The sequence below is a fragment of the Dermacentor andersoni genome, chromosome 4 (genome assembly GCF_023375885.2).
Source record: "Dermacentor andersoni chromosome 4, qqDerAnde1_hic_scaffold, whole genome shotgun sequence".
Classification (NCBI taxonomy): domain Eukaryota; kingdom Metazoa; phylum Arthropoda; class Arachnida; order Ixodida; family Ixodidae; genus Dermacentor; species Dermacentor andersoni.
Genome location: NC_092817.1, coordinates 81,592,345 through 81,664,433, shown reverse-complemented (window position 1 = coordinate 81,664,433; position 72,089 = coordinate 81,592,345). Strand labels below are relative to the sequence as shown.

The following is a 72,089-nucleotide window of genomic DNA, read 5'->3' as shown; positions in this document are numbered from 1 at the left end:
CGTCCGTTTGGCTACTCTACACGGGGAGATGGGAAGGGACGAATAAATAAATGAGCTAGAGGGAGGAGGAAGGGAGAAGGAAAGACGCGATGAGAAACTCTAAGGCACGCGTCGCGTGACTGCCCAACATACATAAATCTGAGGCCTGCCCTTCAGGCCACTTTAGAGAAATTAGATGACAGGACTTTTACAGGACGGAAGATTCTGGGGCATTGGGCATCGTGCGTCAAATGCGAACAATTCCCTAAAATACTGCAATCCTTTGTTCCGTTTCCTCGTTCACCCACTCTTTAGAGCTTTAGTTCAGGGCTCTAAAACGCACACTTGGGGCTACTTCATGCTTAGAAACCGGCTACAGAGCGATTAAACGTCGCAGTTTTTGTTCCTGTTCGCACTTCGATTTGCATTGACTGTACAAAGCCACGAAAGCACCCCTACGTTTCTAGCGATCCACCAGCGTATATGGCCACTATAGTGACTGGCTTAACGAGGAATGTTCGTGCATGTGCTTGTGCATATTGTGAATTTTTTTCTTTCCTACTATGTATGTATGTATGTATGTATGTATGTATGTATGTATGTATGTATGTATGTATGTATGTATGTATGTATGTATGTATGTATGTATGTATGTATGTATGCATGCATGCATGCATGCATGCATGTATGTATGTATGTATGTATGTATGTATGTATGTATGTATGTATGTATGTATGTATGTATGTATGTATGTATGTATGTATGTATGTCAAATGAATATTAACTTCCGTAAGACTGTCGTTATGTCCTTCTCTAATAAAGCTAGCCCGTTCTTTTTCAGGTACGAACTTAATGATAATTTAATTCAACGCGTTTCTGAATGTAAATATGTTGGTCTCACGTTCACCACTAACCTGTCCTGGTCAAAGCACATTTTTCCATTACGACTAAAGCTCTACAAAAACTCGGTTATTTACGTCGTACTCTGTCTAATTCTCCGCGCTACACTAAATTACTGTTATATAAAACTATTGTTCGCCGTATACTTGAGTATGGTAGTATCGTTTGGAATCCCTACAAACAGTACGAAATAGAGTTGATGCCATCCAAAGGAAAGCCATTAGATTTGTCTACCGATGTTATGACCACCAGTTCTCACCATCATCAGTCATGTCCTCACTCAACCTAACATCTCTCGCCGAACAGCGACACGTTAATTCTATAAAAATGTTCCACGGCATTATTCATTCATCTTGTCGCCTCTCCAGTAATGAATATATCACCTTTGCAAAAATATCTTCTAGTAGGAGACATCACGCGCTTAACATTACACCATTTTTTGCACGCACTAATACTTTTAAGTATAGCTTTTTTGCTGAAACAATTGAAACATGGAATTCGCTACCAGGAACCAACTGTTCTCTCCCATTAAATGAATTCTTGTCTGTGCTCCCTCAACATTGCGCTTAAACTTTCTTTCTCTGTTGCTTATTGTATTTCTTTCTTGTATTATAGTGTATTATCCACTCCTGCTTAGCCCCACCAGGGGCTGCAGTATGTGTAAATAAATGTATGTATGTATGTATGTATGTATGTATGTATGTATGTATGTATGTATGTATGTATGTATGTATGTATGTATGTACGTATGTATGCATGTATGTATGTATGTATGTATGTATGTATGTATGTATGTATGTATGTATGTATGTATGTATGTATGTATGTATGTATGTATGTTTTCATTTGTCCCAGTCAGTTAGGGAATAAAATGGAGACAAGAACTGCAAAATTTAGCTTGAGGACATCTGGGGCCCAGAAAATTTGCGCCTTAGTCCCTTTTACCCCTTCTTCAGCGCAAGGTAGCCAACCGGGCTGTACCTTGTTAACGTCCCTGCCTCCCCTTATTACTTCTCTTCGTGTTGGTCTGATGGTGCCACTACCGAAAAACACGAAACGTAACGCTTGGCGTTTAACGCCTCTGCACGAATTACGATGACCAATTTCATCTCCCAATCGAGAATTCGTAGATGTCTTTTGGGGTCACTTATAACTAATATGAGCTCATGGATGTGTAGACCAGAGCCACTACGCAAGTGCTCCCTCTCCAAACCTTTCCACACCACAGTTACGGCTGTGTGGGAGACCCCACCTGTCTGCTTGACGAGAGGCCACCTGAAGGAACTTGCAAGGAAGCTTTATGTCCAGATGCTAAACCGTGATGAAAATGACATTGTATATGCAATGTACATATGCAAGGCATTGTGTGCGCTTTCTTATGTTATGATGTTCTTGTGTGTCTGCACTGTACCTGTAATGCTTGCAACTTTTTTAGATATTGTTCCATATGTTGAATTTTGTTTTAGGGCTAATAACAATGTCATATTATATTGCGTTCTTTTTTGCTTTTTTGATGTTACGTGAAATTGATATACTTCCACCTTTATCATGTCAAATAAGATCTTGGATCCAACATCTCCTTATTTATTGATGCCATGAAAAAAAGGAACTGCGCTGCTGAAATATTCTGAGAGACCCCTTAAACGTCGTGCCTTGATGGATAACAGCCGAATATTGAAAACTACTTTCAAGCGTGTTTCAAGTGTATTTTTGTTGCGATTTATTTTTGTTGCGATATCAACACTCCAGAGGTGAATGTTCGCTATCGTCATCGTCTTTTTCGGCGGTGGCATCGCCTTGATGCTTCATATCGAGTCCAACTGCGATCATATCCCATCGCGCCTCGCTTGACGTATGTATGCTGCAGATGCTAGGGGAGGGTTGCGAGGGTGAGCCGCGAAGGATGGTGGTTTGATGCATGCTCAATGTTGCAGGTAGCGTGATAAAACACGAGCAAGGCGACGGAAGGGGGGCGGGGAGGGGGCGGTGAGTCAACGGGCGTATCTTTCTCTACTCTGGCTATGCGCCGCCCTCACCATATATCTGGGAGGTAATCTTCGGCGGGGGCAAATGTTAGAGTGAGCCGAGATGGCTCACTGAGATGGCGGCAGCATGTGCGCTGTATTCTCCCGCGCCTAGTGCTAGAATTCGCGATATGTCAAGTTTCGGAAACGCGTTGAAGGGAGAGGCAGCAGAAGCGTCCGCTCCTCTCAGTTTGCAGTTTTAATCAAGCCAGCCTTGTGACAGCGTGTTGGCGGTCGTCGAGTGCTACCTGTTCATGTTTGCCGTTGCGCGTGGGGCACCCTGCCGGCTAGTTTAAGTAGTAGGCGAGCGTTAACTGCAATTATATGGCCAGTAAAACTAGGAACCTTACTTCGTGCAGTTGTGTAATAAGTTGCTATCGCTATCAATGCGTCACCTTTCGACTGAAACTGCGCGTTATTTCTTTTGCGCGGTAAATTGTTACTATTTGAGGCGGGTTATAACAAACGAGGTGCACTTCACTTTCCTGCAGCCCACAAGTGTCCCTACATCCGTCCTCCTTGGAATGGTTACCTGGTGTGCGATGCGGATGATCAGCGTTGTAGTGTATACTGCCAGAACGGCTACGACTTCCACACCAAGCCTGCTCCTATGTACTTCTGCAAGCAAACGAACGAAGGGGGAAAATGGGACACTCGTTCTAGAGATCGATTTCCGATTCCGTGGCCAGACTGTGCAGGTGGGTCTCGTTGCGGCTTTCGGGCGATGTGCAACAAAATATCCATTGTTAGTCGATTAGCGCGTTGACCGGTCCCGGCGTTGACGTGTGCCGGGCGCTGATAGAGCTAAAGAAACATCTCCAGATTAGTTTCTACGACGAACCCGGCACTTATGTGGAACGTGTTCTTATAGAATGCCCACGATATGAGCAACCGCAAGTTCGCCTGCATAAGAGCTTGACCCTTCTTGACGCACACCCTCTAGCGGCGAGCGAAGTGGATTGCGGTCATGCCTTGATAAGCAGATGTGTGCTGTTAGAGTCCCTCGCGACTTATTACTGGGCAGCAATCTCATTGGACTACCGCTCAGTGTCAGGCCCCTTGTTATGCAACCCGCTTATTAGGCTTGGTTACAAGTTTGGATATTTTAGTGCCGGTTTCGTGTTATGCTCTCCACTTAATAAGTATGTGCAAATCTCCTGATGGGATGGAGTGGCTGCACCAAACTATTAGAGCATAATTCTCGTGCTCGTGCACGTGGTGCCGCTATACTTCTGTACTTGTGACTTTTGTTAATGCGTAGCGTTTGTTGCTATATTATAGCGAAAGGCTTTCCTTAGCTCTTTCACAGGCAATACAAAGGCGTCGACTTGCAAGGCGTGTGCGCTCGTGTTTCCAAATGCCCATAATTAGACCTGTTTGAGACGCCCATGCTGTCTACCCATACTACCGTTACATATTTGCTGGTTAACGGCTCTGCTATGCATGAAATTATGCAATGAAGCAATGAGCGCTACCTAAATATCCTCACCGTAACGAATATACGCTGTCAAGTGTTTCGTTTCTTTAATAAAGCGAATAGCCTTATTGAAGTGCTCGGCTGTTCGTTCACATTATCATTGTGAATTATTTCTGCAGAAATGTTTGATATTGTTTTCTCTCATTTTTGCCTTCCCTGAGTTAGAATAACCGGCCCTACCTTTCCCTTTCTTTCGCTTAATATAAAAGATAACCGTTGCAGCTATAATAAATATTATTCTTATTTGATGGAACAATGTTAACGCCACACGTAAGAGAAAGAGAAGTAATGGTCCTATTCTGTAACTATCCTTTTTATTTGCGATCTTTTTGCTCTCCGTCATTGACTTGCTCGAGGCCGCGTCCGCGCTGCCGCAGCGGGGCCACCTACGCAACGACTGACAAGAAACGATTAGAGCCGTATGAGGAGAATTCTCGGAAAAAATTTTACACTTGAAATTTACACACCACTCACTAGCCTGAAGAGGAAGCAAATAAGAAGCGAAAGGCTGCTCTAGATTTGTGCAATGTTTTATTCCTCGAATAGTTTCACTTGCACCCTTTGTTAAGTTATTTGTTGACATCTATTAGTCACTATAGTGCTTACTCGATGTTTGATATAGCCGACCCTTAGACTTCTTCACTTAATACACAAGCGAGCCAAGAGTGAAGCACAGCAGGAGACATCACATCGCACAGACACAAAGGAAGATTTGCGTGCTTGTTTAATTACGATGTGCTGTCGGAATCAATATGATCTGTAACGCGTGAGCCGTGGCTGCAGCGACGCTCTCGAGAAAGAAAAGTGGAGAGGGTGTCGCCATTCCAGGAATGCGCATACCCCCTCGTTTCCGTCGTATGCTTTCTTCGCAGAGCGATAATACATTGCCCACCGAGCAGTCATCTTTTCAGCGCGAATAAAAAGAAAAGAAAAAACGGAAAGAAGAAAAAAAGAGAAGAAACACAAGAGAAAAACAAGAAAGAAAGTCGCAGTTTCGCCCGAAAGACGAAGGGTCTATTGGGATTTTAGTAGAGTGTTCTGGCGGCCTAGTTGGTTAATATGTTTAGACGTATCTTTTAACTGCTCGTAAAAACGAGGGCACACGAAAGAAACACATACCACACCACGAGTGCATACCACACCACTGCGCTTGTGGCGTGGTTCGTGTGTCCTGGTTTTCTCGCGCAGTTAAAAGAAACGTCTAAAAATCTAATGTAATAGCAAATTAGTAGACTGCTATACAAAGCAAGGATAGAAGATTTATCGGCCGCATAAATTTGTAAGCAATCTCTTACTAAATAAATTAACAAGCTTGGCGTCACACGCGCACAGGCAAACATAAACACATCAGACTCGATGACTCCGAACACTCGCTGCCAAAACGCAGGAGTGAGGAAGCGCGGCAGCAGCAGCGAGCGAAGTGAATTTCGTGCTGCCTATCGCTACAACGCGAACTAAGCGGTGAGAACACAGCGCACACGAGGCTATGAGCCGTCGACGCACCTAGACGCTGTTACGACTTTGCACCGCTGCACCACTATTACGACTTTGAGGTGGTCCCGTAGCGCTCGTCACCCGTTTCGTGACAGAGCGTTGGTAGCGAAGACTCCGAGTCAGGCGTCGGTGAGAATAACAAAAGGGACTTTATACACTATATACAGGTCATTATACAGGACATGATCGGATCGGCACTGGGGCCGAGAGCTCACAGCAAACGCGACTGTTCCCGCACGGCGACGTCCGGCGAAAACGCGTGACACATCTCACTCCAGTCGAGAGTGGCACTGGCTCCCGGTGGGTCGGCGGATCCGGTTTTCCATGCGGCGCGTCGCAGCTTATAAGCCCCGAGAAACCATTGTCACTCAAACGGCCCAATACAAAGCCAGCACTCGACGGTCGTCCGAGAGGTCCAACCAGCGACCGCGCTGGCCCCCCCGGTTCAAAGTTGGCGGGCGCGGTGACCTCCAGGCAAGGGGAGGTGCGGCGCCGGGCTGTCTGGCACTTGGTAGCACGTTTGAACATGTTGCTCGCCGATGCTTCTCCGCAGGACACCGCTGCCTGACGGCTCAGCATCTTGACTTGTCAAGGGAGAATTAGGGCGCTGTGCCTTTCGGCGCAGCCCCGGGTTTGTCCAAAGGGCGCTCGCAGGATAAATTCTGCATCTTGTAGATTCGGAATCCGGGCTGGTGGTAATGGCACAACAACGCCTAGACTATGTCCCCATCGCAGATCGCTTTCAAGATAGGGCCCGCGCGACCGCTCCATACGCAGTTGTCGCCGGAGAAGAGCGCCCCCCTCCCTCCGCTGCATTGCACGTGACGGAAGACGGCGCATTTCCTTACCGCTTTCCTCCCTTGTGCGCGCGAGATTGAGCCACCAACGTCGGCTTACCCTCGCACGTTTTCACTCGCACATACACTCGTGAGCAAAATTACTCCCTATGGGTCGTATCTTGCCACACAACAATAATCGTCATTTGTCTTGTCCGCATTTCCGTTCTTTAATGCTGCGAGCCCGGTACTTCCAAGTAACAAACAGCATGCGCGTTATCAGCATGACAGAGCATTCTCGACAGGAAAGTAGCGAGCGCAGCGTTTTCAAGAAAGGAAACACAAGCAAGACAGATGACGATTACTGTTGTGTGGCAAATAAACACCCCAAAGGGTGTACATTTTGTTTAAGAGTGTACAGCCTACAGCACGTAGTGACGGTATTATCGCCTTCGGACTTTATACGGAACATCACGGCGACGGCAGAAATGAGCCTGGAGTGTTCATAAAGTTGTTACGGAATAAAACAAAATAGTCACGTAGCTAGGGCAGCGTGCTCCATCACAAAGCATGCAGCGCTAAGCGCTAAGGACTTACGGTCTGCTCTGCGGGCCATTGCATTATCGCTCCGCGAAGGAAATAGCAAAGAGCACTGGGGTACATGAGCATTTCTGGAATGGCTAGACGCTCTCCCCTTTTTCAGAGCGCAGCTCTTAGGCGCCCGATCCTGCGGCGAGCGTAGGCACAACCGAGCGAACGAGCAAGGAGGAAAGAGTGAACGCGGAGCGCAGCGAGGAAGGAAATACGCGAGGAGGAAAGCATATCTCACGTGTTGTAGCTCACACTCTTATAAAAGTTGGCACTCATTTGGGCGTATCTTGTCCCACAAGATCAATCGTCATCTGTCTTGCCCGCATTTCCTTTGTTTAACGCTGCGAGCCCGGCACTTCCAAGTCACGATCGGCATGCGTGTTAACAGTGTGACAGTGTTCTCGACAGGAAAGTAGCGAGTGCAGCGTTTTCATGAAAAGAAACACAAGCAAAGCAGACGACGATTATTGTTGTGGGACAAATACACCCTGCAAAGGGGCGTATATTAAAGGGGCAACTGTTTTTAGAGAGCATATTGAGCATGGTCGTACGTTCATGTGCTGATTGCGTGTTATTATGCGTTGCATATTGCAATCACTCAGTTCAGCCCTTGGGCGCGGCCGCGCAGCCACCATTGGGGGTATGAGCCATCATAGTGGCTCATACCCCTACACTAGAGTTTTATGCGTTGCATATTGCAATCACTCAGTTCAGCCCTAGGGCGCGGCCGGGCCGCCACCATTGACCTTTAGCGCAACCACGTGACGTGACGTCACGACAGCCGGAGGAAAAGCTGGGCCCCAACTCGCAACGCAACGCAACGCGCGCAATATGCAACGCATTCTTGGCTTAACCAAGCTAAGCCTGGCCATTTTTGCTTCTGGATTGCTTTTTGAATTACTTATTGATGTCCTTATTGCTTATTTAGGATTTAGGAATTGCCGGTTCTAGAGAAACATGCCCTCTCACTTGTCTACGTAAATAAAGGCAAGATGACTACATCCACGAGAGCTGTCGCGTTACCGGTATTCCAGTATGTACGACCACCTTTCGGTAACAGCCTTCTATTTCGTTCTGGTCCTTCACGGCGTCGGATGGACAATTTCTGACAATTGGACCACTCCTCTTGCAGAAGCCTGCACGCTATAGCCTATATACTGTGACGCCACAGATGCACATTTCTGTCTTACACATATATATAAAATTTGCTGAAAACAATCATGTAGTGCATATTTTAGCATTGTATCGAAACCAGAAACAATATCTGCTAGATCCGCTATAACTTGGGTGCGAGTGATGTATGATACACTAAGAGTTTTCAATAATTTTTCACATTTATTTTTGTCTGCTAATTTTTGCTACAAGTTTGTACCAGAAAGTAAATACGTTTTGATGCAAACTATCTTGAAGGTAATCACGGAGATCCGAATTTGACATGTTATCAACACGATCATTTGTCCCAGTAAACAATTATACTAATGATAACTGATCGGTCAGTCTTTCACTTCTATGTTTCACTTCTATGTTTCACGTCTTTCACTTCTATGTGAAGTGACGTCAGCTGTAGGATAGGATAGGCTCGCACTGATTCCAAGAATACGAGCGAAAATGGACACGTCGTAGAAAGGGCTGTCGCCATTTTGTACTTCTGTTTTAGAGCGCAGCTCTTTGGCGTCCGTTCCTGGGTTTCGCGTCGTCGTCGGCGTTGTCGTCGGCCTCGTAACCAGCTCCGCCCCCCTTTCATCCCCCCAGCGCTAGCAGCGACCGACTGATACCGCTGGATGCCGCTGACGCCGCTAGAGAGTCAAGATAACGTGACTGCATAGAACACCGTCGCCGCCATGCAGAAAGAGGAGGAAAGGGTCCCCCCCCCCCTGTTCTTGTGTGGCGGATAGGGTGCTCTTCAGTTGCCGACGCGCCGGTTATTTCACGTAGGCCCCGGCACGTCGACGAATACGTGACCACCTTCCCACGGCTAGACCTGCTTCTTAGCGCTGCGGAAGCGAGGGTATCATATTGTTTGTGTCGGCATCGGCGGCGTTGTCCCTGAAACCAACTCCGCAGCTGGGGTTGACTCACTATCGGCGTCAGCGGCATCAGTCAGTCGCTGCTATCTCTTCCCTCCTCCCTTTATCGTGTTGTCCGCTTGCTACGCGCGCTTCTGCCCCCATCGTTTGCCGCTGGGTGTACACGCCGCCCCCCTCCCCCCTCTTCCTGCGAGTCTCCGGTTGTCAAAGCGCCGGCTCGAACTTAATTCCTTTCTTCGCTCCTCCTCCAATGCAACCCCTGTGCGGTGGCAATCAGAGAGCCAGATCGGTGGCGGCGGATCTGTATATGTGCACCGCCCGAGCCGAAATTGCCGCTGCCGTTCGCCCTGTGCGGTGGCAATCAGAGAGCCAGATCGGTGGCGGCTTGACATAAAGACAAACAGCAATTTCCTAACACTTATGCGGGAGAACATCCCGTTCCTCTCGCTCGTAACGCGTCCCACGGCTGTGACAACCTCGCGAGGCACTTGTATAGATCTCGTCTTTGAGAATCAAGCATTGGTGTACCAAGTCGAACATATATCAGTCTATTTCTCCGACCACAAAGCTTCCTTCATGACTGTCAAGAACTGTTAGTGGAGTCTTTGTTAAAGGAATACGTGTGAAAAATAAAAAAAAATTCTGTGATAGCGCATACATGTGTTGCTCGATTTCTTTGCCTCAATCTATCGAAAAGGTGAAACAGCTTATTTGCTGCGCTCAAATTTCGCATTAGGAAGTAACGTAATCGTCGGTAATTTGTTTGTTTCTTGCGAACCCTTAGAGTTATGCAAAACTTTCATTCACGATTGTGTTGTAAGAAGCTGCCTTGTGCGCTTTCAATTCTCTTACTGCAGACGTCGGGTGTTTAGAAGCGCCTGTTTGACTATTACCTAAGAGTCAGTATATGGGTGGTGTGTGCACGCGCTTCACAGAGCGGCTCCAGTGTGTCCCAACTGGAACAACTGTTACGCTGTCGCCGAGGTGCCATTACTATAACACCTTTTTCCTGGTTTCTCTTTTTGCAATTTTTTGTTACAGCATCAAATAGAAGCGAGCAAGCAAACGTCACCGTCGAGTTCAAGTTCAAGACAAATTCCTGCCAGATGAGCGACAAAAAGATGAGAATGTTGCAGGAGAAGTTCCATGCGATGCTTCAAGAACGAGCAAAACTTGTACATGGGTCCTGCGATCCCAGCCGTGGCTGCACGGTGGAAAATGTTTCCATCAAATGCAGACCGCGGGATTTCTCGGGCAGCACCGCTCCGGCTACAAATGGACAGCGACCGGAGAGACGGCTTAAGAAGCGGCAGGCTCAGGTCGGAGGCGGAGAAGACGAGTTCGACCTCATCATCTCTTTCGATTTTCCACTAGACACCGACTTCAACGCCACTCACCTGATTGAGGGTTGCGAGGTATCCATTTCGTGCAGTCATCTATCGCATAACGCATTTCTTATATATGACCTTCAAAGTTAAACTGCAAGTATTCTTAATAATAATAATAAAGAAAGAAAAGAAACTATATGCTTTCAGCGCAAATGCAGAGCTTGCGCTAGTAGCTTATGGAGTTTGGCGGGCATAATTTTCGGCAACAGATGAACAAATAATTAAGGAAAAGTTTTTGCTACCCTTAAAACTTCCCTATTGTGATACTTTTTATATTGCTATCTATAGAAGACCAGTACATCCGAAAAGAATTCTGTTTTGCTTGATACTACCAGGCGTTTGAGTCACGTAAACGTATACCATAATCGCGAAGGGATACCTAGAAAAAAAAAATCTAAATGTGCACTGTGTTCACTCGCTAGGGAAAGTTGTGTCCGGAAAAGTGCATACCGTGAACTCTCACTTGAGTGAACTTCAAGGGACCGAAGGAAACAGTTCACTCAACTGAAAGCTCACTAAACTGAATATTCACTAGACCAACATAAGGCATGGCATACAGAGTCAAAAGTTTGAAGTGCAATTCATGGAGCAAAAGGCATGGCATACAGAGTCAAAAGTTTGAAGTGCAATTCATGGAGCAAAAGACATGGCATTCATAGTATTAGAAATTTGTGAAATGGAATTTGTACATATCAATGAAAAACACACCACGTCGGTCGTTTGTGTGCACACGCGGAACCGACGAGACTGGAAAGAAAGAGACGGCGACCATGCCACGGACTCGCCGGTCGGGAAAAAAAACAAAACACCACGTGGTTTGTGGTGTGACAGATCACCGCTTTGCTCTGGCGGCGCTGTAAGCGCCAGCGATGTTACTTTGTTCATGGCCTCCAGTGTTACACGCTCGCTCGTTGTGTGCGGGCAATCTCGGAGGCCATGCCTCGTTGCCATTCGTTTTCCGGGCCGCCGCTTTGCCCCAGGGGCGCTGTAGCGCCAGCGACGTTACATTGACTCTGGAGCGGCGGTTTGGTGAGGGCGGGTATCGGTTGCGCCTGCAGTGCAGTGCAGTGCAAGCCTTGGTCCTCTGAGCGAGTTCGTTAAACTGAAATATTGGCTGTTCCGAAATTCGTTTAAGTGAAAGATTTCTGCATAGAATCTATAAGAAAACTGCCGGGGATTTTTAAAAAGTTCGTTATTCTGAAATATTCGATAAACCGGCGTTCGTACAACTGAGAGTTTACTGTATAAACTAGCTCTAAAGGCAACCCTTACGTGGCTACCATGCCTTTACATAAAGTTAAAACTCCCATTACTGATAGCTCAACACTGAAGTCTCCGCATAATAAATTGGTTTTCAGTGTCTTGTGAACTGCATGATTTTGATCTCATTTTAAACATTTCATATCAGGATTGCAAGAACGCTAGCGTGGTTCACCAAAGCGACACGGAGACGACCGCATTGGGGCGAGCGGCGGAAGCGGCGTTGAGCGAAGTGGTCCAAACTACAGTTGGCGGAACGTTTGCTGGAGCTACGCTGGTAGAGACCACGCATTCGGTAAAGTCTGCTTGCCAGAGAGGGCAGGTGTCCAATGGACTGCACTGCGGTGAGCGTACGAGCAGCTTACGGACTTCGCATGAATTGTTGTATAGCTTCTGCAATGTTCACAATTTCACGCGATGCTAGAATTTGCTCGATTTTGTTTCGTAAGCATCGTTTGCCTGACTTGAACTCGCGCTTCTTAGACTGCACGTTAATAACCGAGTACGTAACAAGAATAGATAACCGAGGCAAAGTATTGCGAGACTGCAAGACACATTTCGCTGCCATTGATTTTTCTGATTGCTGAACGCATTATGATTTCACGTACAATTTGTCCGTAAATACGACGGATTTTGATGTATATAGGCAGTGGCGTAGCTAGGTCGTCTGGCACCCGGGGCCCATAGGTCTTCTGTCATCCCCCCCCCCCCCCCCTGATGTAGTCGAGGAAGATGAGGATATCGACAATTTCCAGGTTTCACACTGGGCACCGCCCGCAGTGCCAAAGTACTGTAGGTTGTAGCACTCAAAACGATTTTGTTTAAGAAGTTTTTGAGGAGTTAATATGACTTTGAGTCCTCAATTCTCGAATTGAAGTGCTTCCTCTATAAGTATTAAGTACGGCATTATTAAGGATATGGTTATTACTTATCTGCCATACTTTTCGCGCTACCGAGTTCCTAGTAATCACAAAAAGACATAACTTCATAGAATCTCGATCGGGAAATATCCTTAAAAAATTCACCTTTCTTTTTTTTTATAAAATTCTGTGCAGCTGATACAGACACTGTACTTGTGAAATGAAGTCACACAACAACAACAGTTTTCTGAAACTTTCAAGGGTAAGAAGGAAAGCGTGAAACATAACGGCAGGTTTCGCAGCGGCTTCTCGGAGCGAGCGGGAGAGGGGAAGCAAAAGCGAGCCGGACATCGCGGCGGGCCCGCGACTACAGCCTGTCGAGTCATACGCCGCCAAACTCTTCGGCCGAATCGAGTCTGAAGACGATCCAGAGAACCCCATTCGCGACTTTTGACGGCCCCACTTATGTAACGTCGTTCTCAACGAATGCTTCGCCGTATACGCGAGCGCCGGGCGCACTGGTTGAACGTCCTCTTGCTGCTGTCTTTGTTCGCCTTCGCTGCGCGTTCTGAACGGAAGAGGGACCCAAGAGCCCCAACGCCTTACAACGCCTCACTGTATGTTTCACGACTCCTGCCCCCAGCATGAACGCACAGCACGAGCGCACCCCACATGAAACGTTCCGCTAAGGCGAGTAGTTTAGCGACCATTTCGCGAATTAAATTTTTTAGCCCGCACATTCGTGCAATTATTTCGTGGGGTGTTGATAGAGCTGCAGTCGACAATTCTGCGGCGCAACGCGTCGGGTGCCTGAGCTCGGGCTACTGGATACCGGAGCATTCTTTGCAATTTGCGCCCAGTCAAGCCGGCGGAAAGAGGGGTGCATTCAGGCGTAAATGACACCCCCCCCCCCCCCCAATGGCCCCTTGCACCCAGGGCCCACGGCCCCCCCCCCCTTTTGCTACGCCACTGTATATAGGGCCTGCTATTTTCTTCACAATGAATATATGGTCGTTGGCCTTCGTAGGGAGCAGCATTTCAGCCACATCTCACTGCAAATGAATGGTGGCAAGCGTAGCGCTAACTCGCAAAAACTGTGAAGAAAACCATGTATTGTACATTTGTACAACAGACTTCAGAGCACCTATAGCTTCTGACATCGCAGAAATTGATACCGCAAACAGCCTGTCAAAAATAAAGAGAGAGAGAGAGAGAGAGAGAGAGAGAGAGAGAGAGAGAATAGAAAACAAAGTACTTTAAAAAAGAAAGCGAGGTTTGTTCGATAATTCTGCGCTACGCTACTACGTTGGTGGCATTAAATCTTTCAGAAAACAAATAACCGAAACTGGAGCTTAGAGATGTGAGCTCTCTTGATTCTTATTCACACAGGGTAATTCCTGGGAGAAAGTGACGTGAGGGGAACATTTCTTCGTTTTACGGTGCCTGACGTCTGCAATAATTTGGTGTTCGTCAGCAAAGAGACGGCATAATGAATTGTCACTGTCATTACGTGCACTAGGAGTCCTAATGACGCTCTTTCAAATGGATCTCAGTGTGCGATTCCTAACTCTCCACGAACCGTGAGTTCAACTCGCATGCCATCATTGAGAAGGCGAAAAGAAAAGGAAAAAAAAGTCACCGCAGACCCGAGGCCACCGAAAGGCCACGTGAACAAGTGAGCTCGAGGCCACGTGATCAGAGGAGGTCCGCCAATATATCGTATTGCGGTCGGACTTCGCTACATCCTTCTAGCTTGATTATAAGTGCGCTCTAAACATGTGTGAACAAATCCCGCATGTTGTGGTATACTTCTAATATTTCAACTGACGGCCTTTCCTCGCCGCAGTCAATTGCCCTGTGGGGACCTACTACTACGAGAGCACGTGTGTGGCGTGCCCTATAGGAACGTACTCCGACAAGGAAGCGGCCGAATCCTGCTCTCCATGCCCGGACAACAAGACTACGCTGGAGGGAAACACGGGCTCAGTGTCTGACTGCCTAGGTAACCTGAATGCTGAGCTCACAGAGACGTTGCCCGCCAAAGGCAGCACTTTCGCCATCAGTATACCATGCGATTCGAATGAGAGTTAAGGCAAACATTTAAAGCGCGCCTATACAAACACTCCCGCCATTACGCTTCCATCGGATTTGACAATCCGAAACGCCGAGTGGAAAATGAGAAAACTTGAGATAAAGCCACATTTCTTATCAGTCATCTACATTTGAGTCATGCTTGCTCTTAACAGATGGCGCAAGCAGCCATTGTACATTAGAGTTAATGTATAGGCCCCCTTAGGGAGCCTATGCATTAACTTTATTGTGTATATCACGTCACTCACGTGTGCAATGGAGTGCGCTTTACTTTTGCGAGTCGCTTTTCTCTTCGCATATAGCTGACATGCTTCGAGCTGTGCACAAAAAGAATTATCTCGTTACAACCAACGCCATGTCTGTGCCTGCGTTTTCATTTTTGTTATAGCAATAACGCTCACGGCTGCCGATATTCCTTTTATTTACCACGTAGTATGCGATAATTCATCACGTCGATGTTTTTCTGTCGAGGTTCGACTGTAGTACTGACTGTCCAGTGAAGCTGGGTGCTGCGATTGATCAAGCGTTCGAATGATTTCGAGCTACGCGCTTCGAATTGATTTCGATCGTTTGCGCGTCACAAACAGCGCTGTGCACACCTGGCACGTGGTCGAGGACCGGCAAGGAGCCTTGCATAGCGTGCGACCCGCACTCCTACCAGGACCGAGTTGGCCAGCTTTCCTGCAAGAAGTGCACCCTGGGCTTGTCGACGGGATACTGGGGTGCTAGCTCTTCTTCCGAATGCCAAGGTGAGCGTGCCTCTGCCCCCCCCCCCTTCCACCCCCCCCAATATATGAAGAAAAAGAACAGAAAAAATAAGAAAACCAAATATCGGGAGTGCTTTGCTTCGATGCCGATTGTTTTTCAGAGTTAGGATGTTACTGTGCATCCGTGATTAATTACGGAGTTAAGTTCGCTAACATAATCAGCCTTGCACGCACTGGACACAACTGGCTTAAAATACAGGGCCGACAGGCAGGGCACTCGTGCAGGTTGTTTATTCTTCCGCAGCTGACAGCACTTCATTCGTGTTTTTAGATCTGTGCTCTTCTTCTGGTCAGGGACCATTTGGGATGGTACACTTCCGCTGCGGTGAGCAAAATATATGAACCCTTTATGGACAAGCGTATATAGCGAGGTTAAGCAGCTGCCTGACAGCGCGCATGTCACTCAGCGGCACATGGGCAAGTTCTCGTGGGCTAACACAAACACAGGCATGCACTGCCGAAGGTGGTGGCATTCCCCTTGGGGTGTGGGAGATACATATACACACTTTACGCCGTCGACCAATCATACGTATGTAACTCGAGAGCTGGCAGCAATGTCTCGCGCGTGTAAGATTCTTCAGCATGTCCTGTGTTAGTTGCTTGTAGGGCGATTTGTGTACTTGCAGGGTGCGCTATTTCTTCAGGTCACCCAGGCGTGGAAATTTCAAGCAAGAGAGCCATGTGGTGTTCCTTGAGTTGTCGGCCTGAGTCACAAAAACCTGACGGCAAGAACGGCCGGTCACAGTCCGCATAGTTGATGTTAATGCCTACTTACGAAACACATGCATAGAAACCGATGGGTAGAAAGTGAGCGAGGAGAGTTCAAATAAAGGTACCGCCGCATTTCGCAAGGCTATTGAAAATGAGCTTGTGGAGAGGAGGAGGGGAAGCGAGCGAGCCGATAATCGACCGCTGCTATATAGACAATGCATCCTTCATTTTCCTATTGAGCCTATCAATTCCTAAGTCGTCCTCCCCGAGTGCAAAGTATCGCCGGGTGGACACAAAGACGCTTTGAAGAATCGTCTACCTGGAAGTCCTGGGGCATGAAACTTAACGTCAGGATGATGTGCACGTGATCACGAAGGACGCCGTGGTGGGGGCCTCCGTATTAATTATGGCCTCGCGTGGTTCTATAGCGCGCACCCCGAAGCGTGTGGCATGATCGTCTTTGCATTACGTTCCAATCTGGATGTGGCCGCGGAGTTTGGGAGTCGAACCCGAGACCTCGCGCTTAGCAGCAGAACGCCATAACCATAGAGAGGCCCGTCGGTTGGCTGTGTTCCCATCTAGTGGTAGAACATCAAGTTTCAAGTTTATTTTCTCCCAAGTTAGTACAAATTGTCTGCAAACACTGTATGGCCCCTTGCCCGAAGGCTACTAGTTTACAAATATATAACTTGCAGTAAGCTTGTCTGCGACAGATTAATGCACAGTATAAATATAAGGAACACATAGATCATATAGAAAAAACAGTATAGGTTGAAAGGAACACTTGGTTAGCACGAAAAAATATCTTGTTTGCAACTTAGCATAAGGACATATTTGTAAACAAGTACATACTATTGGTCGAGTCATGGGATGAACATATTCAGACAGGTTACGCAGACATTTGCTGAAGATGATATTTTTTTAACCATTGTGATACATTTTTGTTTTGATTAGCCTCAAATGGCGTTATTCCATGTTTTTTATGCGAATAAATTCTAATAATCTCTGGCCATATATATTTCTGGTCGGTGGTATATTGAAGTTGCAAAAAGTTTGATTTCGTGTTGGGCGAGCTGGCATACGTAATATTAATACATGAAATTGGTGATTGTCTGTTTTACCCGCCGTGGTTGCTCAGTGGCTATGGTGTTGGGCTGCTGAGCACGAGGTCGCGGGATCGAATCCCGGCCTCGGCGGCCGCATTTCGATGGGGGCGAAATGCGAAAACACCCGTGTACTTAGATTTAGGTGCACGTTAAAGAACCCCAGGTGGTCGAAATTTCCGGAGTCCTCCACTACGGCGTGCCTCATAATCAGAAAGTGGTTTTGGCACGTAAAACCCCATATATTATTATTGATTGTCTGTTTTGGTGCTATTAACGCATTTGACTATATTTATTTCGCGCAATGAAGCGAAGGGTAGTATCTGTAATTTGACAAAGATTGGTTTACTTGTTTCATTTCTCTGAGAGAAAGTAAGGCTGCGGAAGGCTTGTTTTTGAAGGCGTAGAATAGGTTCTAGGTACGTTGTGAAAGTCCATGCCCATGACTCAATCAGTACAATAAATGAGATTGAATAAATGAAAAAAATACAAGATGCGGAGAATGTTTGAATATGTTCCCGTGCCCTGAGAAGTGCATAGCAGCCAGATGCCAGCTTGGAGCAAAGAACTTCTATGTGGTACTGCCAGTTTAGATTTTTGTCGAGAATAACGCCGAGATACGTATATGAGTCGGTGCGTTGGAGTGGACATTGGTTTATAGACAACGAGATAGAATCGCTACTGACGGTTTTGAAACGTGAATGAAAAAGGGTATATTTCGTTCGTTTTGTATTTGTTGTCAATTTATACGCAAGAAACTATTCAGAAATCTTAGCAAGCTCTATTTGCGTTTTTTCTTCTATTTCTTTGATGTTAATACCTGTGTTTATCAAAGCAGTTTCATCGGCATACATTAATATATTAGTGGACGTTAAAATCTGGGCTGAGTCATTGATATGAATTGTCAAAAACAAGGGACCAAGCACAGATCCCTGTGGCGCTCCTGTTCTCAGATGCTGAGGGGATGAGGTTATCTCGTTTATATCGACGATCTGGTTTCTATTGTGGAAATAACTACGAAACAATTCAAGTACGTTGTTGCGAAAGCTATAAGTGCTTAGCTTATTAAGTAAGACTTTATGATCAACGGTGTCAAAACCTTTTTTTAAATCGAGGAGCACATTCACCTCATATGCGGGACGCACATGATTCGAATCTCGATGTCACCGGAAGCCCATCGATTTCTTTCATGGGGCAGAGGTGTCCTTCGGCCTGGTGCTCGGCTACTCGTGGGGCTCTATAGAGATTTATAGATTTCTATAGAGATTATAGAGTTCTATAGAGACTTGTAGTCGCGGTTTCTGGGCGCCCCAAGTCCAACCCCAGACGGCCTTGGTGCACGGGATCCGCCGCGATGGTAGAAGGCAGAATTGAGCTGTCGCTGGGTAGCTACCGGTGACACAGTGTGCAAGGGTTGAGGCTTTGACGAGTAGGTAATGGTGCGTTTTTTTAAAGAATTCACAGAACGCACATATTCCTTAGTATGCATGCGCTGCGAACATTATTAAAATGCACATGCAGTAAGCTCAAGCATGCTGCCAGCCTTGAGCTCAGTTATTAAGGGACTTCAACGCTTGGAAAGGGGTGTTTCTCGCTAACCCGGCCTGCTTCAGCCGAGGCTTTCGGTCGTTCATCAGAAGGGGCGCAATATAAATAACAATACTTTTTCGGCAACTCGTTATTCTTCCTGGCGTAGATAGGCAAGTGCTCGATAAGATCAGGTATTGACTTTTCAAATATTTACTTGTCATTAATCGAACAAAGTAATTACTATAACAATATTGGAATTGACATCGGACAGTGCCCAGGACACGTCTATATTGCGCATGTAGAAAAGATCAGAAAAGCGCAAGTTAGCAAACATTCGTTCTTAATCTTCTTGGGAATAGACACATTTCACGCAGTGTTGTACTACGCAAACACTGCACAAAACATGCCGATAGAAATAGTCCTTACCTGGTTGAACGGCGACTATGGGAAAAATCGCGTTAGCTTTGCGCCATAGCGCTATGTGCATGTCAAATGTGCCTTTCTGCTGTCCCTGTCGTTCATCTTGCCCTACAAGAAAAAAAAAAACACTTAGTCCTTGAGATAAAAAAACAGGGAAGTAAGAATAAAAATACTTTTACAATCCTTCCCCCTCCCTCCTCTCCAATACGTTTGCCTGAAATTTTTTGGAAAAATGCGCAATGACATTACCCTCGGCATTCCGCTCAATGTTGCCTGTTTGTCAAAAAACTGTAGCCATTATGTGAAGCCATAAACTGATACGGAAAATAAAAAAAACCCTTCGCAAAGCGAGAAAACGGTGAGGGCTGTCGTTAAGGCACCGGCAGGGCTTCTGCGTATGCACTCTGAACGTGCTAAAAATTGGTCTAACCGCCACGTAATTTTTTCCAGAAGATTTTAGTTTAGCATTGCGAGACCAAGCATGGCATAAAACCAGCGCATATTGCGCCAAATATTTGGGGACGAGCATCACAAATGCGGGACTTGTCTCTGAAATTAAGCGCGCTTGGCCTGAGCATTGACCGGCTTCTATTCCTCAAATGCAACACGCGCCTCAGATTAATTAAGAAAGAAAGTAAGTAGATGTAGCATTATAGACTAACGAAATATTGGTTGTCGCAGAATTCATGATGTTCGCTGGATAGAATGTTTCGCTTAAGAAATAACCTCCTTATTCCTACTGCGTTTTTTGAACTTGTAAATTGCAGAAAGTCCCATTACTGAGAAGACAGACGGGGAGTGTACATTTTGCTCTAAATATTATAGGGGGTGAATGCCAATTCACTGATCAGGGTGATCCCGAATATTTTTTTCACTAAAGCAAACGGGATATCTATGTATACTTTTCCTGTAGAGAAGCTTCGGTTTACCACCTATCATCGCAACGAGCCATCTTTGTCCCTTATATAATCGACTTCGAAATGGCCTCTCACAGTAAGCTACGCAGAGGCTGCATTTAATCTACATTTACGACTCAAATAGACACCAGCCTCTGTCCACACTATCCAAGCCTCATTATTAGCACTTCTGGAGCAGCCAGTATGAGGTGGCTACTAACATAGGCGGTTGGAAAGAACAGTTTTTTTTCACTTTCACATATCAAACCATAGATTCGTATAAAAACAAGAAACAAGAATCAGCGCTGTGTCCTGTTATTCCTCACTCTGTCCCCGTCTGTGTGCGCTGTTAATCCTTTAAGACGCATAATACTGTTTTGAACGGTTTTCCTTAGGTGTTTGCGACCCCGGGACGTACTCGGCAAATGGTCTGGCACCGTGCAAGCCTTGCCCCCTTGGCAAGTACCAGCCGTCCGCGAACCAGACTTCGTGCCTAAAGTGCGACGATGGGCTCGGAACGCATGCCGTTGGATCGATGAATGAATCTGACTGCGTAGGCAAGTGTATTTCTCTTCCTTGGCTGTGGTTGCCTTAAGTTATTTTTTTTTCTTCTCGAGACGGTCGCGAAGCAATGCGGGGCAGGGACAAAAAGAAAACCCAACAATAAAGAAACATGTATATAAATGAAAAGAAAAAAATAATAAAGAAGGGGGCAGGGGAGGTAGAGCTATGGGCGGGCCTTTTTGAAGGCACTATATTCTATAATAACGGTAGCCACTGCTGGTATGGGTACGGAAGAAACAGTCTTTAAACGAGTACGGTTAGCAATGCAATGTGGAGATCTGATGAACGGCCACATGGAAGCGCGCGGATAACGCAAATGTGAATTTTGAGCATATAAATGGTAGCCCGCAGAGCGCGTTATTTTTCTTGTCTAAATAAATAAATAAATAAATAAATAAATAAATAAACAAACAAACAAACAAACAAACAAATAAATAAATAAATAAAAAAATAAAGACATAAATACCTATTTCGACGATTGCATACATCGATGCAAGTGTATTTTCGCTGACATATTGGGTATGGCATATTGGGTATGGCATTGGGTTAGCTGGGACACCCTGTATAGATGATTAAACGCCGTGACCAAAAAGGACGTATATATGCTGTCTCGCATTGACGACGTCACTGAGTGTCTGCATTCTGCCTCTTACATTTTATCACTAGATCTACGACCATGGTAAATGCAGATTCACACGTACCGTGCCGATAAGGAAACGACCATCTTCGTGACGCCCGATTCACTGCATGATTTTAGTGTAATGCTGCTTGGGCTTTGCAACGCCCCCACTACTTTCGACATTTTTGAACTCAGTTCTTCGCGGTCTGAAATCGGAGGTCTGTTTGTGTTGTCTACACGACGTGACCATTTTCGGACGCACTTTCGATAAGCATAACGACCGATTAAGCCTCGTATTAGACTCCGTCGAAAGTGCCCGCCCGCTTGGTTCTGAACTCCAAGAAGTACCAGTTTGGTGAGCGATAAACATTGGTTCATGGCCATCTGGTTGACAAAGATGGCGTCTCCCGCAAAATGAGGGGCCGTACCTCCGCAAAATGAAGGCTGTCAGTGCATATAAACCACCTCCGTCTCAAAAGAAGTCAACGCCTTTCTGGGACGACGTTCTTGCTAAGGCAACCCGCCGTGGTTGCTCAGTGGCTATGGTGTTGGGCTGCTGAGCACGAGGTCGCGGGATCGAATCCCGGCCACGGCGGCCGCATTTAGATGGGGGCGAAATGCGAAAACACCCGTGTACTTAGATTTAGGCGCACGTTAAAGAACCCCAGGTGGTCGAAATTTCCGGAGTCCTCCACTACGGCGTGCCTCATAATCAGAAAGTGGTTTTGGCACGTAAAACCCCATAATTTAATTTTTAATTTTTCTTGCTAAGGCGAAAGCCTTAAGTGGATCATTGCAATGGCTCACACCTTAAAAACGCATCGTCCGGTCCAATGGTACAGAAACTATGGCTCATAGGAAAAAATGTGTCGTCCACTCCAACAGTACAAAAACTATCACCATATGCAATGGTTCATACCCATCTAAGCAAACAAAAAATGCAAGGTGCATCCCTATCGTAATTCAGAGGCTACAATTCCTCAGCAAAGGGAAGAGTACAATGCATGTATTCATTAGAATCGCGCATACAACTTACAGAAGTGCGGCGTCTAGTAGGGAAATAAATAGAATCCCCGCCCGCGCAATTGCGTTTCATCGCCGGTCCAAACGTCTCAGAAGCAAAATCAAGTCGCTTACTGACAGGCATTCCACTTACGCTTAGACAGTGACCCATGCTCCTAGTTGGTGATTTCAACAAGAACACTCGCACTAACGCGGCGTTTCTAACCGAAGTGGAGCGAGAGCTAGGATTGGACTTGGTCACTCCCACGAAGAGTGTCACTAAAAACAGGGGAACGTGCATACACTTGGTGACCCACAACCACGATGCTGTTAAAGGGTTGCAGTACACCTCCTGCTACTTTACAGACCATAAGGAGATGATTATGTCTCTGAACGTCGAGAAGCCACAGTGCAGCCCCAGTGATGGCGTCTGGCTAGATGATCTCTTACCACCGGACGACGCTAAAAATGGACTTTGACAAACAATCATGGGTGTCTTTATTTGTGTTCTGGTTGTGTTACACATTCGTAACACTTACTGGCGACAGGCAAACTGCACCTGTACGTAGTGCGTTAAGTGCTCACAAGTGTCGCTGAGGAGGTCGACTTGAAGGGCCATACGTGCACTTCATTTACGCTGCGGTTCTTTATGTCTTGCAAGCAGTTTGACCCCTCAGATCGTATAAGCTAATGCGTTACCAAGTGTTCTGCAAACTTGCGCCTTCACGTGTTAGAGAAGTGTAACACGCCGTCGAACTTTTTTCGGTGTTTTAGGCCCACATTCGCTGACGTTGTGTGTCCGTTGAGGTCTTTTGCGAGAAGGTGCCCCATTGGAATGGACGCCTGAATGTGACGCGCCATTTTATCAGCTCAAGTTTCTGTTGACGTCATAACCTATCCTTCGTCACTTCGATCTATCTGCTCCTACTGAAGTGCATACTGTCGTAAGCGGAATAAGCACCCGAGCGGTTCTATAGTTCAACACCATAGTAACGAAGAGCATGCCGTTGCCTATGCGAATCGTTCTCTAAGCAAGGCTGAACGCACTCGCACTTAGACGAAACAAGAATGCTTGGCGGCTGTATTCAACGTCCAGAAGTTTCGATGCTACCTCTACGGACGTCCGTTCACGATTGTGTCCGACCATCATCCCTTATGTTGGCCTGTTATTCTCCGCTTATCGCAGCTCTTTACATGTTGTAAAGCTGTTGCTTGGCGCCTGTGCTGCTCACGCAGGGAAGTCCTTGTACCAACTTCGTCTTAGCACCTTTATCTGAACGTTGATTTGAACCAGTGACCTCTGACAATACGTGAAACCCGGCGGTGGCTTCATGGATGACATTTCTGAATGTTTATCAACAGCATGTTTGAACTTGCGTTCACCCTTGTGCATCTCCCTTTTTATGCCATTATCATCCCTCATCCCACCTTCTTGTCCCCGTTCTGCAACTCCCGGTGCAAAGTAGCAGGCTAGAGCGCGCTAGCCCAAGTAGACCTCTCTGCCTTACTTTAAATAAGTTTTCCCTCTCTGTCCGCAACCCATCTGGCTGCCTTCGACACGGGGCTTTATACGGCTGTATATGACTTTATTGTTTTCTACAAGGGTGGACAACGTCATGCCGACGTTGACTGTCGTTCACGTCTCCCTCTGGCAATGGCAGAGGATGATGCGGACACCTCCGACCCCTGCTTTACTGCTGTCTCGCACACGCTTCCAGACGTAACCGTGCTTCAGCGAGAACACCTAAATGATTTATGTTTCGGCCCCCTATTCGCCGATTCCCGCCATTCCAAGGCGAGTGGTCGCTTTTGTCTCCGCGATGGATTACTGTATAAGTTTCTCAGCAAGTGGCTTGCGATATTTACTGTTTGTTCCCGAAAGTCTGTGATTCCATACATCGATGTGACCACGGGCCTTATAACGTAAAACTATTCCAATATGTTTTTATTACAATCTTCTGACGTCAATTTTGTGTAACCGTTAACGCAAGCATCGGACAGTGATATGCAGGGTTACCTGAAGAGACCAATCAAACGCTCTCCTCATTTATAGGAGGTCACTTTTGTTTGCTTTAAAAACGAATTGCATTGCCTACACTGAGCTGCTTCTCTTATCTAATTGGCTGACAAGAGCCAAGGAGTACGTTCAAGTGGAGAGGAACTCGATGGGGCCGAGCCAGTGCACTGAAAATAGATAACCCGATGAAGACAGTGGTACCGGCGTCTGCGATTGGTCCGCTTTCCTTTATTTAGCTTGCGGTAGCTGGTCGAAAATTGCGGTGGCATGCCACGGAACGTTAAGAATGCTGCTAACATGGATCCTCAGTAAAGAATAGTTGGCAAAGCGAGGTCGTAAAGGTGCCACGGCAAAAGTTTACACAGCCACGGCATAAGTTTCATCGTACGCAAATAAACCCATGCTTTCCGGCAGGTGCTAGTAGCCAGTGCCTGAGCGATCGGCGGCAGCCATCTTTTATTCCTTTCGCAACAGGGTACCCTGCAGCTATTCAGAAAAAAAGTTCAGTTTTGTTCGGCACATTATTGCATCTTTGACGCGTACACGTAACTTTGACGCGGTGAGTTTTCGCGGTTTTGTGACGTCGCATGACAGGCAGGCGAAGTTTTAGGGCGCAGCCCTAAATCTTTTGACCAATAGCCGAGGTCTAATGGCAAAAAGGCATTGAATCAGAAATAACTATTTTTGTTTTGTTCGGTCCAACCATGGGTTCCAATCATGCATAGTGAGTGTGTACACATAATATCAGATGGGGAGCTATCGCGGTTTTCGTGACGTCGCGTGACAGACAGGCGAAGTGGTGCTGGTCCAAAAAAGTTTTTGACCAATCGCGGAGGGCTGATTGCAGAATTGGAATAGAAAAGTTTGCAATAGCTTTAGGTTATAGCGTCCCACTATGCGAAGTTCTTCGTTCCATGCATGATGATCTGACATCAGGCCCTCTGGTATTCATTCACAAGTTGCATGGAATACAGGCAGCGCTTACTGGCACAAGATACGTCCTACTACTGAACAATACGTGTCCAACTGCTACCAGTGCCAGCGTCACAAGCGACACGCAAGCACCCCTTACGGCTTTCTCCACCCTGTAACGCTGCCTACTTTGCCTGTCGAGCAATTTGGTATCGACCTGCTAGACCGTATCCGCGGTCTTCAAATAACCACCGCTGAGTCATCGTCTGTATCGACCACCTTACTAAATACGCGGAAACCGCAGCCCTACCTTCATCCACAATTGCTTGCGTTGCTGCCTTCTTGTCCCACTCCGTAGTTCCTCGCCATAACCCACTTCGCGTAATCATCAGCAACCCTGATCGCCGATTCCTTGCCGACGCTGTTGAAGGATTGCTTCGCCCCTGCACTTCGCACTTCCGCTATTCGGCAACGTACCACACACCGGCGAATGACCTTGTCGAACGTCCAAACCGCACCCTGACTAACATGCTGGCTCTATATGTGGCATCCAATTACAAGAAATGGAACGATGTCTGGTCGTTTATCACCTATGGCGCACACTGCAGCGAAGCACGAAACCACAGATGCTGAAACTTTGTGCCTTGGTGAGGAATCCCGTAAAATCGCCGAAGTGCGCACACTGCCGTCGCACTATCGCTTCAAAGAGCGGTATGACAGCCGCAAGCCAGTTTCATTCAAAAAAGGAGACTAGGTGTGGCTATGGACCCCTCATTGTAAGCGGGGCTTATGTCAGAAATCTTTGGCCCAGTACAATGGTCTCTTCACGGCTATTAACCGAGTCTTTAACATACGTTGTCGCGCGTGTGACATCGGAAGGACACTTCTCTAGCAACACTCAGCTTCTACCATTGACGTGACCGACACGATTTCATTCCTTCAATCAGCCCTGACTCACCCGATCGACTTCGTATACGAAACGGGGAACGTAAGGCCACGGTTTCCGCTAGACCAAGGAGGTTTAAAAAAAAAATAAGCTGGAGTGGCAGACCCCGTAGTTTCTTACCAGCACAGGTGAAGCCAGAGCTTGCTTATACTTCTACTCTGAAAGAGCACCGCGACAGCTGAAACTTCTCATAGCTCACGTCCTTTTGGTCCGTTATTGTAAATCCTAGGGGTACTTGAAAATAAAAGCTCGAAGTTATTGCATAAAATGTTACCTGCGGCGGAGTAATGATATCATGATGTGCCATAAAATTTGAAAAAAAAGGACGTTTAGACTTCTTTCAGAAACCAGTGACAGAAATAAAGGCGTCCAACAATATTTGTACTGCTAAATTAAGCACCCTAAATAGCAGCGAGTGGGAAGAAAGCGTTTTGTATATTCCCCGCTGTTTCCGAATGCCACTTCTTACCTCTGGTAAGATAGCGCCGGCTCGATTTCACTTTTTAGACGGCATCTCTCCTCCAGCAAATTTTTCAAGCGAAGCTTGTGTTGTGTTGACAAGTGGCGTTGTCGTGGTCACGCCAAACAACCAAGCTGCTCACAGAGCAGAGCAGCTGCGGGAAAGGGCGGTTTGATGAGTTGACAGCTGCGCTGTCGCCGGAGCGTGAATGATTCGTAAGGATTCCAGCTGCATGGGCGCGCGCTCACGCCACGCGCGCTACCATTTAGAGCCGTTTTGCTTCAGCCGGGGAGGAAAAGGGCAGGAAAGAGCGTCGCGTGCGCTGCGCCGGGTTAGTTTCCGTTCAGTTAAGTGTCAGAAATAAGGTAGGATGGCCACGCGTCGTCCGTTCTCCTGAGGAACGGGCAGCGTTCGACGAGCGGTGCCGAGAACTCGCCCGTGAAAGGGCTCGCCGTCGGCGCGCCGATTCATCTGTTAGAGCGGTCCGAGCCCAGGCAACCCGACATCAACGAAAAGAAGATCCAGAGCTGAGGGAGAGGTAGGCCGAAGCAATCCGGCACCGTTACCTGTGGGTTACTTACCGTGACGAAGGTCAGATGCGCGCAGGACAAGCTTCGCTTACGCCCATTTTCCGGTAGGGGAAGGGTAGGTCATTCGTTTTAAACCTGCTTGGGCTAGAAAAAAAAAGATGAAGCCAGATCTTTGAATGAAACGTTAAAGTAGTGGAGAGACGAATAGGAAGAGGAATAGGAAGCTTCTGATGTCCTTTTACCTAATATATATCACTCAATTAGATTTGCGTAGATTCCGTCTTCATGAAAAATTGCTAAGATAATTCCAGTTTTTAAAAATCGTGGGGAAGCATATACAATAGATAATATAAGCCCAATAGCACTAACGTCAACTTTGGTGAAATTGATTGAAAGAATACTATATGCCCGTATGCCTAAACATGTAGAGAACAAAGGCTTGCTTAATCCCTACCAAATAGCATTCGTACCATCATGTTCAATCTGGCATGCTCACGTGGACTCAGAGAATAGAATAAAATTAGCTCGGTGCCGAAGGCAGACATGTGCTATTGTGACACTAGACATCTCCAAACCCTACGACAGTGTAGAATACGTAATTTTATTGGATATATATTACGGATATTGCGAAATCTAGAGTTTCCAAATTATCTTGTGAACTCGATATGTGAATCTTTAAATGGGAGGAAGTTCTACTGCTCTTTCAGAGGCTTTTCTTCGAGCATACGTAATCAATCACGAGGTGTTCCTCAAGGAGCTGTCACTACTCTATTATTATTCAATGTTCTGATTAGTTCCATTCCTCGGCATGTATATGTACAAACATATGCATACGCAGACGATATTGCTTTCTATGCATCAGACAGTGATATTCACTCCCTATATTATCGACTACAGGACTATCTCTGCGCCATAGAAACCTGGTTAAACAAGGTTCACCTTTCACTTAGCGTGAGAAAATGCTTGATATTGGTTTTACTTGTTAATAATCCAATTAACATATCGCTATCCTAGCCTCTCGAGACTGTACCTCAGGTGGTGTCGGTGAATTACTTAGGTATAGTATGTGACGGTTTCCTCAGTTGGCTTCACCAGATTGGCCATATGGTTAAAAAAGGGAGTGAGAGTGGTTGGCATGCTACATAAGCTATGCAAGAGTCGGTCGGGGACGCGGATAGACACACTAATAATGATATATAAAATGTATGTGCGGCCAATTTTAGAATTTGGATGTGTGCTATTTTCTGGTGCAACAGCTTACAAATTATGCACCCTTGTTCAGACTTAGCGGGAAGCCCTGCGATTGTGCTGCAGATTACTAAAATTTATGGGTAATAACGTATTACATCAAGAAGTCAGGTTGTCCTCAATATTCTGCAGATTTCGGTTGCCGACGGTGCAAACATGCTTAAACATGTTCGAATCCCCCTATTAGGAGATTGCAAAACAGACATTTCACAGCTTGCATTATTTCTCAGAGTACACTGGTCCCGGTTTCATACACCATGCGTGGTCTTTGCACAAACATTGATTAACCTCTTAAATGTACTTATTTGGAAGGTGCCACCTATTTGTGATGTGCGAGAGAGTTTACAAATAATCTGTGACGACATATACCCAAATAATGCAAAATTCATCTCTCATAATATATTAATTGGGCTTTTTCAAGATCATTTATTGAGTTTAGGTATAGATACGGTAATTGCAACAGACGGCTCACAGTGCGGAGAAAAATCTGGAATTGGCATTTTCGCTCCTGCTCTAAACTGCTCATTCTCAATTAGGATTCCGGGCTACTTATACATATTTCTGGCTGAATTTCTAGCTGTAGTGTTAGCCTTACGTAAACTAAACTCATCAGTATCGACAGTAGTCATAATAACGGATTCTTTATCTTCATGTACATCACTCACAACAAGTAGTGGCACTAACCTTATATGTACACTTCATTTTCTAGTGCCTGCCCAGATAAATTTATTTAGATTACTTTGGGTGCCTGGTCATAGGGGATTATACATGAATGAAATGGCTGACAATCTCGCGAGAGCGGCCCTCAATGCCCCTGTACTATCATTACTTCCGGCATCAACTTACCTAAATATTACTAGATTCCGGAGATATGCAATTACTCTAGACTTTGTGAACCCAGCGATAGCAAATTTTTCAGAATATCAACACCTCACATTCCCTTGGCACAGAAATTCCTTTCACACCAGGAAAACTGAAAAGACGGGGAAAAACAAAAGTAATTTTTACTCGGTTACGCTTTCGAATACCATTGTTATACTTTTATCGTCCCAGCGCTGATCTGGCACGCTCTCCTCTGCCCATTCTGCGCAGTAGACTATACAATAGATCATTTTTTCTTACTCTGCCGCCGTTCTTCTTCTTTAAGGAAACACATTTCAGAACCAACGTTCACGCAGCTTGGTTTAAAATTTTCCATTTTAAATATTCTTTGTCTCGGAGCCTCCTCCCTTGAAAACTACCACACGAATGTGTGCTCAGCCGTGGAACTCATAGTTGTTTCAAGACAGTTCTGTTAAGTTCTTCATACATTATCTTTATCCCTTTCCACATGATATTTTTACTTGTTTTTGTAATACCAACATCTTCCTAATACCATCCAAATATTGGCCAATCCCTCGCAGTGGGTACGCGCCATCGAAGAAAGATATCCTATCCTGTCCTATGCAATCCTATTCTATTGATAAGCCCAGTGACTGTGTTTGTGTACAATCATTATGATTAGACAATCTCTTTTTCAAATGCACCTCACCCGTAACAGAACGTATACATGAAGGAACTTGCGTTTACTCTTTTACTACAAATTATGGGCCACCACCTTATGCGTACTGGACAATGCATTCTGTGCTGGTGCCCGTAAGGAGATCCTTTGTGTGCTTGTGTGTGTATACAGTGCTTGTAGATATTTCTTTCTTTCTATGTCCTTTTTTATGGATGCTTGAAGAACAAATTTGGGATTGTGGAATAGCCGTCTTTAATTCAGCCTACTTTCCCAACTTTCCACACGCACACGCACGCACGCACGCACGCACGCACGCACGCACGCACGCACGCGCGCGCGCGCGCGCGCGCGCACATACACACACAAAAAAAAAACGAAAAAGAACGAACGACTACAAGAAATAGGCACTAAAACCGCGTTCAACATGCGGAGGAGCTCTCTTACGAAAGCACACAACGTGGGCATTGTTCATAAGTCCGTTTACATTGACCCTGCTATTGCTGACCAACTGCGTTCAACCCTTCAGCGCTCAGCTACTGCAGCGAGATGCAGCCGTGCGCCAACGGGTCTACGTGCGTGGACGAAGCGAACGGATTCCGGTGCGTGTGCCCCGAGGGGCTGCGCGGACCGCGCTGCGAGCAGGACGTGGACGACTGCGAGCCGGGACTGTGCCTGAACGGGGGCACGTGCGTGGACGGCTTCAACGCGTTCAGCTGCCTCTGCCCTTCCGGCTACGCGGGCACTGCGTGTGAGATCAACGTCGACGACTGCGCCTCAGGTGAGATACCGTGCTGCTGCGCGAACCCACCGCCGCAGGCGAGCACGCTGCACTATAAGGGTAGGAACAGCTAGCACCCTTTGGGGCTTATCGTGTCCCCGAACGATAATCGTCATTTGTCTCGCGTGTCTTTTCATTCATTATGTAACGTTGCGCGCTTGGTACTTCCAGATCGCAAACGGCATGCGGCTTATCAGCGTGACATAGCATTCTCGATAGGAAAGGGGAGAACGCGCAGAGTTTTAACAGCGATGCTATTTAAACTGGTGGTTAGGCCGGCGAACGTGCGCAGCAAAACCTCGCTGAGCGATGACGTCAACGCCGCGCCAGCACCGCTCCACCGTAGCTTTGCCTCGCCACGTCGTACGGAGGCCACGCATGCGCAGATGCGGATATAAGCCGTGACGTCACCACGGGGGTATAAAAGCAGCTCCGCTCCACCGCCGCGCCGACAGAACAGCCGGGTTTCCAGCGGAGAGAGAGATGGGGCGAGAGAAACAGAGCGTCACTCCCTAAGAAGAACAAGTGCGGCGCGAAAGTCACCGCGCCGCTACTCGAGAACGGATGCGACGACTTCGGTCCAATCCCGAATATCGCGCCGGCGATGCGGCGGCGAATTGTCAGCGAGTTGCAGGAGATGCGGAGTTACGAGCTCGCGTTATCGAGTAAAAGCGAGTAAACGATCCGGGCCGGCGAGTCATGGAGAACTTTCAGCGGCAAAATCGGAAATCCATTGGAGGTGCCGACAGACGGTTTGCCCGCGAGTTTCGAAGCAGTGAGTTTGGCCACAGTTGCCGAGTTTGTGGCTGAGATTCTGTGTAGTGCCATCGGACGACGAAAGAAATGACTGGTACTGAAAATAAAACAGCACATTGTACATACTTTAATGACCGAGTGTGCATCTTGGGGAGGGGGGTGCTAACGACGACACCACGCAGAAAACTTGACCAAGTCTTCAAGCATAACCACGCATAAACTTAGCCGAACTAAGAATAACCTAGGTGGGACCGCCAACTTCGCTGTTTGCCCAGTCTTCGCACCACTAGTGCGAAGCTAACCCAAATTTTTTTTATAAGAGAACTCAAGTAAGACCGACGACAAATATTGGTGTGGAGCAAAGATACGACCAGAAGGTACAAACTGTTTCATAAAGTGTAAACTAAATATTTTGACGTTCCTGCGACTGCACCAAGAGTGCTCGGTTTGGTTGACGCGCTCATTATTAACGGGTAAGATCAAATCGATAACGCCGGCAAATGAAATCATATTTTTGTGCGACATGTTGTGGCAAGAATTTATAGCAGCAGGTACGACAGACGGCGCTATATCTGCACTAAATAAACTGGCCTCTGGAAAGCTGAATTAGACGCACAGTGTGACAGCCTCTAGAAGTACGAATACTTGACACGCACTATAGTGCGTGTAGTATGAAGGAAGTGGAGCAATAGCAGGAGCATATTGGCGTAGCTAGTTGGTCCTGATTTATGATTAAAACTTGCTGCGCCACTAGACGAAGACTGAGAAAGTAGACAACGCACACACAGCGCTTTGGGTCACCTGTCTCTGTCTTCGTCAAATTGCACTGCGCATTTTAATCGTGAAGTAGCCGGACGCACATGCTTCCAACCTCTCCATACATGATCCCCTTTAATTTATATCTATTTCTAGCTCAAGAAACGTTCAAGCGAAGCTTTTGATCTTTAGTGTGACTCAGAACCCCCCTAAAGCTTACTTTTCGGTTCAGTATTGTTTCTATCAACTAGCTTTTCTTACCGCATTATTGTTGTTTTTTGTTTAATACATACGCGAAGAACATTACCGCAGGCGTCACGCGACGCTTACTCTATTTACTTTACGCGCACTCTTCGACTCATATGCAGCGCATGTCCGATCAGTTGCCCAAATGCTTTAACCTGTTGGGCTGTGCCCAGGAAAAAAGCAACATACAGTTGATCGGAAGGAAGGCTTGAAAGTCAACCTGGTGCGTCTGGCTTTTGCCCGCTATTCACAGTCTTGGGAACGGAAGCCGGAGAAGGGGAGAATGGCGACGATGTGTTGGAGGCGAAATTCATTCCTTACAATACCGCGTCCCTACCACACTGACGTAATTGGCACAAGGCATCGTTGGATAACGTTTAGGCATTTTGCACATATGACGACGCGCCGGAGATTGCAGGCATGTGCAGTGACCAGTTATCAACACCTTGCTAGGAAAGATACTTACAATTATGTTTTCAGAGAGTCACGCTCGAAAAAAGAACACATTTGGAAAGGCCGTTAGTACGTTCCGCCGTATTGAAAGAGATACAACTCAGTGTTTGTGCATAGCTAAGAACTTATTGCTCAGCGCAAAGTATCGAGAGTGCACTCAAAATGAGGCTTCATTTATCGGCAAATGTCCGAAACATTAAATTGAGTCAATTAGGGTACATTAATCATGCCGATTGATTAATGGCGGTTGCTTTATCTGCTGAAATTCGATTTACATTATCGTCGAAATATCACTAATCTTCGCGGTGGGTGTCACATCATTTTTGCTGCAAATTTTTGTTCTGTCAATATGAGCCGCCGAATGTTTGATTATGCTTGTGCCCTTTGCCCAAGTGATGCAGGTCCCTTCCACCGGCCGAAATTTATAGCCGCAAATCATTTTCTGTAATCACTTCAAAGAAATAGAACTTCATTTAACCTATGTCAACTTGTGCAAGCAACCTCTCGAGGTTGAGCCATGCTTCGACATGCTGCGGCTGGGGGCAAACACGGTGAATTCAGTGAGTTGTTTGACTTCGTCCTGGAATTACAGCGCCCTGTTTCAACGGCGCAACCTGCATTGACGGCATCGACACGTTTGCCTGCAAGTGCGCTAAGGGTTTCACGGGCAAGCTCTGCGACGCGACGTTCCACGACTGCACCACGAAACCATGTCGCAACGGAGGCTCGTGCTTCGAGAGTGTCACGGTAAGTGGAAGCGGAGGAGTGACTTATTCGTCCGTAACCGCGCTACAACTATAGTGAAGGCCATAGTGAGCAACATGACAATGAACATTGAATTCGTTTCCAATGCAACAAGTGCTCGCGATGTGCGGATTCGAATTCCTAACGTGCTAATATACAAGGTGTTCCAACTGTCATTCACCAAGATTTAAACAAATGCAAATGCCATGTATCTGGACAGAACCAAGGTAACCTTGTTTGCCGTCGCTTGGAGATACTCAGATTATTTTTTGCGTTCCACCTAATTATATATGTAGTCTTTATTAATTATTCGACTTCTCAAATATTATAATTAGATGAAAAAGTGTCAAAGAAAAAATTGTAGAGCAACATGAAAAACTTCCGGTACAGCTTTGTGTTGCCCAATACATGCTACTTCAAAGTGCTTTTTTTTTTTGCAAGCATGAAGGAAGCCGGCGAATACACGCAAAGGGCCTCGAGCGGCCAGTCCCGTGACAATTACTGTAGACGACGACGCCCGCCGATGTCACGCGGACTGTCTTCTATCTTGTATGTCTTGTATGCCACATGACGCGTTTTAAATACCCTGTAAATATATTTTAAACCTGCCTTCTCCCTGTAACAATATGTTGCCGTCTTCACTCCTGTGCAGTGAGTGACCATCCTATAGTTACTGTACTGCGCTTTCGGAGCTGGTGCCCGTAAATGACACAACCTTTGTGCGCTTGTGTTCGTGTGTGTATCGTACTCTTCAAAGCAAAGCTTTTCTTTGCCAACATCGCGGGTGCAGCGTGACCGTGGGTGCTGCGGCCTGGCTGTTGTCTTGCCGAATAGGCCAACCAATCACAGCGGAGTGAGTGAGTGAGTGAAAAACTTTATCAGCTCTAGATTCGCTGGTCTTCTGCGGTCTTCAGATGGAATCGTCCATCTTTTAGCACAACGGTCGGTTGCCCTTAGTCCAGGGCTCCGCTGGATGCTGCTGCCAGTTGTGCTCGCCGAATCAGACCTTCTTGGTCGACCTGGCGATCGCTGGAGAGCACTCCCTCCCATTGCTCCGCACTCGGGTTTGGTATAACGGGTACCACGTCTATCTTCTGGCATGCCCACGTTATGTGGTACAGCGTGGGTGTTTCGTGGCACCAGGGGCATGTGTCATTGTATAGTGTGGGATAAATCTTGCTGAGTACGTGTAGCTTCGGGTACGAGCCCGTTTGTAGCTGCCTCCACGCGACAGAGTCCTCTCTGCTAAGGGAGTTGTGCGGTGGTGGATGCCGCTTTCTGCAGCCCTTGTAGTAATTTGTTATTGCCGAATAGTCTTGGGGTACAGGTTCGGTCTCCTCGAGGTCGCCTACGTTGGATGCTCGGTAATAAGTGTACCCTCGAGCTATCCTGTCCGCCTCTTGGTTCCCTGCCACTCCCGTGTGTCCCGGCGTCCATACTATCGTATGCCTAATTGGTTCTTCTTTTGTTTGTCGTTCTGTTATGTGGTCTCCGTAGCGGAGTATGCGGAGTGCTCCGTGCCCTATTCTGCCGCGTAGGTAGTTGCGGCACGCTGTTTGCGAGTCTGTAAGGATTGTTAAAGACCGTTTAGACCGATAGCCCTCCGCTGCCGCTAGAGCGACGGCCGCTTCTTCAGCCTCGACTATCGTACAGCCTTGTAGTGATGCGCTGGTGATCTCGTGTAGGTTCGAATCGATCACTGTTGCTACCGCGTTGCTGTTGCTCTGACGCGCTGCTCTGGCGTATGTGGCTGCGTCTACATATACCGTCGTTTCTTGGGGTGCTAGGGTCTTTTGTAGGTATTCAGCCCTCGCTTCTCTGCGTGCTTTGTGTAGGTTGGGATCCATGTTCCGGGGTATGGGTGCTACTTTTAGTGTGTTGCGATACTCATCCGGAATTGTTTCGGTCCTCTGTATCTCTTGAAGTTGATCGGCGCAGCCTAGTTTCTTCAGGAGCTCCCTGCCAGATGGGGTCTGCTGTAGTCTGCGTTGTTGGGAGACTAGTTGCGCCTCTTTCAATTCGTCGAAGGTGTTGTGTAGTCCTAAGGCTAGGAGCTTTTCGGTTGAGGTGTTGTGGGGAAGGTGGAGTGCGGTTTTGTAGGCTTTGCGTAGAATCGCGTCCGCCTGTTGTACCTCACTCTTGATGGGATTGTAGTATGGGAGGCTGTATGCCACTCTGCTGACGACCAAGCTTGTGACCAGTTTGAGTGTGTCCTCCTCTCGCATGCCGTGGCGTCTGTGTGAGATGCGCGTGATGATGCGGGCCACTTGTAGGGTGGATGCCTTGAGTAGGGCGAGGGTGTGGGTGCAGTGTTGGTTTGACTGTATCCACATCCCCAGGATTCTGATGAGCGTCTTTTCCGGTATCGGCTTCCCCTGGAGGTAGACGTTGAGCTTTAACTCGTCGCTGGTGGGGACTGTGCGGTTTTGCTTTCCTCTCCAAACTCTCAGGAGCTCGGACTTCTCAGTGGAGCAGGCTAGCCCTCTTGCTCTGACGTAGTCCTCTACGCAGGTGGCTGCTTCTTGTAACTTCTCTTCTTTCTGTCTGAGCGAGCCTGTGTTAACCCAGATGGTGATGTCGTCGGCATACATGGCATGGTGTATGTCGTCGATTTCATTTAATTGTTTTGCCAAGCCAATCATTGCTATGTTGAAAAGCGTGGGGGAGATGACCGACCCTTGAGGCGTCCCTTTGTTTGGAGTAAGGAACTTCTCTGATCGGAGCCCTCCGAGGCCAATCGTTGCCGTTCTGTTTGAAAGGAAGGCTTTGACGTAGCCGTAGACTCTCCTCCCGCAGCGGAGTACGCTCGCCGCGCTCTCCACTGGGTTCCTTGCACCACCACCAGATGGCTCTCACGTCCGTGCATCCGTTGTACGCAATAAGGATTCGTTGTCCGCAATAGGGTCCACTGTCCGCAATAGGGATTAGTAAGAGGCGATTGGAGGATTGGTGGAATAAAAGTAGGGAAACGACAAAAAGCGGAGACGTACAAAAGCACAGTTCGCCACAGGGGATCAGAAAATTTGGTTGTGGGTGTTCATAGTGTTTTTTTTTCTTTTTTATTGTTTAACCTAAGTAGGACATTAAGCAGTATAATAGCAAGAGCTAGGTGGCGCAACCCACCACCTCGTTCCAAAGGGGACGCTCATAACATCCGTCCGTCCGTCCGTCCGTCCGTCCGTCCGTCCGTCCGTCCGTCCATCCATCCATCCATCCATCCATCCATCCATCCATCCATCCATCCATCCATCCATCCATCCATCCATCCATCCGTGGAAGCGGCGGCGGCATTGCATTCAGCTCTCCACAATGCCTGAATATATAGCCTTCCGTGTCACTTTATGTGCACATTGAATGAACACAAACCCGGGTTCTGACTCTTTATGCACCCAAACGAAGCGTCGCTGTATATAGATTCCAACTCGTTCGATCTGCTGAATTATTTATATTATGTTCTTTATTACGTTTTTTTATCGTTGCTTGAATAACGAATTTGGGATTTCGAAATCGCCGAAGGAAAGCTCGGACATAGCCTACTTTCCCAAGCTTGCACATCTAAATAAGAAAAAAAAGAAGAAAAGCACAGTGCAATAGCATGCTTAAGACAACTGCGGAATTTGCGTATTCACGAATTGTTACAGCTACATAGAGAGAGAGAGAGAGAGAGAGAGAGAGAGAGCGGTTGAAAATAGTCATGTACAAGATAAAACAGCGTTCTGTCTCGTTTCGTTCTCGGCTCTGCCCTCGTCTGCAAGAGCTTTATGCGTGCACTTGAAATGTCTAGCTAACTTGCAAGAAAATGTGAAATTTCCTTAGGCACCCACAGAGACCGTATGCAGCTGCACAGGTAGACGCTCACGTGGACACATAGGCACACGTGCATTGCATGTCGCATTGAAATCACAGTGTGCGACTCTTCGATGTTAGTGAAGGCGCAGTCGCGACTTTCTCCGAAATGTTAGATGGATGCAGGTGAGAAGGGTGCACGAGTTTGCGGTTAAGTTGCGCGCTGACACGGAGTGTTCAGCTTTTCTAATGTGGCATAGAGGACGAGCACTCAGTGAGCTGTCAAAAGTAATGAACACGTTTGTGGGCGTTCAGTCAACCCACCTGCCTCCTTTCTTCTCGCAGGGATTTCGATGCTGCTGTCCGAAAGGATTTCGCGGCAAGACTTGCGAGCTAGCGGAACACGCTTGCTTGCCCAACCCGTGCCAGAACAACGGCACCTGCAAAAGGAAAGGCGACTCGTTCCAGTGCGCATGCGCGCCGGGCTTCGGGGGCCGTCGCTGCGAGAGGAAGGTGGACAACTGCGCTTCGGCGCCGTGCCTCAATGGTGGCATGTGCGTGGACGGACCCGCCTCTTTCTCGTGCCGATGTAACGGGCTATACACGGGGGCCACTTGCGCGCAGGGTAAGAGAGAATACGGTCACTGGCTAGTCGCTCTACTTTACTAGCCCTTTACAGCGAAGCTGTTTATGGCTAGGGTTCCGGGGATTTCTCGTGTCCGTCAACAAGCCTGCGTGTGCAAAAACTCAGCTCCAGAATTCGATGTAAAATCGCTTCATTCTATGCAAAAGCTTGTACGTATCATCACTTGGATATGCATTTTCAGTAGATTAGTTATCAATAGGCACAATTTTCCAGATCACTAGACTCCCGGACAAGCAGACAATAATTAGATATGATATTTTTGCTTGCTTACGGGGGTACGAGCCATTCATTGTCTTACGTGACGGACATATTTCTCGTTGGATTGACACAGAAATGCTTACGCATTTATTAACAGAGGGGATAAGAGAATGTATGTACGTACCTATCGTCATGATGACCACCGCTCAGGGGAATAAATCTGTCCGTACCTTCGTTCAAAATTCTGTGTCACCTCTGTGCCGTGTCCTGAACAGAGACCGTATTCTGAAAGGATCACTTTTGGTGACGCTATTGCCTTGGCCACGCCTGCGCCATCGGCGCGCACTCATTGCCTGTTTTAGCAAAATCGGGTGAGCTGATTGGCTGGTTGAGCACTACGCCATACCATTTTGCTCAACCAGCGGATCAGCGCGCTCCTGGCGGCGATAGTATCGCCGAAGTGGATCGTTTTAGAGTGCGTCCCCAGCTTCGCTAGTCATGCACCTTCACAGAGTGGAATGGCTCGTGTTTTTCTTTATCCAGACACGCGTTCCGCAGTGAAATTATCAATTCAATATTCAATATTCAATATCAATATTGCTACGGCACAATATGCGCGATCACGAAAGGCCAGCAGTGTGAAGACGACGACGACGATTAGAAGCTAGCGCGGGCTGTTGCCTCTTGGCCAAGCGCAGCGTATTTTCCTTGTAAATATATTCGTACATAGCTTTTCGTCTGCGTCTTCCTACGTAACATATCTGGTGGAGGTGGACGTTCCCTGTACCTCGTCACGGAGCTTCGCAGTGGACGGTACGTCGAGCAGTTGGGATTCACTTAAGACACAGCTTCGAGACTTGTTCGGCAACCCCTACGGTCAACAACTTGCCGCGCAGAAGGCGCTTTCCGGCCGTGTGCAGACGTCAACAGAGCCCTATGTCACGTACATTCAGGACGTCTTGGCTCTGTGCCGCAAAGTTGACACCCACATGACTGAGTCAGACAAGGTTTCCCACATCCTCAAAGGCATTGCCGATGACGCCTTCAACTTGCTCGTTTGCAACAACGTAGCGACGGTGGATGCTGTTATAAGAGAGTGCCGCCGCCTGGAACTCGCCAAAAGCCGACGTATTGACCAGCAGTTTGCCCGTCTGCCCAACACCCCAGCGACATCTTCCTGTGCCGACGCTCCTCGTCCCAACAACACTGCCGATGTTACCAGGATCGTCCGGCGTGAGATCGAGGCCGCCTATCCGGCTGCCTTCGACTCCAGTCCCACCAACACATCTGCAGTCACGGTCTCACTGATCCAGGCAGTTGTCCGCCAGGAGTTTGAAAACATGGGTCTTCACACCATCTGCTCGGCCCATCGCCCTAATACCCGCCCGGCTTCTTCGATTTCGCCCCGTCCCGCATCTTCTTACCCACCACGTTTCCGCAACCCATCTGAATGGCGCACTGCTGACGACAAGCCTATTTGTTTCCACTGCCATCGAATCGGGCACATTTCTCGGCACTGTCGTAGTCGCTGGAGTTCCCCGAGCCGGCCTACTTATACTGCCTACTCTCGCCCCTCAGGTGGCCCTTCTCGTCCCTATGCCGCACGCTCCGATAATGCCGCCACTGATTCTCCTGCAACGAACCGCCCCTATTCTCGTTCGCCTTCGCCCCAACGACGACAATCTCGCTCTCCCCAGCCCCGTCGCTCCTATTCGCCGACTCCCTTCGGACGCCGCTCCCAGCCGGAAAACTAGACGATGCAGCGCCTCGAGGTGACGCTGCATTGGTCCCTACGCCGCCAAATCCTCTACTGACTTTGCCCACTCATCTGAACCTTCTTGACGTGCAAGTCGACGGTGTTTCTGTGTCTGCTCTCATAGACACTGGGGCGCATTTGTCCGTAATGAGCGCTGACCTTCGTAACCGGCTCAAGAAAATTATCACGCCCGCCACGACGCCTGTTGTCCGTGTCGCCGATGGCGGAACAGCCCCCGTAATTGGTATGTGTACCGCCCGCGTCTCCTTCGCCGATCGCTCAACAATCGTGCTATTCACAGTCATCGCCCACTGTCCCCACGACATCATCCTCGGCTTAGACTTCCTTTCCGCACATTCTGCTCTCATCGATTTTTCCGCCAGTACTCTCCGCCTTGACCTGCCTGTTCTGGATCCTGCTGAACCACACCCCAGTCGCCTCAGTTCCGCCGACTTCGTTCGCTTGCCACCTTCGGCACTGACCTACGTTGACCTAGTGTCATCCCCACCAGTCCCCGACGGTCACTACATCGCGGCTCCTATGCAAGACGTCCTCCTTACACATGGGATCACAGTACCCCATACAGTTTTATCTATTACGGCGAATTGCGTCTGCCTGCCAGTGGTCAACTTTGGCTTGACGACACAAGTGCTGCCACGTGGGATGTCTTTGGCCCAGCTTTGTTCATTCGAGGATCACTCAGTAGCATCCATTGCAGTAGACGACACTTCATCCGATACTCCTCTACCATCGCAGTCGGCAAATTGTACCATCGCTGACTTACGGAAAATGATTGCCCCCGACTTGCCCTCCGAGCACGCTCGTGAACTCTACCGCGTTCTGTTTTCCTACCACGATATTTTTGACTTTAACGATCGTCCTTTAGCCCAAACTACAGCTGTCAAACATCGCATTAATACCGGCGATGCCCCTCCTATTCATCGCCGCCCGTATCGAGTGTCACCAGCTGAGCGTCAAGTTATTCACGCAGAAGTTCGCAAAATGCTTGCCAAGAACATTATTGAACCATCATATAGTCCATGGGCGTCACCTGTAGTACTGGTCAAAAAGAAGGATGGCTCATGGCGCTTTTGCGTGGATTATCGGCACCTTAACAGGGTTACCAAAAAGGACGTGTATCCCCTACCTCGGATTGATGACGCCCTTGACTGCCTCCACGGTGCTCGCTATTTCTCTTCTATTGACCTTCGCTCCGGCTACTGGCAGATTGCCGTGGACGATCTCGACCGCGAGAAGACTGCTTTTGTCACACCCGACGGTCTTTATCAATTCAAAGTGATGCCGTTCGGTCTATGTAACGCCCCTGCCACTTTTGAACGCATGATGGACTCCCTTCTTCACGGTTTCAAATGGTCCACGTGCCTGTGCTACTTGGACGACGTTATCGTATTCTCCCCAACGTTCGCTACGCACCTCGAGCGCCTCTCAGCAGTCCTGGACGTTTTTCGGCGAGCCGGTCTGCAACTCAACGCATCGAAGTGCCAATTCGGCCGTCGCCAGATTACCGTCCTTGGACATCTCGTTGACGCGAACGGAGTGCAACCGGACCCAGGCAAGATCCATGCTGTTACGCACTTCCCTGTTCCGAAGTGTGTCAAGGATGTGCGCAGCTTCATCGGCCTTTGTTCGTACTTCCGCCGTTTCGTGAGAAATTTCGCCGCCATAGCACGACCACTAACCGACCTTTTGAAGAAAGACGCTCCTTTCCAGTGGGGCGATAACGAGGCCTCTGCATTCTCTCATCTAATCGACATTCTCACAACGCCTCCCGTTTTGGCCCATTTCGATCCTTCTGCGCCTACCGAAGTCCGTACTGATGCCAGCGGTCACGGAATTGGAGCAGTACTGGCACAACGCCAGCGTGGCCACGACCGTGTTATCGCTTACGCCAGCAGGCTCCTCTCACCCGCGGAGCGCAACTATTCCATCACTGAGCGTGAGTGTCTGGCCCTAGTTTGGGCGGTTGCGAAATTCCGCCCATACTTATATGGCCGATCCTTTTCCGTTGTCACAGACCATCACGCGCTTTGCTGGTTATGCTCACTGAAAGATCCTACAGGAAGACTTGGTCGCTGGGCCTTACGCCTCCAAGAATATTCGTATACTGTCACCTATAAATCTGGCCGACTGCACAAGGACGCTGACTGCCTGTCTCGCTACCCGGTCGACGAGCCTGACGACGCCGACAGTAGTAGCGCCAACGGCATTTTCTCTGTCTCTGCCTTCGGTAACATCGCCGATGAGCAGTACCGAGACCTATCGCTGCGAGCACTTATCGAGCGTCTGCGCTCTACACCTACCGACGCATCCGTTCGCCGATATGTCCTCCAGGGTGGCATTCTGTATCGAAGGAACTTCCTCCCTGACGGCTCTGACCTTCTTCTTGTCGTGCCAAAACAGCTACGACAGACTGTGCTCTTTGAGATGCATGACGCACCCACTTCAGGACATCTTGGGGTAACCCGCACGTACGACCGCGTCCGCCGCCGCTTCTATTGGCCTGGTCTCGCTCGCTCCGTTCGACGCTATGTTGCTGCCTGTGATCCCTGCCAGCGTCGGAAGACACCTCAGGTGCTACCTGCCGGTCATCTCCAGCCGATCACCGTCCCTGTGGAACCGTTCTTTCGTGTTGGATTAGACCTGCTCGGTCCCTTTCCCACGTCATCTTCTGGGAACAAATGGGTAGCCGTCGCGACTGATTACGCCACCCGATACGCTATCACTCGGGCTCTCCCTACCAGCTGCGCCACTGACGTCGCGGACTTTCTCTTGCGTGACATTATCTTGCTTCATGGCGCCCCGCGACAGCTGCTTACTGACCGCGGTCGAAACTTCCTCTCGAAAGTTATCGCTGACATTGTGCGTTCCTGCTCCATTCAACACAAACTGACTACTTCATACCATCCTCAAACCAATGGCCTGACAGAGCGGTTAAACCGTACTCTTACCGATATGCTGGCCAAGTACGTTTCCAAGGACCACCACGACTGGGACATTGCCCTTCCTTACGTAACATTTGCGTACAATTCTTCCCGGCACGACACGGCCGGATTTTCTCCCTTTTATCTACTGTACGGTCGCGAACCTACCTTGCCCCTAGACACGGCACTTCCTCCTGCTGCGGTCTCAACAAGCGAGTATGCGCGCGACGCCATCGCCCTCGCTGACCATGCACGCCAGCTTGCCCGTGCTCGACTGACGGCCTCACAGACCACTCAGCAGTGTCAATACAACGCCCGCCATCGTGACGTACAGTTTTCACCTGGTGCGCTCGTGCTCCTGTGGTCGCCCTCTCGTCACGTCGGACTTTCAGAGAAGCTCCTTTCGCGATACACAGGGCCCTACCGCGTGCTGCGCCAGGTGACGCCTGTGACTTACGAAATTGCTCCTGTGGCCTCAACCTCGTCCTATCCTGTGGCATCTAGTGATGTCGTACACGTCAGTAGGCTCAAGGCCTACTACACTGCTTCCGAGTCCGATCTTTAGTCGCTCCGGGACGGCGCTTTTGCAGCCGGGGGTAGTGCTACGGCACAATATGCGCGATCACGAAAGGCCAGCAGTGTGAAGACGACGACGACGATTAGAAGCTAGCGCGGGCTGTTGCCTCTTGGCCAAGCGCAGCGTATTTTCCTTGTAAATATATTCGTACATAGCTTTTCGTCTGCGTCTTCCTACGTAACAATATCAATGTGAATTCAATATCAATATTAAAGTTATTTTATCAATCAATCAATCAATCAATCAATCAATCAATCAATCAATCAATCAATCAATCAATCAATCAATCAATCAATCAATCAATCAATCAATCAATCAATCAATCAATCAATCAATCAATCAATCAACATTAACATCACAATCTTTACATCATCACAACATTAACAATCAATCAATCTTAACATCTATTGCCATTAAGGTGAAAAGGAAGAGGAAGGTATATTGGATGTGGCTTCAGTCAACGTCGCAGCGTCCATTTTACGCTGTGCGATGGTCGCACCGAGACATTGGTTGAAAAGTGGTAATGTCGTGAGGTTACCAACATAAAGTACATATTTCAACCGTAACAATGGATACTCCGGCGCTAGGTGTCGTAAAGCCGAAAATACGTTTGAATACCCACAACTGTAACTTTCGGAAAGTGGGTTGTTGCTGAGTTCATTCAGGTCGGGGTCTTGCCCGCAATGATTTGTGTAGAAGCATCAAACTTGCGCTAACTTTCGGCAAAGTACATTGAAGTTCCATTTGTTATTTTCTGAGTAAGCCATACTGGCTCCCTGAGGGAGAACACTGCTGTGGAACATCAACGCAGTTCGTGGAGGATTCTTGGGACGAGTATCCAGAAATGCTGGTACAGCGTTGGGATACATTCTAAATGATCTTTCACTGATCGGCTTGAACACCACAATTGTAACGGGGGCATGTAACGTTTATTTACATGTTAATCGTTGAATTTCAGTCAGACAGGGATTACCGCTCAATCACGTTTCAATGAAAGAGTGAATGTGCAATAACAATCGAGGTGAACTGGCACAAGCTTACTGATTAACGTTCTTGTCCCGTCCAGTCCTGTCGTCGCAGTTCACGCTGAACTTTCGGGATGCCTCCGTGCTGAACTACGCTGCGGTTCCCGTACAGCGCTACCTCCGCGCCCTGACGCTCTCCTTCCACATGAAGACGACTCAAACTAAGGGGCGCGGTACGGTGTTCTCGTACGCATTCGTCAACCTGCGCACCAAGCAAGTCCAGGACAACGCCTTCACCATCTCCGACCCCAAGAAGCTGCTTCTTTACGTGTATGGCGAGAGCTACGATACCAAGGTGGTCGCAAAGTGAGCGACACTTCCGATTTGCTTAACTTTTGTTTGGCATTTGACATTTTGTTCTACCAGTATAAGATTGCCGTGGTTAGTGGGGCAGTCGCAGCTCCGTCTCTGCGACTGGCGGCGGGCAGAGGCTGGCGGCGAAGGCTGGCGGCGGGCAGAGCAAAGCATTAAGGAACTCGTTACGAGAGTATTGCGTGATATCGAAGTACAACTTCTAGGCGAAGTAGATTTCAAAGCAGGTGACAAAGAGTGTCGTGTAAAATGTAGGGCCAAATTGAGAAAACTTTTCGCTCCTAAGCGCTTTTCGCCTTCATGGTGGGCCCGTATTGTTTTAGAAGAAACGGGACCACGAATATTAGGATAGAACAGGCGCATCAATCGTGAGGCCAAATCACGGTGGCACTGATAACAGGCAGTACCTGTCATGAATCATACACACAAAAAAAATTACACTGGCGAACACGTGGAAACAATGTGTTGCAACGGCGCGCCACCAATCCTGAGAGAGCGTAGAGGCCTACATGAAGCAGTTGCACCTCTGCCTCTCTCTGTGCCAGAACCGCCGCCACTACCAAATTATATGCCTCCAGAAACAATTTAAGGTTAGTGGACTCAAGCTGTCACCTTCAAAATATTGAAAAAGCCTAAGGGTTTCACCGTGCCCCTCAGTGCCATGGCATAAAACAGATATCAGCGAACAAATCTGCGTGGTAGTAGATTGATTACTCACATGTGTCGTGTCGCCGACTCGCAGCGACGGCCATTGGCACCACTGCGTGGTTACTTGGGAGAGCGCGGACGGTCAGTGGATCTTTTACTGGGACCAGCAAGAGAAGATGCGTAACTACAGGGCTACCGGTGAGGTCGTTTTCCCTGGAATGCTCGTGGTGGGACAGGACCAGGACGACGTGGGAACGGCTTTTAGCGGCGTCGAGGCCTACTCCGGACATGTGGCCGAGGTGGGTACCATGCTTGGCGAAGATGTCAACGCCTGGGAGCAGGTGGTTTGATAGAGAATGAGCAAATGAGAGAGACAGAGAGATAAAGGTGGCCTGGCCTTTAGGCTCATGACAGAGGGAGGCACTGCAAAGGCAAAACAAGCATATCTATGCAGGACTCAGTTGGTGAAATGAACTAGTGTGCCTGTGTTCGAAAATAATGAGTCATACTAACCTTGGTCCGCCGTGGTATAGCGTACTCGACCCGGTTATCAAAGTGGACACGTGATTGTGCCTCTTTCCCCCTAACAGCGGTGGACTTTCTGTAAAAGGCCTGAGCTTTATTATTAGTTATCTTCTTTTTCGATGCACGGCATCAAACCTGGATCCACCACCCCAAAGCTGCTGACACACAAGAGCAATTTGTCGTGGCGCGTCAGCTGACATGAACAGTTATTTCTTTGAACAAACTGAGCTCGGAGACGCTGATTTGCCACCTCCCAACGGGAAATCTTCTGAGTCTTATAAGCAGTGCTTCAAGGCCGCTAAGTTTACGTCGCTGAAATTGCGTGGAATTGGTGTCTGGTGTCAAGGAACTCGGCCACCGTTCTGCTGATAGAGGACCTGATAAAGGTTGTAGGGGCTGCCAGTTCATTCGGAGATTTATTGCTCGGCAAACTCTTGCCGCTTAAGATGCCCGAGCCACAGACGCCGGTGCACCTGCACCACTTGTACCCTCATCAAAAAGCGCAGCGAACTAAAGCGTTATCAACATGCGCGTATTATCCCGCTGGCTTGGTACGACAACTCGAAGGGCTCCGGTATTTATTTGCACAGTCTGGAACAGTAATTACAATGGCAGTTACCGGTGAATCTTTCGCGATTTGACGGGACACTACTGTCAGCTGTTAGCCGCAGTAGGCTTTAGTAACTTATAGTGCAAAAGAATAGCTCACACTTTTCTGAAAGCACAGGGCAGATTTCTGGATATTATCGAAATCTTTCCCTCGCGCCATTCACGCTTTAACGACCAGCGCCATGCCTTCCGTTAAGCCCTGAGCAGGCTGGGCTACCGAGCTTTATAGGGGCTACTGAGAGTCTGGACTCACCCGCACATCAACAGGAGCAGTGTTGGAGTGTTTGCGTGCAGCGGACTTGAGTGCTTAACTAAAGAGACGGTTTGTCTTTAGTGCGATGCAATATATTACCTTTTCTCTATATCTTTCTTTTGTTTCCCCATTCCACTTTCCGCATGTAGGGTAGCCGATAGAATCACGTCTAGCCGACCTACCTGCCTTTTCTTCTTTACATTCTCTTTCGCTGTAATGCTCTTCCTCTCGCAATAGCGACCAAACTGATTGGTGGAAAGTGCGGAGCGTGAAAGTTGGGAGCGTTGTTGAAGTAAGCGAAACTGTGGAGAGGTTGTAAGAAAAGGCTGCATATGTTAACGCTTTAGAGCCACACGACAAGCCCCGTTTGTGTGTTTCCTCGCAATCATTTTCGGGTGTTAAAATCATTGTTCGGAGTCTTCGAGCCACGGCGGCACCCTTGCAGCTGCCACCTCTTGGACCTGGCGCCAGCCCTTGGAAGACCACGGGCCACCTCTGATGTTCTCTGTTACTATGTCTGCAGCTGTTGCGCAGTTAGCGCTTTGCACACGCCTGCATACAAGGACTATCCCTGAAAAATACGCTTAGAGGCCATATTATGTGAGACGTCCTTTCCTTCGATTCTATTTATTTCTTATCGCCCGTCGCAACGAGTGGCCGATATCGGCAATGACGAATACGTTGGGTTATCCCAGACATTAACCAAGGAAAAAACGAATGAAAAATTATAACGCTAGTCACAGTCACGTCTCGTTAATATGGACCCCGTCAATATGGACACCTCGCAATATGGACGAAATTTTCGGCGACCGGTCTCTAGCTCGCAATTCTGCAGTGTTAATATAGAAGCCCATAGTCCGGACTATGGACGGCTATTTTGGCGAGGAAACTGGTAAATGCAGGCATCTTTGACTCGTTATTATGGACACGGGACCAGATTGCCTGCGAAACAGGGGCATCGAGCAGGTTCATGAACTGGCGCGACGATCAGTGACAACGCTAGCACATGCTAGCTGGCGGAACACGGAGAACGCGCACTTCAAGTAGCCGACGTATCGCGCTCTCTGGACACTACAGTAGGACCGAAGGCGACATTGGAAACCCGCATCTCCTCGTTTTTTTTTCTTTGGTTGAATAAACCGTGTTGTTTTTTGGAACGAATATTCCTCAATGTTTCTGTTTTTGACCTTGATTCGTTATTATGGACGACTCACATTATGGACGATGTTTCTGACGAACGCAGGCGTCCGTTATTAAGAAGACATGACTGTACATAATAAGGAATTAAACGGGTCTGTACTACTTCTTTGTTTAATTTCGTTGCTGACATAAGTCGGGCGGCCATCAATGCAATATAAAGAGTCTGCAAGATATAAGTTTCTACGATGCGATGTGTACGTAGTTCGGAGTGTTGATGGGAAGTGCAGACGCGAAAGCTAATCTCAGCAACTTCATCGCTGTCCACCAATTCTATTACACCGATGCGAACGTTTCTCGGCGCCTGTTGGCATTTGCAGCTGAACGTGTGGGATTACGCCATGTCGCCTAGCGAGGTCAGGGAACTATCGCAAGCATGTCGGCTAGCGGGCAATGTCGTTTCATGGCCTGAGCTGCGCCTCGCTGCCACAAACGGCATTGTGATCGACGACGACTGGGAGCTCTGCAAAGGTCAGTGCGCTTCCAGCAGCCGATAAAGGAATTCCTATCCTTAGCGAACTCAAGCAGTTTGGACATAACTCTATCCGCTTGTAGCACAATATTACAAGTTACGTTTATCAGGAAAGTTTTATAAAAACCAGAGAACGGTTCAGGGCTCAGGAAGCGAACACTTCGAGGATATCGACCTGCACTAGCTTCTGAGTATACTGTGTGTCGGAGATAAAATGGCTCTACATATTTCTCGTGTTTAAAGTGGCGCCACGTTACTGTCAAGCTTCTTGATACGTAGAACGGGGCAGTCTTCCCTAGTAATCATCGTTCACAAAGGGAAGATCGGGTGATTATAGATACCAAGGAGCTCATGCATGAATTATGCAGTGTCGCTACAGTCTACGAGCCGTGGCACCATTTTCACTTTTCGAGGAGGAAGCTACGCATAAGGATGTCAAATGGTACGGCGAAAATTTTCCAACTTTTAGCCACGCATACGAAGAGTCTGGTCAAGGCATTAATTTTTTGAGCCGGATTAACGCGTTTAGTTAGGTCAGAGTGCTACACATTGCACAACTATTGGTTACAGGCTTTCGAAATAAGTAAGAGGTATGTTTGTTCGAAACAGTTTTTGATTAGTTTTTGCTGACGGCATGGCTTGCGTGTTTTCTTTTTCCGAAGACACCTACAGCGGCCAAGACAAGAAGCAGGCCGTGTCCTGCCACAGCGCATCTGCCTCCTTTGAGAACCGTAAGTTAATGCTTCTTTTCGAAAATCAAGAAGGCCGTTCACATCATATAAAACACATCTTGCGAATAGCGCTCGGGGTCAAGACATGCGAGAACGCTTAACCCGCTGGAGCTGAGTATAATTTCCTTTTTGCCGCTAAAAGAAATTGGCGTGCCTGTTTTGCTACCGTGTGTGCCTTTCCGGGGTTTCATAATATGATGCGACCAGTCGTCGGTGAGTTGCAGTTGCAACTTGCCTTTGCTGTTATCGCGAGAAGCGGTAAAACAAATTAAAGGTGTGCTTCGCAACGACCACGTCGCGCGCAAATTTTCCACGTCACATTTCAATATTACCAGTATGGCAAGAAACTTAAATTGTTCTATAAAGAAGTACTCATCCGAAGGAGAATTTTGTGAAAACAGAAGTAAATGCAAATTGAGATTGCTTCCAGAGTACATTCCATTACTGTCTATGTACTACGTGCGGTAAAAAGTGCCTCAATCTTCTAAATAAACTATAAAATATGAAGAATCGAGTCACTATATAGAATTAAAGGTCACAGCGAGACTCCCGGATAGTTGTATGACCTATAGGGAATTAACAGCGAGGAACAAGCGGTGTATCGAATAGGAGGCTACATTTCAACAAGGCTCTGATTACGACCAGTGTCATCGTCAAACGTGGACTCAAGCATTGGTCCACTGCTGGTCACTTAGTTTGGATTAAGCCCGCTTATGGCTGCTCAGAGGTAATACTGTAGTTGCTGAGCGAACTGCGGAAGCGGCCCAGTCAGCTAGAGTGCAATGGCAAGCGGCCATCTTTTAAAGTAAGCTATACGAAAACATTTCGTCCAACAAAATGAGAAAAGATAATTTCACCTTTGTGGCTGTTGTCAAAGCTTCGGCTGTTTTTCGAGCTTTATGAACGTGTGCACCTTCCTTGGGGTGAGTAATGTGGAGAGCACAAAGATACGGCGCAACCTGCGCCAAACGTTTAAATGTTCATCAGCGTGCTGCTTTTAAAGGCTTTGCGTATATACGCAAAGCTTTTTAAACGCAAAGGGGGGACAGTATACACTTCTACCCTTCTGACGATGTGTGGCTGAAGAAGGAGGGAGCCTTTTACTTTCTAGGTGACTGAATTTATCACTCTTGCTGAAGCTCCAGTATACCACTTAGAACTTCAATCACTCGTAAAGCGTCGTCATCCGCTGTTTATCTAAACTTGATACAGGCGGTACCGCAGGCTCTGGTATACTATGAAAGCATATAACTTTTCCTGAACGTGTACCTAGTTGAGCATTTAAGTATACAGAAACCGACGCATTTTTTTTTGTTTAGGCACACTACATATTTCTGCCGTCGTATTTTTGCCTTTGTATTGTTTGGTCCCAACGGCATCTATCGGTACGCAGGTACAAGTTGTTCCAGACGAGTGGAATCCTGCAGCGCGAATCCATGCAAACACGGTCAGCCGTGCATTGAAAGGAGCGACGGCGCGTCGGAGTGCGTCTGCAGCGCATCGTACGATGGCAGATTCTGCGAGTACGGTGAGTGAGATAAAAATTTGGTGACTTTGTTTCTATAGTTTCTCCATTCGTCACGTGACGGCCATCGTGTTGCCAGGATGCTAGTTATCAATGTTAGGCCGGGATGAGCGACTTCCGCGTTGTTTTTCTCCCGCAGAAAACACTGCTAATGCTCGCAAGAATTATTCCGTTACATAATAACTAGCGGCAATAGCAAGTGGGATTTAACACGCCATTATGAATGCCTCAGGGAGCCCACACAAAGCTGTGGAATTGAAAGCTGACATTGACTAAGTAGGTGAGTCGCGTTCAGGAAGCCTTTGATTGCGCAGTGAGAAATGCACGGATATCTGTATAGCGTGAGTGTCGAATTTGGCAGCCAAGATGCCGTGAGATATAGCATGCGATTATTGGCCAGTTTCCTGCAGGTTTCCCTACTAGGTTCCACATGTTCCACATGTTCCATATGTTCCAAATGTTCCATATGCGCCGCCCCTGCTGTGAGCGGCGCTGGCTGACACTCTCAGAGCCGGATCTAATACATATACGCAAAAATTGTAGAGGTGCGCGAAAATTCGAAACTTTAGAATAACGAATCGAATATTCCACTATTCGATTCGGCCTTCGAACCGAACGGACACAACTGAATTTGGCATCCGATTGAATAGTCACTGTTCCTAAATATAAAAGTATTTCGAATAGTTTCCGATTATTTAAAAACGACAATTGTTCGCAATAAATCATAAAATTGGAGCAAAATACAATAAATTTCATCCTGGTGGCCATATAGAGTTTAAAACAAGAAAGAGTGTGCTGGCACACGCTATACTCGTATATCGCTCTGGGAGCCAAATTTTTCAAGGAAAATCGCCATCATTCGTAATCACCTGAATCTGGAGTATGCTAATAAACTGCTTATTTGAACGTGCCGCGGTAGTTTAGTAGCTATGACGTGGTGCTGCTGAGGGCTTGGGTTCAGTCCCAGCTTTGAAGAGCGCTTTTTCATGGGAGCAATATTAAAAAAAAAGAACGATCATGTACTTAGATGAAGAGGTAGTGAGTAACGAACCCCAGGTAGTGAAACTAATTCCGGAGTCTCCACTACGGCTCACCTAACAATGATATCGTGGTTCTGGCATGTAAAACCCATTTTTAGTGCGGGATTATTTGCGATAATTCTCCATTTGTGCTCTTAAAATACAAACCTTTCATAAAGTGCAATATAATGACAGAAATTTACGAACGTTGTGAATATTCCAGAATGTGAAAATCACTTTATTTTGTCGATGGAAAAGGGGTCTTTATTTTTTAACGCCAAAGTGCTTTACGCCGGAGTCCACCATTAACTCTCTGTAAGGAATGTGACGTCGGCGCGAACGCGTAAAATATGCTGTCTTGACAGGGATGGCGCGGCCATCCCGGAGCGGTGAAGCGAGATACTGCATCATGAGACTAACGAGCACCGACAGTGAGCACTTCCGTGGTCTCAGCGCAGCGGAGGCTCCAACGCGGCGTAGCCTGGTGTAGGCGGTGTAGGCCTTCTGCTCAGGTGACGAAGTAGCTTCGGCACGTGGTTTGTCTTTCGCATCCGATTAGCCTGTGACGCCCTCGTCGCCTACGGAGCCCAGCTTCAACGTGCATCAGCAGTGCTTACACGTCGGCTACTGCTCTTCGCTTGCGGATGGGACCAACTAAGAAAACTGCACTGCTAAGCGGCACACAAAGGCAACGACATCAACAGGTGATTCTCGCTTTGGCCCGGCGAGAGACACGCCGGCGTGAAGGAGAACGCTTTGGCGAGTTCGCAGCGCACGCTGCGAACTCTGCCACTATGAAGGTAATAAAGAAAAAAAATACTCGCATTCCCGGAGCTGAGCGCGTCGCAACTCAACTGGCTGCCTAAGACGCTACGGAGCCGGAACAAAATGCTGTTACCTTAACCGAAGCGACTTGGCAGAAGGACGCCGCTCGCCAAGAGGACGCCGCGCGCCAAGCAAACCTGCAACACGGTCGCCGACCCGCAAATCGTGCGCCTTTCGCTGAAGCGGGCCGTGAGTTCAAGAAGCAAACGTGCAACAGCTTCTGTGTTCTGTGAAGGCACGTTTCCCTTTCGGTTTCCACCGATTCCATTGAAAGAGGGATCAATCCTATCTTGATAACAATTCGAGAAGCATTTGATATTCGACTCGATTCTAAGATTCGCTTCTATCACTGTTCGATTTGTATTCGATTCGGTCTCGAATGTTCCATTTGGGCATTCCTACCAAGACCATCCATGGATGCGAGGACGGCCACCGCGGAAGCTATATGGTAGAGCGTTGCATTCATAACGTGGAAGATGGGGGTTCGGCTTTGTATACTTGCACCAAGTTGTCGTTTCGTTAGCCTTCATTTTTCATTTCCCGATTGTTTTTTTCTACACTTCAACAAAGAATACACGTTAATTTCCCGGACGCTTTCCGTGACTTCACTGTCCGTGGACTTCATGTGGCTGTAATTGACAAAAAAAATTCAGCTTGTCAGTTTCCCTAATTGCTCTAAACCGTCGCGTATCTGTTGGCCCTATGACTGCTCGCCTTTAGCTGTAATGTTCAAGACTGGCCAAGGCCGGCGTTTCAGTACTGCGTCGCTATGGCAACGGTGAAGTGTCCGTGTTTGCAGTGTGACCAAGCTTCTGCCGCTCTCTAACAGTTCATTATTTATTATTTATTAGGCCCTCGAATAGTCGCTGGCAGCTCTATAGCTTCCGGAACATAGCGGATTCACCGAAGCCTGGCGTAACGTTAATGAAAGCATGTCGGGTGACAGCCGTTATATTGGATAGGCTTGTCTTGGGATAGCGTTGATATTCGAGTGGCAGCGAATGCGTGGATCGACCAACGTGACGACTCGTGCTGCCCCCACTATTTAAGCGGTAATCGACGGCAATTTCCGGCAATAGACGACGTGCCTGTGGTTTTCGAGCGACGGAAATTGGTCTTGAACTTTGCTTACTCCTTTGCACGGTCTTTCAATGGACCGTGAGTACTTATTTCTACGTTGTAACCAATGTTAACGAAGTTGTATTCTGGGGAAGAAAATTGTGCGTTTCCAAGAAGCTTGTTATAAGCAAGTTCATTATATCTGTACAGTCCTTCCTAACTGAAATCGCACTGATGCTGGTAGACGGGCAGTGTAATTTCGTTTACCAAAGAAACAAACCGTTGAAGAATAAATGTCTTGGGAATAATTTGTCTGTGATGCTAGTATAATGTGTACCTTGCGGTCAGCTCAACCACAGCAACGCAACTCGATTATTCTATCTATCATTGTGCCCTTTAAAGTAAAGTATTATGCTGAGTTCACTATGCGGATGGAACGGCGTTTGCTCATACCTTCTTGGATACTGGTACCAGTAGCGGCTCTCCGAAGCGCTGTTAGCAGTAGTGATATTAGTTTCACCTTTCACAAAGCACTTTGTAGCGTCTGAAATAATAGTACTTCGTTTGAAACCGACTTGGTGTGAGCGACTGACGTGCAGCTGGTAATAAACTTCAAAAGCGCTCTATATATTCACCTCAGTCTCGCCTTTAGCCTGTTTATGAAATAATCGTTCGTAAAAGAAAAGAAAAGAAAAGAAAAGAAAGACAGAAAGTAAATTAATGTTACAAAGAAGTAGGCATTCAGACACGAGCATAAGTAGGGGGAAACGCACGAGAGAAACGGCGGCCATCAATTGAAAATTCGCACAATGTCGGAAAAGAAGGACAAAAATTATATGCGCATGCTCAGAAAATGTGCATGCTCAAGTAGTTCAAGTATAGTACCAACTAGCCCAAGTTTTTGTCGTTCCAAGAAAGTAAATAATTTCATTTTGTCCTTTAACTTACACGTCGCACAGGCTAAAATAGAGTCTGCAGAACATGATTTCATCGTAAATGTTAGCATAGGACAACATCGTTACGACTAGCCAGAGAGAAGTGGTTTTACGGGGGAAGAAAAATACCACGACACGGAAATATATCCACTGACTCTACCGGCCACGTTTTTTTTTTTTTGTTCTGGTATGATGCAGCCGTTCTGCCCGTGCTTCACTAGTTCAGGGGCTCATTGTTTCTTGTTTTGCAGACGTTGACGAGTGCTTAATAGGAAGACACAACTGTTCCCACGTATGCATCAACATGCCCGGGTACTATAAGTGCGCATGTCCAGAGAGAATGACCCTTAGCAACGATGGCATCACGTGTGTGGGTAAGCTTTGACGTTGTTGCGAGATACATAGCGTTAGTTCTCTGTGAATTAACGCGTTTTCACTGTTAACGACTTCGTTAAAATGTCTATTTGTGTCAACAAGAGTAGTTTTCACTTTGCTGTCAGCTAAATGGCTATCACGCTTATTTGTACCTCTCACATGCTTGTATACGAGGCCCTTAGATTCTACGTGAGATGCCTTGCCACAAATCGTTGTCACCTGCATAACTAAATCACCATAGCTTCAAAATGGAACCTGTCACCACTTGTTTCAATGCTTTTAATGCAAAATGTAATTAGGAGGAAGAAAAAAAAAGTACAGAACGACGACCATTTCTAGGCGCTCTTTCTGTCCTCTGTCCGTTTCGTTTTCTTTCCGCTAACGTTTTGTGCCAGAAACACTGACAACTATGCACCAACTAGCCCCACGTTGTACTTCAGTGTAGGCAGGCCAACGTATACCTTCACAACGTGTTCTTTGTCACTCCTAACCTAGTGTTGGCAAAATAACAATTTGTTAAGGAGGCCCCGAAACTAGTTTCGGTGCACAGGCGCCGCTTCGTTGTGTTTTAACTTCTTCCATTCTTGTCTTACAGTTCATAAGTGTCGACGTGTCAGCCAAGCCGCTCGCAACAATTTAATGTAGGGAAAGCAGCACGCCGACATAGAGGGCGACCAGGGCACACAGATCTTTCGTTCATTGTACATGTGCTGGTTACACTATTTATTTTTGAACGGTTTCGTGATGATCCGTCAAGCAACTTGTTTCGAGCTGAAGGTATGCGCACCATCATACAGGCATGCAGTGTTGGTCGCATTATCTCATGGATCATACAATTAGAGCGGTGTGCCTGTTTAAACTGGGTACGTTTGTTTCTCCTCCAAGCCATGGTTTCTGATGGAGCATCTGTTTAACCTTGATGACAACACATCACGTGACAACTAGGCCAGCGGGTAGTGCTGAATGCACTCGCCTCTCTAAGTGTGGGAAAACTGTATACAACGCGTGCAAAACGCGCAAGTTGCGTGCGTCGCGCACAATTAGCCGATTGCGATGACGCAATGTTCGCGACTTTCGGTTCATCGGGCCTCGCCATCGTACACCACTGCTCTCTCTTTCACTCATGCTATATACAAGGAAACCTGTATGACCGATCTAATCTTAAATGATGTAGCTATGGATACTAAAAATTGGCGAAATACCTAAACGGAGCAGCTGGCTGACAAGAGCGTTTCGTGGTATTTATAATATAAGACACACAATTAGTACTACACAAAGCGTAAGCGATCAGGTTTCACATAACGTGCTTCATTTACAGATACCAGTTATTGCATCGATGTTTCGTCGGCGTATGTGGTGAGTACCTCACAGTTGGCATCTGTCAACGTGTTATCTATATTTTTAAATATAGCGCTCTGCGATAAGACTGCAGCGACAACAAGCGAGCGGTGTTGCCCGACTCGAATGATGCGCAATTAATATCCGCTTGATTTATATTTTTGCCCCAACACCTGTCAGTAACAGCAAAATGTATAGTAATAAGATGATCCTTTGAGTAACTTTCGTATTGTGCTATTGTGCAGAATTTTTCAGAGATATTGCAATGAAATTTTTTTAAGAGCTGAATATATAGGTAATAGAGCAGTCACTTGAGTACCTTTCGCAATCATAGGCCATGTCAGGCACACAATTAAGTACCTGAAATCATGTACTTAGCTGGAAACTATCCACAACCGTGGTAAACGAGTATTACAAGAGCGTGTATTCTCAATGTCCTTCTCAATTTTTTTCTTGTTATGCGAGCACGATGTCCCAGTCATCGATGATCTATTTCTGCGTGCTACTGAGACTGCATGCTAAGTTTTGCTTTTGACTTGGTGGGCAAAAGATGTCGCAACTAGCACACTTGTGAGAGGTCGATTGTTTGCGGCTTGACGACCTTACAGGGATGCTGATGCTGCAATGGCTCGGACTCAAGACGTACTTGTGGTCGCTTTCTCTGGTTGGCTTTTGATACTAAACTGGTTCGCAGCCTCGCTGCACCTTACGGAAAATCTGATCTTGATGTTATCCATCAGTGGCGTGTTAGATGGCTAACGACACATAAAACTTTCAAATGTAAATTTGTTACCAGTAGCCGCAAGAGCCTAACCTCGGATTTCGCCTACGCCCTATTTACCGCGCCAGTTTCTCGTACGTATACGTATCACCGTCTTGTATGTTGATGTATTGTGTTGCTGCTATAACAACTGTTTGACTATCCCCTCCCCTCCCACATACATACATACATATATATATATATATATATATATATATATATATATATATATATATATATATATATATATATATATATATATATATATATATATATATATATATATAAACGTCCGACGAATTCGATACACTCTAATGCAAAATTTGAGCGAGCTGAATAAGTGTTCTCACTTCGCAATATGCTGAAGCGTCAGCGCCTTCGCAGAGTGAGGGGTAGTATGGGAACGTTAGCATGATGAGCGGCATAGGAGCCAGCTGTGGAAGAAGACGATGATGAGTGTGTTCACACGGTTACGCCGAGGACACCGACGCTCAGTCCAGAGACAGGCGCATGAAATCTGCGCTCTAAAATAAAATAAATAAATCTGTACCTTACGCGAATCTGTACCTTACGGCAAATCTATTTTATATCAAACAAGCTGAACTTCAATGTTTCAGAGTTGCCACCAACAGTTAGATCAACCTAGCACGGGTCACATGCGGATGCCTTGAACCATTTTATATTAATTCCTAAAAGTAATTAGCAGTTCCTCATCAGAGAAAAGTTAGGGTTCGTAGCTGCATGGCTTTCTGCTAATGATCATGCAGACACTGGTTCGATTTCTGACCGCAGCGTCTATTTTCTGATAGGACATAATGCGAAATATTCTTGTGTACTTGAATTAAAACTAACCTTAAAGAACCATTGGTGGCCAGGAGTAATCATAAGACCTATAACCCAGGTGTTACTTTGCGACGCTAAAGCCCATTCTTGTGTCAGTTAAATCATCAAAGCAGGCCATAATATTGAGCATATAATATCAGGAACGACACCAAACCACCCTCGTCACAGTCGCGACGGAGTTTTCGTCTTGACACTTTACAATGGAGAGATCAATTCTTGCTATACCAGCGTGCTGTTTCTAGGACGGAGAGTCGTGGAATCGTGGCTGTGAGACCTGCAAGTGTGACAAGGGAGTGGTGCAGTGCTCGCCTTTGGTATGCCCAGCGCTGACCTGTCCCGCTGTGAGTATGGTTTCTTGAGTGCGCGACATTGCCACATATAAAACGCGACCATCGCCTGATCCTCTTTTGCAGGGAGAAATTCTGTTCAAGAACCCGTCTCAGTGCTGTGGGTCCTGTATCAAAGGTGGGAACTGCCTGGGGTGCTTTAAGTTACTCACTGATTGGAAATGCTTAATCTATTAGTAGTAATTGGATTACAGATCAAAGAAAGCAAGGAGAAAAGAAACCTGACCTATGTATGCGGCTTTGCCGAATCACAATCGAAATGCCAGCGCGGAAGAGATTGAGATAGAAGGCTGCAGCGTCTCGCGAGGGTAGATACGAGAGTATGCTGTCCGGCAAAACAGTTGTTTCGAGTAAGCTCTGTATATTTTTCCCTGGAAATAGTGTGTTGGGTCACCTAGATTACTTAGGCAATGCACAATCTGTCATAAACCTTTATCAGGAAGCATTGTGGGTGATACGGAAGACGAAGTGCGCCGTAGATGAGCGTGGGCTACTGACATCAAACGGACATGAAATGGGAGACTTCGTGGTTGAAAGTGACAAGGTATGCTGGTGCCTAACAAGAGGGACGGCATAAACGAAACAAGCTGCTTTTTATATAAACATGAAGGTTGCACTCTATCAACGAAGTTCAAACAAATCGAAGAGAGGGTTGCGTTGCCATCGTAAGCTGAACCCAACACTTCTTTCAGTTATTCGTTATCAGGAACATGAGTAAGAGTCATTTACTTTTATCCCGTGGAGAAAGTGCAACCATAGCGGTATCGATGCCTGTATTCTTCGCTATCAAATAGTGCGCACAATCCTATTGTGGCTCAAGAAAGATCAGCGGTCACGTAAAGCAGGGGCCACTGTTTCTCATTAACTAAGCTTTTTCTTTATCACATTTCAGAACCGCCGAAATGCACCCTGCTGCCAAACAGCACTCTGGTCACTTTTGATGGACTCTCTTTTTCGCTGAACAAGAAACGCAATTATACCGTATTCCAAGACTGCTACCACGGTAAATTCTACGGCTATCTGACCCTCGTGGGAAAGGAGGTTAGTGACGGTCATTGTATTATGGTCATAGTAAAATGCAATGGAAGCGTGCAAGTGTACAACTTCTGCACACGAGATTGTCGGACGCAAAAATATCCGGCCATGTCTCGATAGTCGATAGATACCGCGGAAAGTCCATTTCAGTGTGTTTGTAGAAAATGATATGTTATCGCGGGCCACACAGAAGTCCTTTTATGATCGTGGTCACAGGGATGCGTACTTCCCTCCGGGCCCTCTCGTCAAGCTCTGGCTACCACCTCGTCGTGTTGGCCTTTGTGAGAAGCTTCTTTCACGCCATGTCGGGCCGTATCGAGGGCTTTGCCAAGAAATGTCTGTCGCCTGTGGAATATCTCCGCTAAAACCCGAGTCATCGACTATCGCACCCCGAATTGACACCGTACATGTTTCCCTCCTCAAACGTAACAACTACGATGCGCCTCCTTAATGGCAGCAAGCACCGGGACGGTGCTTCATCCACCGAGGCAGCGCCTCGCCGAGGGTTATGCTTGGGTTGAGCGACGACGACGATGTGGGCATGACTGAATGGTCGAGCTAGGCGGAAGCCTACATTTTTGTGCAGTGTAACTTGACGAATACCGACTAGCTACTGTGGTATAAGTACTCCTCGTAACAATATCTTCAGGATGTTTGAATATCTGATCTAAGTTGTTAGAGGAAGCATAAATGAAATAAATAAGCTAAGCCGATGTAAATCCTCTACACTAAAATATCTCCCCCCCACACCAGCCCCCCCCCCCCCCCCCCCCAAAAAAAAAAAGAAAGAACGAACTCTTAACGCGGGAGTTGTCTCTATAACCCTGCCTGAAAAGACGCAAAAACGAAAGACGAGTGGATACGCAGCCTTGAAGTTCCCGCACAATCCGCGAGGTCACCGATCCGTGACGTCAGTTCCCCTTGCAGTTACGGCCCTTTACATCAAAAATGAATTTTCATGTAATGTTATACCCGAATACTCTGTTGTTAATCCAGATTTTGAGTCCCTTTTCATCACAGCCAACGTATTCACACTTGGAGTTATCTATCGCCCGCCCTCTGGATTCTTAGAAGAATTTTACCGCTTTTTGAACCAATGTTGGAGTATTTTCCATCTTTCACATTGGCAGTACTTATTTTAGGGGATTTCAATAGAAACATTTTAAACCAAACGGATTTAGTTACAGAATTTGTAGATATTATATCGTTAAATGGTTTTTCGAATGTTATTGATGTTCCCACACGCATAATGGCCACTTCTGAGACTCTGATTGACTTATGTCTCACAAATCTTGATAAAAGCGATATTAATGTTGGTGTACTTATTACTGCTATCAGTGACCATATGTCTCTTTATTGTTTTGCTCCGAAATGCTCGGTGCATAGGGTGACACCCATAGCTACAAGCATTACTGTTAGGCCTATAACGTCGAGTTGTATTGATAATTTTCGACAACTTGTATCGTTGACAGACTGGGGTAGATTAATGCAAGAGACTAATCCTAATGACCTCTATGATGGATTTCTTGATAAAATTATTGGAGCATATGATCGTGCGTTTCCGATCAAGATAATTAAGAAATGTAAGAAAGCAAGAAAACCTTGGATAACCCGAGAGCTATTGCGTCGAATAAAAGAAAAAAAAATAAACTCTTCCATAAATTTATAAATCACAGAGAATTGGCAATGCTTGTAGAATTTAAAAAGACCAGAAGTAGGCTGAGCTCAGATATTAAGAAGTCCCGAATTTCTTATTATACTAGTAAATTTGCCGAAATATATTATGACCCTCAGAAAACCTGGCGCACTATCAAAGACTTACTACGGAAAACGCGAACTGACGTCCCTCAAGAAATGAAAATAGATGGGCAGAGATTAACTGGTAAGGCTCTCGCTAATGAGTTTAACCACCACTTTTTGACTTTTGGAGCGTCGGAAGGGACCACCTGTGAGGATTTTGAAACATATATGGAACACAATTTGCCAGAAACTTTATTTCTTTGCCCGGTTACCGAAGTTGAAATTGCTGCTAAAATTAACAGTCTTAAAAGTAATGTTTCGTGTGGTTTCGATGGCATTAAAGCAGCCCTAATTAAAGTAATCTCAGATTTGCTATCCGACGTAGCTTGCCACTTAATGAATACTGTTTTGTTGACAGGAATATTTCCGGATAAAATGAAAGTTGCTAGGGTTTCAGTTCTGCATAAAGGTGGTCCTCTTGACTGTATTTCTAACTACAGACCAACATCAGTACTTCCGCTATTTTCCAAAATAGCAGAGAAAGTTATAAATTCTAGAATTTCTCAGCATTTATGTCAGCACAACCTAATATCCGAATATCAGTACGGATTTCAACAAGGTAAATCAACTGAGTCAGCATTATTAATTATCAGAGAAAAAATTGTAACTAATATGGAAAATCAACTGTATATATACAATAGGCATTTTCCTAGATTTTAAGAAAGCCTTCGATTCTATTAAACATCCCATACTGTTTGCAAAGTTACCTTGTTATGGAATAAGAGGACTTCCACTTAAGTTACTGCGTAGTTACCTGACTAACCGTACTCAGTTCGTTGTAATTAAGAATGTACAGTCGGATACGGAATTCATATGTTATGGAGTTCCGCAAAGATCTATATTAGGACCAACAATATTCTTGCTGTATATGAACGATATTGTCAACATCCCCCTGACCACAGACATTGTCCTTTACGCAGATGATACAAATGTCTCTCACTCGTACTGTTAATTTATGGCGTCAAAATTTGTCCTGCTGGTTTGATGCAAATAAACTTTTATTGAATGTTAGAAAAACCAAATACATTGTCTTCTCATCCGTTAATAAACCAGTTCACCTTGATAGCTCTATAACGTTTAAATCATGTCCATTAGAGCAGGCTTCAGAATACAAGTTTTTAGGGGTAATATTTCATGAAAATCTTCGATGGACAAGTCACGTGAATTTTATAAAAGGTATCATTGCTAAATCAATGGAATGCTAAATAGATTTCGGACGTTGTTACCAATAAGATTAAAACGGCAACTTTATTTTAGTACTGTACATTCCCGTATACAATATTGTCTACTAGTTGGGGGGGTTACATCAAAGTATAATTTGGAACGACTATACATAATGCAGAAGAAAAGTATACGATTCATTCAAAACCTATCTAGTTGTGATCATACATCCCCATACTTTGCCGAGAGCTGGATACTACACATAGAAATGTTATATAAACAGCGTTTGTTGGAATTGATATTTCTCGAATTAAAAGCAAATCGTGAGCTGTCTTTTCATACATATACAAGTACGTAGACACCATATTATTTCAGAAATAAAAACTTTGTAAAGATTAAAACGAGAACTAGATACGGTGTGCAATTCTCAAAATGGCAAATTCCGAACCTACTGAATTGTTATCCATCGTTTTTAGATACAATGGAGAGTTCTCCCTCCTTGCTTGCCTTCAGAAAACTAACTAAAATGTATTTCCTCCAACAGTTGTAATTTTGTTGTACATTTGTTTTGTTCTCTTCAAATCCAATTGTAGTCCATTGGTCTTAATAGTTCTGTGTCTTGTTGATGATGAATGTGTTGACGACTAATTCTGTCATTCTTCCTTATCTTGTTTTATCGTGTTCGATACTCTGTACATGCATTTTTATTTGTATGTGTTAGATATTTTGCAGTGTGTTTTGAAGCATGTTGCGCTCATGTTGTGTGCTGCGCGTGCTGTCTGGTGTCAAAGGCCTAGTCAGGTGGCTTTTAGTGCCGCCCTTTGCCTTGGCACCAAGACAAACCGCTCTTGAGCGTTGTTTTGTCAATAAACAAATAAACTAAAAAAATAAAGAAATTACGAAGACGCCTGCTCGGGTCTAGTTAGTTATCGGTGAAAAAGGAATGCGTTGTGTTCTAAAGGAGCCGAAGACTGAACTTAGAATATTTCGAAAACGTTTATTGGCACCACAACTTAAGTAAAACTGGGGCTTTGCCACGAAATTAAAAAAAAATAATGCAGTTAGCTTTTAGTAACCAACATCCTTTTACGAAATTAACCGAGATAGAGTTTTGGAACCATACTTCATCAGTCGAAAGCTATTTAGTGTTTCTCTTCGGGGTCTCTTTAAGAAAGGCAGCATTTCCTTTTCACACAGCTACACACCACTCGAAGCAGGACAGCTATTTGCTCAAAGCTGGTACTATTTTGCAGTGTCGCTCTTTCAAGGTACGCCTTCCGAGTTTTTGATAATGGTACTAGCCATAAAGATAAATGCCCCTAAACTAGGATTTTAATGAAGCACTCGTGGCATCAGCTGAAACGTCGCAGGGAATCTACTGAGTGTGAAATAAAGGATTTGTTAGGAGGAGATGCAGTGAGGTGGGCCCAAGCTGGCTTCTTGTGGTTCGTAGCGAGACGTCCAGCACATATTGCAAGGCCGCGCGTTTAAAATGAATTGTGCGAGACTGCTATGAACCGTCGTATTTTAAATTGTCAATGTGCAGGTCGCGGTTCGCGTGTACATACACTGCCTAACGGCCACGCTGTTCGCCAGCGGTCGGGCGTTGGTAGACGACCGCGACGTCCAGCTGCCGCACCACGAGGACACCATCATGTCCATCGACTTCGGCAATGGCAGCGAAGCGGTGGAGCTGCGCACTCATCACGGTCTGGTGGTCGCGGTGCGCAAGGACGGTGCCATAGTGACGTCACTTCCGGACGGATGCGCCGGCCAAGTGTGCGGCCTGTGCGGGAATGCGAACGCCGACGTCCGAGACGACTTCACCACCAAGCACCACGTCAGCGCCAAAAGCAAATCGGCAAGTGTTGTTCTACCGCGCCAATAACCGGCCTCTTGGTGACAGAGAAATCACTTGCTTTGCAGAATTGAACTAGAATAGGAAACATTAAAATTTGGGGACTGATGCGTTCGTAGATGTTGTACGCACGTCATACGACAGAAACGGCCAGGCATCGTCAAAGGATAACTCTCCAAAATGTGTCGCTCATAAGCATTGGCCTGTGGTCATAACTATCTGGACAAAGGAGCTCTTGTCGAGCACCCCTTGATATGCGCGTGTACTCTTTGTATGCTCAGTAAATCTGTAAGTGAAAGGTCCGCTATGCGTTCCTATCAAGCGCTTGTAGTTGAAATGAATAACTGTCAATTTCAACATTGAGCTATTTTTCTTGAATTTACTTGCGGAAAGACTGAGCCTAGCTTTCGATTTCCATGCGGTAATGTCAGGGCTGTCAACAGACCATGTAAGCAGGTGAAATCGGGCAACAGGGGTAAAACATTCAGTGTGAGACAAAACGTTCACTGTGTCCAAGTTTTCGATGCAGTATATGGGCGGTGGGGCACAGCGCGCCAATCCTGTACACACGTTCCTGCATCAGCGTAGCAACGTGTCATTAGAGTTTCCTCAAGTTTGTGAAAGTGACTATGGTGTACTATTGTTTGACATCCTCCGCAGGATTTTCTCGCCAGCTGGAGTCTTCCCACTCCCGTTGAACGGCGGCAAGGCCAAGCGGCTCCAGCGTGCAAAAATCGACCAGCCCATGTCGCTGCGAGAGTTACCGAGATGTGCAGATACATGAAGTAAGAAAGGAACTCCCGGGTCAAGGAACAAATGCTATATGTATTTCTCGCTCGCGAATTTTCAGATTCTGACTTATACTTATTTGTGTATTTTGAGTGATCTTTATTTGCACTTTGACTGATTTTATTTATTGGAGCTAATTTATTTTATCGCCTAAATCTCGAGAAAATCCATAAAAATACTCCACGTTTATTTTCCAATTTTTGCATATTTTACGAATAGCTACTATTAATGCGTTTGATGAAACTCAGCAGTTTTGTAATCTTAAGTTTTAATGCCCAAAAGGACAGGGAAAAGAAAAGAAAGAAGGAAAAGAAAAGAAAGCGGAGGTAGGGATGAAGTCTAAGATATGTATGCGTTGCCGCATACTAGGGGGAGTCGTAATATTGAAAAGTGAATAGCACACCCAAGTTGGTGGGGCAATATAAGAAATTTCGGGACCAAAGTTCTTAGTAACTTACTGTGTTCGTTCCTAGCGGCGCTCCGGACGCAAACTCGTTTCTCGGGACACTTTCGATAATTCCTTCATGAAAGCTGGTCATTTACATTATATACTGCGCTGAATTGACACTCAGTTTTACACAATGTTCATTCCTTTGAACTGACCAGGATAAAATTTTTTTGACTTCCTCGACTAGCTCGTTTAGACAAGCTATATAACGCTCGGCATGTGTCGTAATAGAGGGGATTTTTTAGGACGCATCTCTTTCTGTTTTTCACCAAGCTCTGACATAGAGAAAGAATCGTTGCCAGACAGCGCGCATTTTCACGACTCTTTTTTATCTAACAAACAACAATTATGTTATCAGAGATTGCTTCTTGCATTGCCAGATTTTACAATTCATTACGTTCTTGGAAGTATACGCTAATGTTCCTGCTCTTTCGATTTGCCCAAAAAGGAATGACAGAAATCTACAAGTCTGTTTCAAGAATCTCAAGAATTCATGGGTGTTCCACGAAATCTGCTCCCAGCAAATGTGCTCTTGCTACGGAAGCGCCTTCTGCTATTGCGACGTCTACGCTGCAGTGAAACTGGCCTGCGAGCAGCACAACGTGTCATTGAGCCACCTGCCAGGCAAAGCTTGCGGTGAGTTTGGCTTGCTTCACTGAAAACAGAACAAAACAAAAACAAAAGCAAACGAAAAAACAAACCGATGCTGTCAGTCAGTGTTGCGGAAACCTTGCCGCCCCCCCATTTATTCCACACACACACACAAATATATATATATATATATATACTTACGGTTCTTATATACTACTGGACAAGAGAGACACCACCGTTTATATATATATATATATATATACATATATATATATATATATATATATATATATATATATATATATATATATATATACACTCTTTTAGATTATGTCTGTTACTGACGTACATTCTTCTAGGCACTTCTGGCACGTGCACCAAACGGCACTACTGAGAATTGTGTAGTTTTTCCAAAATATTGCTGTTAATAAAGGTTGACGTGCACAGTCGCTATACCTTCCCTCTAACCAATCATTTGTACTGACAACTCTGTGTTTTCCGTTTGGAACGTCGGCACAGGAACAGTAGTGCTTCTGCCCATATCTTGAGCAGCTGTCTTTAAACACAGTGTCTAGAGGTCTGTTACTGCGATGAGGCGCCGTGTTCAGCGCATCTCCTTAGGTAAAGGTTTCTGAAGCATTATGACCATCTTTCTTTAGCTGTTTCCTTGCCCGAGTTGCCCGAGTTGCCCTCAAAAGTACTTTGCATGTGCCACAGTGTGCTGAATTCTCGAAGTACATACGCATTGGTGGCCTAGTGGTTCTGCTGCTAAACACAGGGTCGTGGATGCGGCTTCCAGCCGTTCAAATTGCATTTTAATGAGAGCCAAATACAAAAAAGAAGAGGAGAAGGAAAGAATACCGGTGTACTTCGATTCAGGTGCATATGAAAGAACACCATGGAATCACATATCGTTTGAGATTGTTCGGCTACCCTAAGCTTCACAGCTCGCTTCGCAGGTTTGCGCTGCGGCAATTCAGCAGTGATTAAATTAGTGAACCACAAAGGAGCGCCACATTTCCAACGATCTTCATAGGCACATTCCATATTCTGTCGGTTTACACCTGAGCTTAGCTTTTATTAGAAGATGGGCGCACTAACCGGTGTGCGCCGATTTAGATTAGGTGTGGCCAATAAGCCCCAATGAAAATGACGTTCATTGTAGCTTTTGGTCAACACTGATCAGTCAAATATATTGTAATGACTACGTGGGCGGTGTACCACTCAGATAACCGACAAAGCGCCAGCAGGAAGCGAATGGAAATAGAATAGTTATATACATTATGTTGGCATCTGTCGTGTTTTTGACGTCCACAGACCTTTCATATTTTTTAACGTTTGCTGTATTTTCCGCGTTTCTTTTTCTGCCTCTTGTGTTCGCAGTACATCATCATGCGTCCTTTCATTTTATGTGGTCATCTGCTGATCTCGCTAACTCTGCTCCTTGCTGTCTTAAAGAAAGTGCTTAGCACTTACAAGGATGCTCGGCTCGGCATGTGGTCATGCATATGCGTTTTTTGGGGGGATTTCTAGCTGTAACGGAGCTTTAAAATCGCGACAGGAAACGCGCCAAATACGCCGTCCACCTCCGGCCTGTCGTGGCATCACACGCCACGTTACGAAGCATCCCTCACAGGGGGCGCTGTTGGCGGCAGCGCTGGTGGCGCCACGGGACGGGCGCACGGTGCCTGTCGTTGGCTGCGCTTTCAGCATGGAAGCCACTTACGTTTTGTCAAACTGGTACGTGTTATCACATGCATGTGTGAAATGCGCTCGCGATATTGTGCTAGAATGACAGGCCCGTTTTATCGAAGAGCGGAGAGGTTTACCTGCAGCGACATGCCTAACTTGTGGAGGTGAATGCCACGATAAATGAAATGGCACGCACAGTACTACACGTAAGGCAGAGAAAACATACAAAATAGAGAATTCAGGTATCTCGCCGAAGCCAGTGTCTCGGAGGAAAGTTAAAAGCGCCTTCGTATAGCGCCGGACGTACAGGCGGCACTATAGTCCACGGTCGAAGTACATGTCGTACCTGAAATGCGATTCACGAGGTATACAATTACTCCTGACGTTAGCGCCATATATTGGAGAGTGCAGAGCGTACCGACGATCGCATCTCCTTGAACTTTTTTGCGGTTATCGCAGGGTAATCTGAAGTGCACACGATAACGCTCTCTTTAAGTATTGAACAAATCGATAGCTGCGTAATTCCGTTAGGAAGGCTGCCGACCGTGTTTGTTTTCACCCCCACCGATTTGTGCCGTAGTGTACTGCGCCACTCATTTCCACAATAAAGATAGTTCCTTCTGAATTCGTCGTTTTCTTGCCTGCCTGGTGAGCCAGCACCCGTCTCTACGACTTCGTAATATGCTCAGCCACTTGGCCCGAAAAACCATGATAACGTTTTTTTTTTTTATGCGGTATGGTTCGTTAGACCTTAGCGCAGTAAGCATTCGTGTGTCTTGACACACTGCACCGTAATGGCTCCTATACCTGGTGGGAATTTGAACAGGTATCAACCCATCAGTCGTTCAAGAAAGAAAGAAAGGTGTACCTGTGGGCGTGTTTAATGCTACTTGTTTGAACTGTTCTCGCAGAAGGACGCTGTCCGCGAGGTATGGAGTTTCACACTTGCGGCCCCGTGGTCATGCCTCGATGCTCCGTGCGTAAGAAGATTGCCGACGGACCGTGCGTGCCCGGCTGTTTCTGTCCTGCGGACCGAGTCTTGCACCGCGGGAGGTGCATAATGAAGAACGAGTGCCCGGCGGAATCACTGACGCAGTTTGAAAGGACTTAGCCGATCACCGCGACGAAAAACATCGAACCTGCCATCTCATCTTTGTTATTGGTGCTCATCTTTGGAACATCGGCACCTTCTTGCGGAAAAAAAGTGCTGTTGCTTTAAATGAAAAATTTATGATTCTGCGTTTGTATCACTGTTACTTCCGTTTTACCTGCCGCGGTAGCCCAGTGCATTGCTATAGCGTTGCGCTGCTGAGCTGAAGGGGGCCGCATTCGGATGCGGGTGGAATGCAAAAGTGCCAGTTTACCGTGCACTGGGTACACGGTAACGAATCCTAGGTGGTCAAAATTATTCCGGAGTCCCACGCTGCGGTGTGCCTTATAACCAGATCGTGGTTTTGACACGTGAAACCACAGAATATATTGTTTAAAAATTTTTTACGTTCATGTTACAGGGAATGCTGTATGAAGGGCACTTTTGCGGGGTTCACAGGGCGATGTGAGTTGACTGGCTGTAGCGGACATTGTCACGTGACATACCTTAAAATAAAAGGACTGGCACCACGCCCATGGCGGTACATTCCCTGCAGGTCAGAATGGCAATGCATTAACCACTATATGCAATACCTTAAGCGCAAATGCTACGTCTTTATTATCGACTGTTGTTAATCCGGAATATCTCGCCGGAACATATCCGCCGAGACACCGACCAAGACGCACTTATGTCACACTCTGGCGGGGTAAGCGAATCAAGCTTCGCTTTTAATCTCTCTGATGCCTCGACCATACAGTGTCCGTGATTACTCGCTGTATTTATTTAATCACGTTATACTCTTTCACGGTGTAAAATGGGGATATAAGAATAAATAACGCGCACTCCTTCTGTCTTGCATGCATATCTGCGCCATGTTTTCCTTGCGTTTCAGAGCTCTCTTGGATCACTTAAAAAGAAAAAAAAAAAGAAAGAAAAAGAGGCCCCAAGGTCGCAGTAAGTTGCGCCGCCACTACTTTTGCCATGCTCTTGAGGTAGTGGGCGTGCCATATCCTGGAAGGTGGCCGTCTCCTTCGAGCAACTTGCCGTTGCCGAGGAACGTTGCATTTAAGGACGCACACAGCTTTCATAGTGCAGCATTTGAAACGATTGCATGCGCCATCGTTTCCTTTCATCGCACCATCACTCTTGGCACTGAGCAGATGACGAGTCGTGGGGCGCACGAAGCTGACCTTTTCACGAATCACTTGAACCACATCTTCAGTTTTTGTCCCTCTACGCACATCATCAACTTCTACTTGCAGCAGTAGCAGACAGTACTTATAGCTTGACTCATTCTTTTGGCTGGAGAATAGGCGGAGAGCGCATTGCACTGTTGCATGCCGAGCCAAGTACAGCTGCGCAGCGGTGCTGCGTACCTGCCGTCAAAGCACTGGTGCAATCCGTGCTAAATTTCCATCGCCCATAAGCAATGCCTAGTCTGACAAGTCGCGGGCATTGAACGATTACGTCATCGGTTCGCATCTTGTTCAACGTCTTTGTCTGACGACAAACGATTTTGACCACGTCGATCTCTGCGGCTACTGTTGCATTGGTAGTGTACTTCTTGCGCTTTGCTGCTCATGGCTGTGTTGGCATCCTGAGTATGATGAGTGCCCGACTTTACTGAAGGCCTTTACTTCAGTAGGCCTTACAGAAGGCCTTTACTTTCAGTAAAGGCCTTCTGCTTCGTTGGTAGCAGGAGAGAGTCCTGGGCCTCGCCTGTCTGACTTGACATCAGAGCATGCTGGTCTTCGACTGGCGGCTGAGGCGGCGGGAGCACTGCCTAGTTGGCCGCAACATTCGTCCCGGATCTTTCTAGAGAGCAGACGACTGTGGCCTCCTGTACTCCATAACCTGCCTGAGTGGAGGCAGGCGCCCTTCAAACATCGTGCCTCTGGGCCACCGCAGCGTCGTCTCTTGCCGACAGCAGCAGTTGAGATCGGAGACCGGCGCGTGGGCCTAGCTGCTACCAGCAACACTCCGACACAGTCTGGTGTTCTGAACGACCTGCTACTCGTCGTTGGTCTACGCACGACCACGTCTACGCACTCACATTACTGATGGTGAGGCAAGGCTGATGACGGAGCGCAAACACGCGCACGCCTCATAGCCTACACATGCACCTGCCTCACACGCACTCGTGGGTGGCGCACCCGTTGATATGGTGGCGACTTCTAGATAAGGCACCTCCAAATGCACCTTCTCACGCCCACTAAATTTTATAAATAGCCATTGAATGTTTGTCAAAAATATAGAGAATAATCTATACACTCATCATACCTGCGAATGCTAATTTTTTACACTGCTTTTCCAGCTAAATCACTTGCTGATTTCAACTAAAGTATTGTATAGGTGTAGCATTACGCAGTGCATTCAGTTCAATACAACGTTTACGAGCACTACTTGCCTGTTTAGTTCACAGCAAAGTTGAAGTGCGCGTCGTCTGCGGCGATGCTGCTCAAAAATATGTCGATTACGCTGCAACAGAACAGTGGCGCCATCTGTCACCGCTATGGTAGGACACGGCTTTCACCGTAGCCGCGACAGGTGCCATTCTATTGCAGCTAATCGAGTTTTACTGTCAGTGAAACGAACATTTATTGCTCGTAAATATGATATTAGACTGGATGCACTGCAAAATGCTGCATCTGCGCAATATTTTAGCGAAAATCAGTCAAGTGGTTTGCAAATAAGTATAGTGTAGCGGGTGTATCATTAATATTGTCACAATGTTTATGCTTATTAATATTTGTTTATGCTCGTTACAGTGGTGCGTTCCAGATTGCCATGCAAATATGCTGAAAGGCGCCGGCCTCCTTTTCATGAACAGCCCACACACTGAAGTCTATTGGGTTTAGTTGTAGGCAATTCGCCGGCCGCTCTTCAGCTGGATTGAAATTGGGCGTGAAAGCGCGACCCCATTGATGTGGTGTTGATTTTGGCTTTTCAATTGTGCTGGGGCGACGTCCTGCTGCATAGTCCAAGACTGCTCGCCGAAGTAGGAGGGGAATGAGGGCTGCGAATGAGGCTCTACAGTATCCTTAAAGCACGCGCGAATGTCGATCTTGGCGCCTTTTACTCACAAAAACAAGAGG

The 72,089-nt window shown here is 46.7% G+C and overlaps 1 protein-coding gene and 1 long non-coding RNA gene across 2 annotated transcripts; both read left to right on the top strand.

Annotated features, from left to right (window-relative positions):
* Positions 1 to 14,626: 14,626 nt before the first annotated feature.
* LOC140217111 (uncharacterized) lies at positions 14,627 to 21,975 on the top strand. The gene is made up of 3 exons (XR_011893612.1): positions 14,627 to 14,779; positions 15,456 to 15,617; positions 20,691 to 21,975. It is a non-coding gene; the product is annotated as an uncharacterized lncRNA (long non-coding RNA).
* Positions 21,976 to 30,476: 8,501 nt separating this feature from the next.
* LOC126536797 (uncharacterized) lies at positions 30,477 to 69,143 on the top strand. The gene is made up of 17 exons (XM_055074168.2): positions 30,477 to 30,872; positions 33,676 to 33,830; positions 37,959 to 38,238; positions 44,799 to 45,063; positions 45,812 to 46,016; positions 48,622 to 48,772; positions 49,436 to 49,504; positions 50,898 to 51,032; positions 55,119 to 55,241; positions 56,561 to 56,598; positions 58,426 to 58,524; positions 58,597 to 58,648; positions 59,423 to 59,571; positions 64,073 to 64,387; positions 65,045 to 65,169; positions 66,070 to 66,257; positions 68,816 to 69,143. The coding sequence occupies exons 1-17, from the start codon at positions 30,641 to 30,643 to the stop codon at positions 69,013 to 69,015; spliced, it is 2,781 nt and encodes a 926-aa protein (XP_054930143.2). The 5' UTR covers positions 30,477 to 30,640; the 3' UTR covers positions 69,016 to 69,143.
* Positions 69,144 to 72,089: the final 2,946 nt, after the last annotated feature.

Coding starts and splice junctions, on each gene's coding strand:
- LOC126536797 (XM_055074168.2), top strand. CDS start 30,641: ATGCAGCCGTGCGCCAACGGGTCTACGTGCGTGGACGAAGCGAACGGA. Junction 30,873..33,675: donor CGTCGACGACTGCGCCTCAG/GTGAGATACCGT, acceptor CTGGAATTACAG/CGCCCTGTTTCAACGGCGCA. Junction 55,242..56,560: donor CGATGGCATCACGTGTGTGG/GTAAGCTTTGAC, acceptor CTTCATTTACAG/ATACCAGTTATTGCATCGAT.